Source organism: Cryptomeria japonica, chromosome 5 (assembly GCF_030272615.1).
Source record: "Cryptomeria japonica chromosome 5, Sugi_1.0, whole genome shotgun sequence".
NCBI classification, from domain to species: domain Eukaryota; kingdom Viridiplantae; phylum Streptophyta; class Pinopsida; order Cupressales; family Cupressaceae; genus Cryptomeria; species Cryptomeria japonica.
The window spans coordinates 739,103,327-739,175,415 of NC_081409.1; the positions used below are offsets into that span (position 1 = coordinate 739,103,327).

General features: G+C 34.1%; 2 protein-coding genes across 2 annotated transcripts; both read right to left on the reverse strand.

Annotated features, from left to right (window-relative positions):
* Nucleotides 1-13,157: 13,157 nt before the first annotated feature.
* LOC131048771 (ankyrin repeat-containing protein ITN1-like) lies at nucleotides 13,158-16,219 on the reverse strand. Its single transcript, XM_057982844.2, has 4 exons — nucleotides 15,494-16,219; nucleotides 14,681-15,162; nucleotides 13,557-14,406; nucleotides 13,158-13,419 (listed from the first exon to the last, which is right to left on the reverse strand). The coding sequence occupies exons 2-3, from the start codon at nucleotides 15,104-15,106 to the stop codon at nucleotides 13,570-13,572; spliced, it is 1,263 nt and encodes a 420-aa protein (XP_057838827.2). The 5' UTR covers nucleotides 15,107-15,162; nucleotides 15,494-16,219; the 3' UTR covers nucleotides 13,158-13,419; nucleotides 13,557-13,569.
* On the reverse strand, nucleotides 15,430-28,629 carry LOC131876140 (uncharacterized). Its single transcript, XM_059220934.1, has 4 exons — nucleotides 28,564-28,629; nucleotides 28,092-28,197; nucleotides 15,567-15,844; nucleotides 15,430-15,435 (listed from the first exon to the last, which is right to left on the reverse strand). The coding sequence occupies exons 1-4, from the start codon at nucleotides 28,627-28,629 to the stop codon at nucleotides 15,430-15,432; spliced, it is 456 nt and encodes a 151-aa protein (XP_059076917.1).
* Between the last annotated feature and the right edge of the window lie 43,460 nt (nucleotides 28,630-72,089).

The following is a 72,089-nucleotide window of genomic DNA, read 5'->3' on the forward strand; positions in this document are numbered from 1 at the left end:
AGCATCAAACAAGAGAGGTAGCATCTGGCTAATGAAAACATTTCTTTCTGGGCTTGTAAGGGAAGGAAACATTAAAAACCTTCCCACCTGATAACCTTGGCCTGGGGTTTTTTTCATGTATCAAAACTGGAATTTATCCAGAAATAAGCCGGACTTTGGTCTCAGGCAAGGCCAAAGGTTTTCTCAGCTCCACTCTTTCCTATCAGCGCCCACATGAGTGGAGTTATGTATAATTTCATAAATAAATAATAAAATATTTGGCTTCGGCCTTTTACTGATCAAAAAGAAAAAAAAAAAAGCTATGTGCTTTATAGTACACCTCACTCTTTAAAAATGGTGTTTACTTTTAAAAATTACTTATGAAAGGAGATGAAAAAGAAATGCAATTTTATCCTAATATTTTTAAACATATATATATTTAGAATCTAAAGACAAAATGTCATAAATCACTAATTCACATTATCTTCAAATTCCTCATGGTTTAGCAGCTATATGTATCCAAAAGTAAATGTTTAGTTCAAATTGCTAATTTGAATGTCAAATTTTGCCAAAAGATGTAACCCACTATTGTGAGATCACCCCGTTCATAAAATCTTCTTCTTGGTACACAATGAATTTGTTGGTATTATGGCTGACTTCGTCATGTGTTGCATTGGTTTTGTCATTGATGTCAACACTTATCCTTCTGGAGGTCTACATTGTTCATTTGGCACTCTGCTTATATTGGTTTGTTGTTGAACTGGCACATTGTGTTCACCAGAATGGTTAGTGGCTTATGCACAGTCACCGGTATATGCTTCGCCAATGGGTTATATTGTTCAATGGTAGTGATGATAACTTGTTGTCATTTGGAGATAATTTGGTTATGTCGAAGACATGGATTGGATGTTTAGATTTGGTGTTTATCTTATTGGTCTAATTGGGTTGACATGTTTGCATTTACCGACAAATAGGTCTATATTATGGACTGGTACAAGATATCTATTCCAGATCAGCATGGCACATTATGGAGATGGTTTATTGATTGGATAATGTATTGAGCTGACATATTGTATCCCATCAAGACTTATTTTGTAATTGATTTAGTTGTAATATCTTTAGTGAGCCGACCTTAACATTTGGTCTTAGGTTTTGTATAAATAAATGTAAGATCTCATTTGTGAGATATGGTATGGATATGGTACGAGTGTGTTGCCAGGAATAATCATTATGTTATGTTGTCATATTATGTTTATGTTGTCGTCGGTAATAATGAGTTACGGCGGTCAGTTAGTTAGCCGACGGGTAAGTAGTTGGAGTCGCGACGGTTGTGTTGCACCCCTTCAGGTATTATATATTGTGTACCTTTTCTTCGAAGTGGCCGCAGGATAGTTGTATCAGATGTAATGTTATAAGCACTTGATGTACATGGACTGTTGAATTAATACAAAGACTAGTTATTTAATATATTTCCATTATGTTCTGTGCATTTACTTTCTGCATTTAATCGTCACCCGAGAGGGAAAACATTTGGCACCGTTGCCTAGATGAATTCAGGAATAGAAGACATGGATGGTGCATGGACACGATGGGCCTACGTGTCAGTGAGATTAACCTAGAGCCCGACGATGCACAAAGGGAACAATCATCATGGGACGTAGAGTGTGATGGAAAGAGGCAAAGGGGAAATTGAACCTTGCAATAATCTCGACACACTGCTGATATAAATTGTGGCCGAAAAGAAAAATAAAAATAAAAATAATAAGTTTTTTTGTGTACATGGTATGTGTTTGCTATGTATAGAAGTGACTTATGCCCAATAGACTAAATAAGGACAAAAATAAAAAGATACAAAGTGACAAATGGGAAGTGGCACAAACCACTTTGAATCTCAGACAACAGATAGAATGAAGGCGTAGGCTAAGGTAGCTTGCTAAGGGATGATCGGCCAAGGGGTTGCCTGAAGGGAACCCAGGAGGTGTCATAGAGGTTGCGGAGGCAGAGATGGATGGAGAGAATTACACTGTCATAGGGTTGCCCAAAGGGAACCGAGAAGGAGTCACGAAGGGTGCTGAAGCAGAACTCTATAGTTCGCCAGAATACCATCGTAGGGTAAGAAGTCAGGAAGAGTTGGTGGAACAAACAAGGAAAAGTCTAAACTTGATCGACGCTACCAAAGACTTGCTAAAGAATTTGTCCATTTCAGAGGACAACCGAAGAGAGACAACCAACCGGAGGGAGATAACAGAAGGTGACGGTATGACTAAAGGTGCCGAGGGAGCACAAAGGTACCGTACGGGAGGCAATTTGTTCGGTTCGGTGTCAGCAACTTTCTTTGGAGGACCCACAAGTGGAGGTTCAGTTGCAAGAGGCGTAGGATCGCCAGGTACAAGCACACAAGGAATTAGAGAAGCGAGACCCAGCGGTGGGATGGCAAGTAAACAAAAATTGCCAAAGTTCACAAGGGAGGGCAAGGAAGACCCCTTACGACACTGTTGTACATGTGAAACCATTTGGTTCGCCAATAGAGTGACAGACCAGGATGACTGGGTATAGCAGTTCCCAGCCATGTTACAAGGAGTTGCCATAGATTGGTACTTTGATGTGGACAAGCAAAAAGTGGCCATGTGGGCCAATCTACAGAAGGAATTCACGGAGGAGTTTCGGTTGCTCCGTGATGACAATGAAATTGTAACGGAGATATACAGTACCAAACAAGGTACCAAGGAGATAGTATGGGCATACAGTTAGAGGCTAAAATAACTCCTAGGTAAAATGGAAAGCCAACCCACAGATGGATTGAAGAAATGATGATTCGTTGAAGGGTTGAAATCCTCCCTACAGAGGAAGATGAAAATTGTACCCCCGATGTCATATGACGATGCCTATAATAGGGCAATGGACCTAGAGAGTGAACACAAAACATCAAAGAAGAAGAAAAGTAATAAATCCTCATCCAAGGATGATGACTCTTCACAAGAAAGTAGCAGTGACGAGGAGGCTGGAAAATGGGTGCAAGTTCTCCAGAAAGACATGGAGCGAATGAGAAAGGAATTCAAAATAATGAGAAGCACTGGTCAGAATGAAGGGGACATATGGTGCACTGAGTGCAAAGAGGAAGGGCACACAAAGGGTACTTGCCAGAAGAAGGCATTCTACGAGATTTGCCAAGTGATGGGACACTCCACCAAGGAGTGCCCATACAACATGAAAACCCAAAGTACGCAAATGAACCAGGTGTTGTTCATGGAGCAGGCCACAACATCCGCACCAGTGGGTACTGACCAACATACTAACACAATGGCATCATCTAGAGGATATTGGGATAACAGACGTGGAAGCGGAAGAAATAACAACAACAACAATAACAGGAACCAGATCCAGTATGACGCCAAGGGCCGGCCAATGATCCAGTGTAGGGCCTGCAACTAGTGGGGACACTTCGCTCACGATTGCACAAAGGAAGCCACGCCTCAGCACCTTTGCTGATGGTGTGGGCCTGAAGACCATGATGATGGAACTTGCCCAAAGTTTGGAGTGAACCTGCTCAACATTGACAGGATGGAGGAATAGGTATTGGCAATCACACAGGCACAGGTAAAGAAGGCGACATACCTGGACCCTCACACGGAGAAGTAACGGGCACTAGAGGCAAAGGCTGAAGTGGTGAGGGAAATGTTGGCACAAGGGAACACTCAGGAAGCGGCAAGTACTTCCCGCTCTGAGACTGAGGAAAATATCTTACGACAAATATTGCAGATGGAGGTACCCATGAGAATTCAAGACCTCCTGGAGACCATGCCGCAACTAAGACCGGCTATCTTAAACTCTGTACCTTCACAGGTGAAAAGGAGGGATGTCATGAGCCCCACAGCCAACCCCATGTTAAGGGAGGTTGTAAGCCCCACGGTCGACCCCATGTTGTTGGTAGTCAACAGCGGATGCCAACCGACTATGGTAGAAATGGGCATACTGGGGACTACCTTGACAGACACTATTGTGGATGGAGGGTCGGGAGTAAATGTGCTCCCAAAAGTGACATGGAAAAAATTGGGAAAGCCTACATTGTGGCCCCCCACGTTCAACCTACTAGGGGCAGATTAGCATGGGATTAAACCCCTTGGTACCCTCATGGGCTAGCAAGTGATGATTGGCACACAACCATTCATGTTGGATTTTGTAGTCTTGAAGCAGAAGGGGTATGATGCCATCCTTGGGCGTGGGTGGCTCATTGCAGTGAAAGCGAACCATAACTGGAAGCATAATACTATATCCTTGGAAAACGTGCGGAGGAAGTATGTGATTGATGTCCGTACACAGATGGTGAGTGAGGAGTTAGCATCCTCCTCCGACTTAGAATCAGAGGGAGACTAGTTGGGGAGGGCGGAGACGGACGCCGCTTGGAGCCTAGTGACGAAGGGGTGTTAGAATTGGAGGCATGCTCAGGGGACGACAGGGACTCCTTGAATGGTCTCTTTCACTAGTAGATGGAGGATTACAAAATATTCCAAAGCTACAATCACGAATTAGAGGAACTAGAGCAACCAATAGAGGTGTACCTGCCAGAATACAGAGAATATTGGAAGGGAGATGCCTTCAAAATCTTTATCATTCTTCTTCTTCTGTACAGGAAGGAGACCATGGTCCTTGTAGAATTTATGGCTCTAGGTCTTCTGATGGCCATTCAAAATAGACTTGCCACCAACGGATCCAAATTGAAACCATACCATGCGAAGTGCGCAGGGGACCTGAGAGGCTGGAAGGACACCCGAGAGGTTGGAGGGGGACTCGAGAGGATGGAAGGGGACTCGAGAGGCTGGGTAGGAGACTTGAGAGACACGGGACCAAAGCGGGAGACTCACAAACCGAGAAAGAGCAATCCTAGAGACAAGGAACCTGAGCCGAAGAATTTCTAGACAACTAAATTAGGAAATCAGATATAAAAAATAAATAAAATTTTTAAAAATAAAAATAAAAAATTAATAAAAAAATAAAAAAATAAAAAACGTAAAAAAAAAAAACAACGAAGATGCCACGGTGGGACCACCAGCGGTGGAACCAATATTGAATCCAACATTGCAGATGCTATTTTGAGCAGTACATTGTTATTGGATTTAACCATCCAACTGTAGTCAGTGTGACTCATATTTTGTGATTGAGCACCGAGCTCTAAGTGGTTGGTCTTTCTGCATGTGCAGACCCGATTTGTATACACTTACTATCTATAGTAGTATCATTTGATTGTGGGTAAGGTTTCCCACCGTGTTTTTTCCCTTACTGGGTTTCCACATCAAAATATTTGTGTCATGTGTTGTGGATGTTGTTTCTCTTTCTGTTTCATGCATTAAGTTATACCGATACTGCTATAACTGTTAATATATTTTACCGACATTTAAGTTTGGTTCACCGACACTAATTTTAAGTTGGAATAATTTTCATTTGAGATATAATTTATATACAAATGGTTAACAATAGATTCACTCCCCCCTCTTAGTTTTCCTTGTGGTTCCTACCAATTGGTATCAGAGCTTAGTCCTCTTTTTGCAGAGGCCTTACAGCTTGACAAGATCATATGGAAGTAATTATTTTTAGGAAGGATAGTCAAAAACTTGATGGAACTAACTATGGTATATGGAAGATCATAATGGAGACACATCTGAATTGCATTGGAAGAGATATATAGGATGTTACAAAGAATGACTATGTTGGTCCTACTCCGAATCAACCTCATCCACCGAAATTGGCTAAGGAGTTGGAAAATGATTGTAAAGCAAGAGAAGCACTTCTAAGCGTATTATCAGATCAGAAAATCATGGGATTGTTAGACCTATCTACTGATAAAGCTATTTGGGATAAACTGGAAACATTGAATGAGGGAGATACCACTATAAAAATTGCAAAACTCGAATGTTACTAGGTCAAGAATACAAATTTAAAAATGGAAGAAGATGAAAGAATTTATGCATTTATGGAAAGAGAATGAAATTGTTATAGGAATACAATAGGATCTATAAGTGAAGATGAAATTGTTTCTAAAGCTTTAAGATCTTTGCCACTGTCTTACAAAATGAAAGTGAGTGCTATTAATGAGTTGAGAACAATGCCTAATACATCAATATCTAGAGATAACTTGGTTGGAAAACTTTCAGTATTTGAGCTTGAGGAATTTGGTCCTATTGCTACCATCAAGACTTAGTTAGCTTTCAAAGGATCATCATCAGTGTCATCATCATCATCATCAGACAAAACTGATTGGAAATCACTTTATACAAAAGAACTTGAAGATATGAGGAGAGAAAATGAAGAACTTGAAGCACTATTTGCAAGGAAGATGCCTAAAGGTCCAGTAGGAAGTAAGTATGAAGGTAAAGCACCTTTCAAATGTTTTAATTATAATAAAATTGGTTATATAGAATCTAGATGTCCTGATAGACATGCAAGATTGAGAGAGGAAGCAAAGAGAACATATAAGCCTATCCCTGAATATAAGAGATACTGATTTAACAAAAACTAAGATAAGTCATGTTACTATGTAGATGAAGGTGTTACAGATGATTCAAATGAAGATCTAGCAAATACTGGATGGACATTTGTTGCAATAAAAGAATATCGACTAACACCTAGTGTCAAACCGGCATAGCAGGCACTAGAAGCTAAAATTGAAGAAAACGATGAATGGATCATAGATAGTGGATGCTCGCATCATATGACTGGTTATAAAAGAAAATTCTTGTCATTTCGGGAATGTAATGGAGGTCTAGTAAGATTTGGAGATGATATAGCTTTTTCAATCAAAGTAAGAGGCACTATATCTTTGGATGGTAAGAACAATACTGACAATGTTTATTATGTAGAAGGTTTAAAGCATAATCTTTTGAGTGTTGGTCAGTTGGTTGAGAAAGGATTTCAATTACAATTCAAGAATGAAAAATGCAAAATCATAAATAGAACTGGATTGGAGATTGCAACTGGTAATCAAACTAAAGGTAATATTTTTCATTTGAATACTAGTGATAAGACATGTTTGATTGCACATATTGATGAAAGTTGGTTATGGCATAATAGACTGTCATGTGAATTTTGATTGCACTATAAAGATCAGTTCAACTAAGGAAATAAGGGATTTACTTAATATTGTGAAACCTCATAATTCGGCATGTAAGGAATGTCAAATGGGAAAGCAAGTTAGAAGAACATTTAAGAGCATTACTAAAAATTCCAATAATATTATTGATTTAATTCATATTGATTTATGTGGTCCAACAAGAATGAGGAGTCTACAGGGTAATAGATACTTTATGCTAATAATGGATGATTATTCTAGAATATGTTGGGTTACTTTTCTTAGGGAGAAATCATAAGCTTTTGAAAGATTCAAGATATACAAGGAAATGGTAGAGAATGAAACCGGAAATAAAATCAAATGTTTGAGGTTAGATTAACTTACATCTAGGGAATTTAATGCATTCTATGAAGTGAATGGTATCAAAAGACAACTATGAGCACCCCAGACACCCCGACAGAATGGAGTTGTGGAAAGGAAGAAAAAAACTATTCTGGATACAACAAGAACCATGCTTATGGAAGAAAATCTACCTCATGTATACTAAACAGAAGCAGTGAATATAGCGGTTTATACTTTCAACAGAGTTCACATCAAAGGTGAAACCGGTAAGACCCATTATGAACTATGGTTTGGTCATAATCCTACTCTTAAATACTTTAGAATATTTGGAAGAAAATGTTATATTAGGAGAGATGAGTCTATTGGCAAATTTGATCCTAGAAGTGATGAAGGAATATTTGTTGGTTATTCATCTAGAAGCAAGCCATATAGATGTTTTATTAAAAGATTGCAGAAAATCAGTAAAATTACTAATGCGAAGATAGATGAACATTTTAGAGGAGATTCAAGGTCTGTAGATTCTAAATCAGTAGTTGAAATTATCATAAATCAACTAGCACAAATTGCACCGGTATAGAATGTAGATCCAGTCACACTGGCATCATCAGAGAACTCAACTGCGACTGAAGAACAACAACATGTGAATGTAAATCAAAATAAACCCCGGTATGTAAGATTGAATCATTTAGATAATCAAATAATTGGAAACAAAAATCAAGGTGTTATGACTAGAGGAAGATTGGCAATGAAGAGGTATGCTTAATTTCTCAAGTTGAGCCAACATTTGTTATTGAAGTATGTAAAGATGAATATTGGATAAAAGCAATGGAAGATGAATTTGAACAAATTGAAAAGAATAATACTTGGACATTGGTTCCCTAGCCTAAAGACAAAAATGTAATTGGAACTAAATAGGTATTTAGGAATAATCTTAATGAAGATGGTGAGGTAATCAAGAACAAAACAAGAATAGTTTGTAAAGGTTATTCTCATAAAAAAGGAATTGATTATAATAAAACCTTGGCACCGGTAGCCATGATTGAGGCAGTTAGACTATTTCTTGCATTTGCAACTCATAAGAACTATAAAGTTTATCAGATGGATGTAAAATTTGCATTTTTTAATGGAGATCTCGAAGAGGAAGTTTACATTGAACAACCTGGTGGATTTTCATTAATGGATGATAAGGATATGGTTTGCAGGTTAAGGAAAGCTTTATATGGATTGAAGCAAGCTCCCAGAGCTTGGTATGCTAGATTGGATAAATATATTTTGAAGCTTGGTTACACAAAAGGTAATGCTAACAACAACTTGTACTACAAAATCACTAATGATGACATTTTGGTTATTGAATTTTTTGTGGATGATATCATTTTTGGAGGTGAGGATGGATTATGTAAGGATTTTGCTAACAAGATGCAGGAAGAATTTGAAATGTCTATGATTAGAGAGATAAAAAAATTTCTAGGTTTGCAGATTTCACAAATAGATAAGGGTATATTCATATGTCAAACAAAATACTTGAAGGAACTTTTGAAGAAATTTGGTATGGAAAACTCTAAACTGGTAAGTACTCCTATGACTACAACTGATAAATTGACATTGAAGGATGATTTAACTCCTATTAACTCGACAAGGTATGAACCTATGATTGGAGGTTTACTGTATTGGACACAAACAAGACTTGATATAATGAATGCAGTATGTATTGTTTCAAGATTTCAAGGCAATCCTAAAGAAAATCATGAATCAACACTAAAAAAGATTTTTTGGTACCTACAAGGCACAACAAATCTTGGTTTATGGTATCATAAGAATGAAAATTTTAAGTTATGTGCATATACAGATTCAAATTGGGCATGACATATACATGACAGAAAGAGTACCACTGGCGGTGCATTCTTTCTTGGCAGAAGATTGATTTCATGGATAAACAGGAAGCAGACTTGTATATCATTATCTACAATAGAAGAAGAATATGTTGCAGCAACTAATTATACTCGGGTATTATGGATTAAGCAAATGTTGAAGGATATAAAGGTAAAATGCAAAGAACTGGTAATTATTTATTGTGATAATTCAGCAACAATTGATATATCAAAGAATCCGATATTTCATGTTAAGACAAAGCATGTTTCTATTAAGTATAATTTTTTGAAAGAGAATGTTGAAGCAAATGAAGTAAGATTGGTTTATGTAAATACTAAAGAGAAAATTGCAGATATCTTTACAAAGCCTTTGCCTAAGGAAACATTTGAATATCTCAGAGAGAAGCTTGGGTTAATTTCCCCACCGACAGAGACTTTGATGTTGTAGATTGGCATCAAACCAATAGGAACTAACAGCAAAATATTTTTCCGGCTTTGATGGAGGAGAGCTACTTCTCAGGGGGAGAAGTTAGCTGTATGTTATGTTTTGATTCTTAACTGCTTTGGCATTTGATGTCAAAGGGGGAGAGATATCTATGGACAAACTTTATAATTTGGGAGAGATGTATTTTGGTTTTGGTTTCTTTTCTTGATACAAATCTTTGTATTGATCTATCCTTGGGAGATTGTTGGTTTATTAGTTTTTGGCATTCTATTTTTGGCACTTAGATGTTTTTCCATCTAGTGTTGCCATCAATGCCAAAGTGGGAGATTGTTAGTATTATGGATGCCTTCATCATGTGTTGCATTGGTTTTTTCATTGATGTCAACACTTATCCTTCTGGAGGTCTACATTGTTGATTTGACACTCTGGTTATAATGTTTTGTTGTTGAACCGACACATTGTGTTCACTGACATGGTTAGTGGCTTATGCACAGTCATCGGTATATGCTTCACCAACAGGTTATATTGTTCACTGGTAGTGATGATAACTTGTTATCATCTGGAGATTATTTGGTTATGTTGAAGACATGGATTAGATGTTTGGATTTGGTGTTTTTCTTATTGGGCTAATCGGGTTGACATGTTTGCCTTTACTAGCATACAAGTCTAGGTTATGGACTGGTACAAGATATCTATTCTAGATCACCATGACACGTTATGAAGATGGTTTATTGATTGGATAATGTATTGAGCCGACATATTGTATCACATCAAGACTTATTTTGTAATTGATTTATTTGTAATATATTTAGTGAGCTGACCTTAACATTTCATCTTAGGTTTTGTATAAATAAATGTAAGATATCATTTGTCAAATATGGTATGGCTATGGTATGAGTGTGTGCAAATATTGAAGAGCGAAAATAAGCAGATCCTTGTGCGAATCACACAGACATTATTTGAAGGTTGAAGGAAGGTTATGAAGGTGTTTGGCACTCATGTTAAGAGCTTAAACCAGTACTAAATCCAACATTACAGAAGCAATTTTGAGCAGTACATTTTTATTGGATTTAACCATCCAACTATAGTTAGTGTGACTCCTATTTTGTGATTGAGCAGTGAGCTCTAGGTGGTTGGCCTTTCTGCATGTGCAGACCCCATTTGTATACACTTACTATCTGTAGTAGTATCATCTGATTGTGGTGAAGGTTTCCCACTGTGGGTTTTTCCTTACCAGGTTTCCACGTTAAAATCTTTGTGTCATGTGTTGTGGATGTTGTTTCTCTTTCTGTTTCATGCATTAAGTTATACCGATACTGCTATAACTGTTAATTTGTTTTACCGGCATTTAAGTTTGGTTTACTAATAATAAGTTTAAGTTGGAATAATTTGCATTTGAGTTATAATTTATATACAACTGGTTAACAACTGATTCACCCCCTACCCCCCCCCTCTCAGTTGTCCTTGTGGTTGCTAACAGAATCATCCATTACATGGGGACAATTCCATCTACTCTTCATGAAAAGATAATGTTCATATACAATAATAAACTACAAATAATTGAAGTTGATAAAAATATACAAACTCACATATAAGAAGAAGATGTATATTGACCTCTTGTAGCTTGTTTACTTCTTTAGCAAAATATGATCCACTATTCTCCTTTTATAATAACACTGATTATTTTTATAGGGCTCTTTGGTGATGATTGGGGTTCATTATATTTTACACCCTCCTTTGGACAAAACAAAGTCTCACAATCTACACCCAAGGCCTTGAAGGAGTATTTTTAATCATTTGTGCAAGCTTCTTCTCAATTTATTTCATCATATTCTTCTTCTCACACATGTATTGATGATGATTGAGACTCTTTAGGTTTCACCTCACATGGATTAATTGAATCTAAGATTGACCTTTCTAATCTTGAGATCTCAACATGCATTTGTGCAAAAGAATTGACCCTCCTCTCATGTAAATTGTGCTACTATTTATACGTGTGATTTAGAGACACATAATGGGCTTGATTTAGGGTGCATTTAATAAGGAGTTAAGGCTCTTGTGAAACCTACACTACATTCTTTTGAAGAGGGTTTAGGTTTATAGTCTTTTCCTTTTTCTTCATCCCCTCCTCCATTGGTTAACGCCTCTAGGTTTTCCTATTAAGAGCAATCAAACCTTTCTCCTCAAGAGGAATGATTGCTACTCCTCATCTTCTATGTAATCTCCCTATCTTCAATCTAAACAAGAATATATTTTGTTGAGGCTTCTCAAAGCCCACTTTTTAACTCATCCTCCTCTTTTCAAAGTTTATTGTATTAAAAAATTATTAGAATCCACATCAATCATGATATTTGCAATCAATATGTTAGTTTTTTAAGCCTTGTAAAATAACTCTAAAACTAATATCCTCATCTTCAATGTAAACAAGAGTATGTTTTGTTGAGGCTTTTCAAAACCCTCTTTTTTACTCATCCTCCTCTTTTCAATGTTTTTTGTATTAAAAAATTATTAGAATCCACACCAATCATGATATTTGCAATCAATATGTTAGTTGTTTAAGCCTTCCTTTTAAAATAACTCTAAAACCTCTAATTGATATGTAAGTCTTCTAAAATACAGTATATTGATTATTGACATGAGAACTTATTGCCCACTTGAATAATAAATTGGGTATCCATTTTACTAATATTTAAATATTTTCTTATTAAAATAACTTTAAATTTTGAATTCTTCTCAATATTTATTAAATAAAAGAGTGGCAAAAAGGACTGCATAAAACATTTTAACAATGGGAGTCCCAGAATAGATTTTACAGTGATGGTTACCAAAATGATTGGAAGTTCTGGGTGGTCCAATAAAACTCTTACTGCATCCACGTAACCCTGCTCTTTCTGAAGGCAAGGACGTATTGGACAATTTATCTCATGCTTTTCTGCAGATTCCGTATTATACAATCTGTAAAAGGTAACCCACTAATTTCTTTTTCCCGTTCTTCTGGATATGTAACCATTAAATGCAATTACTACACGATACACAAATTTACAAATACACGGTATTCCCTAGCATCGACTCTTATCTTAAATATTGTCCGGGTTGTTGCGTGAAGCAGATGTTCGACTCTTATCTTATTGTTATAAGTGGAATAATTTCAGAGTACCTAGTCAGAATGATAGTGACCAGATACCTACTTTCACAAATAGTCCTGTAAAACCTTACAAGCCTTCCATGTTTTATAATGTTATCGTGAAATGTTTTACTGTCTCATTTATATCATTTTATTTGTAACAAGCCTATCCACAATGACTTTAAACTAGACGATTAATCCCATTACAATCATAAGTCTTAGAATCATATATTCAAAATATCTATGTTATTATTAATATATTTTGAATAATGAAATATTAAAAAACAATTAAATTATAGACTAATCCTCTAAAATATTGTTTAAAATAAGCTTAGATATATTATATTAAAATAAAAAATAATCATTCCAAACCACTGCCATGATAGCAAATGGAGACTCCTATAATCCATCATAATAGAAGGTACTGCAACAATATCAACATAAGCAAAACTAGTTACAAGGACAAGCAAAAAGCAAAAAGATAACAACACTCCAACAGGTTGTATCAGTAAATAAAATTACAGAGAAGCTACCAAAGACCCATAGCAAGCGGTTACCATTTGAGATCTTCAACAATAGATAGGGAGGCCACTTTCACCTGCATCAGATTAATACAATAAGAGTATTATTAAACATAATATCAGAAATTGTAACTTGAAGAATATGATATGAGAATTATACAGTCCTAGCAAACATTATAAAACCACAATTTTTAAAAGAAGAAAAGAAACTTACTGAGAATATATTGTCAACTGGTAGAAAAATAGTTATATCCGTAGCCAATAATAATTCCCAATACAATAGCAAGAGGTGGAATTATATAGATGAGGGTTTCTTTGATTTGTTTCTTAAGTCGGGCTTGGATTTCCACAGTAGCTTTGAAATTATACTCGATAGCCCACAATATTGACAGCAAAATGAGCGAAAGTGCTGGTGCAGAAAAAGCTGTCAATATCTCACCCCATAACAACAATTCATATTCATAATGATCATCCATTTTTTTAGAATTCCGGGGAATTGTAACTAGGATGGTTGCACTCAAGAATGCAAGCCCCGTAGAGATTATAGAAGTCCCCAAGCTCAAAACTGATAACTTGGGCAATAATGAATGGTCTGCAAAAAGCTTTGTTTGCAACCGTTCTCGAAATAACCAGGCAATAACAACGGAGAGGGAGGAAAACATGGCAAGGCTATCAGAGAACAAAAACACTTTAAAAAGGGTTTGCAATACCATTCGAGCAACTCCAGTATGTGTAGAGGCAGCGGCGCTTGATGTAGGGGCAGTTCCATTATCGTCCTCGTCAATTCCACCTGGCACAGTAAAAATGGCTGCAAATGTAACGGTGGCAATGAGTGATGCCACCAGTGTGTCCACATCCAATATTTTTTCAGGTACAGTGCTCTCTTGTTTGAATTCCATTGAATTCAAAGGTCTGGAATTTGCTATAAAACTTCGAGATCCTCCGACCTCTTTTAAAATCCCTGTGATCTTGGTAAAAGTTGCAGGAGCAGCTTTGTCAATTGCTCTAAACCCTTCATTATTAATGGCTTTCACATTTACAAATGGTAAAAGATATTCTACAAGCTGCACAATCAGAAGAAATATTCACCTTAATTGTTTTCATAAGAAATAACATAAACATACACATTTCAAGAATTTTTTGTAATTTATGTTTATGTTGTCTATGAGAAAGTTGTCCGTTTCCCTATTAATTTATCTCCTATTTCGAATTTAAGATATTTGATAAGAAAAAGGGCAAGAAGAATCTTCAAATTCAGTACAGTAGAAAAGAAAAGAAAAAGGAAAACAATTTCAAATTCATAATGGTTGGAAAGGAAAAAAATCTATATTTTCCAACCTCTGGATCCCCTCCATTAATGATGGCCAAGTGTAGCAGTGTATTTCCAGAGATGTCTCGGTCATATTTCAGTAGTTCTGCCATTTCTGCTGTCTTGTCTTGAGGGAGTAGCTTCTTCACTATCTCAAATTGATTGTGTTCTACAGCAAAGTGTAGAGCAGTTTTAAGATCTGAACTACGAACTTCGGTACAATATGGCATTTCTGTCAGGAATTTATCCATCATCACTTGATCACCCTTTATTGCTGCTAAATGAACTGCACACCTTCCAAACTTATCCTTCTTTGTCATTAAGCTCTTGTCAAACCAATTTATACAAAATCTCCAACTTAGATTTTTCTTTGCAATTAGACTCACAGTATCTGCGTCGCCCCCATGAACAGCAGAATGCAATGGAATGGCACCGTAAATATCAGGAATAATCATAATGAACTGCAAAATGTTGCAGAAACTAGGCCTCTGAAGTATCAACTCTACTATCTCTGCAACACATTAATATTAGAATCAATAAATGGAAAATAAAAGACAAGGAAAAAAAATATATAAAAAGGTAAAGGTTATACAACAAAGTTAAGATCATAGAAATTGAAGTTAGGAAGGATGGTTGACATGCAAACAGGAAAACTTTCAAACTGGTGGAAGAATGCTTTACTAGCATGTTACAACCATTAAAAGGAGAGACGTAATCTGATCAAATGTAAAGTATCTAATAAAACTACGGTACTCTACACTCAAAAGAAAGAGTGGTATCAGGACTGCATAACATACATTAAAAAATGGGAAACTCAGAACAGATTTTAAGGTAGGGTTTACCTAGATGACCTCCATAAGCAGCAACGTGAAGGCAAGTTTGATGGTTCTCCCTTGGCCAGAGGATGATATATACCGGCGTGGCTTCCACCAAAACCCTCACTGCGTCCACATGACCGTGCTCTGAAGCTATTAACAGAGCTGACTCTCCAAACTGATTGCGTTTAGCTGCTGCGCAATTGTTGTAGCGGAGAAGAGTACGAATTATCTTCTGATTTCCCCGCTTAGCAGCTTCGTGGAGCGGTTTATTGAGATCAGCATTGCGAACTCCAGAGAGGCCTTTCACATTTTGAAGAAACCATTCAACCAGCTCAGGATGGCCTTCTCTCGCAGCGATGTGCAGGGCAGTATTTCCTTCAAAAGTAACTTTCTTCAGTTGTCGAGGGTCAGAGTCTTAGAAATTCCTAAATATCTCTTTATCGCCATTTTTGGCAGCTTGAAAAACTTCAGCATTCATCTTTGTCTAGCACACGTTTGAGTCTTCTCTGTCTCTGCAATTTGTAAAGATGGATTGTAAATCATTTCCCACTTTGGTCTTAAAGCCATTGACTTGTGGAAAATTTCACCTACTCTCGGGCATATTCTGTACCATACAGAATTTAAAATCTACGCCATAATTTTCTTTTCGTTCTCTTTTGTGAGGGCCCTATGCTGAGAATTTGATCGATAAATTCCTGTAAAATTGAAGAGGACTGAGATTTGAGTTTGACTGTTTAGCACAGAAATGTGGTTCATAAAACCAGATTCCACACTCCAATGGCTCTCAGTCAAATCCTTGCCAGTAAAAATTGACCTGATATAGACTTTTTTAATTAGTATTTGGTGGCCATTTTTTACATCAAGCAAAACTTCAGGATTTATCTTGGTCTAGCAACCACTTAAGTCTTATCTATCTTTGCAATTTATAGAGATGGTTTATATTTTTGTAACTCATTTCCAAAGGCAAGGACTTGCTGCAGAAGTTTACAGCTTGTACTGTACAATACTTAAAAGCTCTATGTCACAATTTTCTTTTCATTTTCCTTCTGTGGGGGACCCATGTTGAGAATAAGCAATATGATCACTAAACTATTGCAAAACTGAGTGGGAATGATGCTTGAGTTTACGTACTATTCCAAGCCGTAGCTCTTAATTATATTACGACACACAGTTGTGGTTCATGAAAAGAGATTCCTCACTTGATTGTCGACTATCAAATCATTTTCCATAAAAATTGACCTGATAAAGGCTTTTTCCAATATATTTCTTTGTTGGTGGCCTTTAGTGATTATTTTTTAGGCGGTTAGGTATTTAGGGTTGTCACAATTCAATCTTTTATATGCTATTTACTCTTCTATTAAATTTATTTAAAGGGTATATATTTAAGTACATTTTATTTATAATTGGGTATGTTAGTTTATTTTTTAATTCAATTTATTCATGGTATGTATTCAATTTTATTTGTGAGGTTATGTTGCATTCATAATTGAAAGTAATAGTTTATTATTTTATCAAATTCATTCTTGCTTACCCTTAACATTGTCTATTTTAGACCTAGCATGACTAGAATTAGATATTGAAGCAATCACCAGCTAGGAGGGACCTCAAAGAGATCAATCCCGACAGCTTAGCAAGAGTAAACACAATGGAAACACAAGGACATGATGGAGGCAATGCAAAACAGATTGTATTATATCATGAAAAGTGATTACAACGAACCGGTAACAACCCGGTTACAGTAACTAGCTCATAGGCCTACTAAAACATGTTCAAAAAATAGAACAGGTCACAATCGTGACCTCAAATCTTAAGATCTATCTTCTATGCTCTGTCTAAATTCTTTGATTTCATTCTAATGCTCTATTACAAGGATTTATATGATCCAAGGGGATCTAGTTGGGCCCAAAAGGGAACAAAACCCAAAGAACAAGACCTAACGTGTAAACCCAAGAAGGTCGGCCTCCACCAGAGAAATTCCTTTGGAAAATCAAAAGGATGAAGTGTAGATCATGGGGAAAGGTTGGCCACATGCCAAGGAACATTGGAATCAACGCTCAGGTCTCCGCAAGCTACAGAAAGGATTTCATAGATCACCAATGCAAATAGGTCCAAGCAACCAGTAACAGAAATTTGTCCCGGAAACCAGTAGTGATAACTTGTCAAAAAATGATCCAAATGCTCCACAATTTGGGAATAAGGAAGATGATCAATTCTTCAAGCAAAATCCAACTCCGCAGGTTCCGGTGAGCCAAATCTAGGACACACAGAAAGAAATGTTGAAACTCCAAAGAGAAAGTAGAAAAAAAAAGGAAATATGTTTGGCTGATGAAAGATTGCTGTGAACCGGGGATGCTCCTATGATGTCTCTTTTGCCAAAATTTTAGTTAAGATTGTTTTCTTTTCTTTTAGAAAAACCAAATTTTAAACAAAATTCATCTATCACTTAATGAACATTTTAGATCTTGTCATCATTTTCCTTCTACTTTTCTCTCTTCTACTTTTCTCTCTTCTACTTTTCTCTCTTCTACTTTTCCTCTTGATATGATAGAAAATGAGATCCTTGGCCTATGGACACAGACTAATATCTCAAATATACATTAAATATTATTGGAACATGAATAGGTTCAACTACAATCTTGATAGGAGCACTGAACACTAAGAATTTTGTTCCTTTGTTGCAATGGAGTTGATATTGTGAAGTGTGTGTATAAGATTTAGGGTTAATGATAGCAAAATGATAGATTTGAGCAATAACAATAAATTATAAAAGGAATGTTAGACATAGTAGGCTAGATATAGAGAAAAACCTAGATCTAAAAAATGGAGTAAAACTATCAAACATGAGTGTTGGTTGCCCTAGCACGAAGGTGTTTGAAACTGACAAATAGGAGAAGGAATGTAGTCAAGAGGCTTTTAAGATCTATCTATATGAAACCCAACCCAAAATAGCATGACAAGGGTGTTGGGCACCCTCATATAGGTGCATGTGTCCATTCAAAATTTGTTGCAACCTTTAAGAGTCTACTTTGTGCCCCTTGTACCACTTCTGCTATCAGATATGAACATACAAACTTAACAAAATGAGGAAGAAGGGTTGTTTTGTATAGGGTATTGACTAAGTCAAACCCCTTGTTGGTTTTCACTCCTCCACAACAAATATGATGATAAAAAGAGTGTTTGTCCCACGTAGGACAAAGACTAAACAATAATGAAAATATTGAACTGGTAAATATCACCTCAAGTATGAAAACCTTGGCATGGAGTTTCACACAAGGCTTGATACTAATTGCTACAACATGTGAGTTCATGTTTCCATCATGAATAAATTTGATGTATTTGATTATGATGTTGTAACAAAATTGTATTCTTGAATGATTTAGTTCTTAATTGTAGATTTGTAATCGAACCGCTTGATTAGGCTTGATTGGAATTGGAATTCATTAAGAACAATTAGAATATAAGAGTTTGAAATGAGACTCAGAGTTGTATTTGTATGCTACTTACACTTTTTTGAATTTAATTTTTGAGGAAGGTCAACACCCAAGGGAAAATTATCACTAGGTGCATAGCAAACATTCATTCTTCAAAAATTGTAATCAAACTCCCTAGATAAAATTCCCAATGCCCTAGGTTTGGGAAAACAAGCAATGAAAAAGGTCATGAGTAGGGGAATGTGCAAATTTTATGGAAATGATCTCAAAACTAAGTACAATTAGGCATAAACTAGGAACATCTATGGAAATGGGCCCAAATTGTGTGTGAAATTGTAAAGGTATACAATTTATGGCACCATATTTAGCCCCCATTTTAGCTAAATTATGACTTATGCTCATACTCTTGATAAAGTATGAAGAAGAAAAAAATTCCTTCGTGAACATATTGAAAAGACAAGACAAATCCAAGATGAACAAGATGGCATCCTTTACAACTTAGGATCTTATCAATATATAATGTCAAGATAAAAGGAGAAGCACAAAGTGAGAAATATGATCGTTATTGGTAACATACATGGAGCATACACAACACAAAGTATGACATCTTGGACTAGTAAGATTTGTAGATTCTTACTAGGAGCTATATATCCAAAAATATAAGGTCTGACATCTAGGACTAGTGATATTGTTACTTACTAGGACTGATGTTACTTATATAGAAAGCATGGCCTCTAGGACTAGTAATATCCTTATATATTTACTAGGAACCATGTCCAGAAGGTGTCACAAGGCTATCAAGTTGTGTTATGCTAGGTGACTCATGAAAAAGTGAAGGCCTCACAAGGGCTAGCAAGTTGTGTTTCTCTAAGTGAGCTTCATTCCAACTGAGATTACAAGGCCAAGCAAATCTCTTTGTTACTAAGTAATTATGATATAATATTGCAAAAGTGTATTTTGATAGCACGAGAAGGTTCATGGTGTGTGTTCAAAGTGTACAACCAATCGTATGATGTGTACAAAGTGAAACACATAAAGGAATGTATGCTGCCACTTTAAAGTAATTGCACAGGCCAAGAAAGATAAATTGCCTTTAAGGTAGTATACATTCAAAGACAGGCATCTTGCAAAAATGAAATGGCCCCAAAAATAGGCAATTCAAGGTGTTATTACATAAAACCAACAACATGTAAGTGAACATAAGGGATCCAAAGATATAGGGTCATTATTTGTATATGATAAATAATGTATATCAATACGATTATTTTGAATCAACCTCATCCCCCAAATATGGTGGATCTACATGTTCAAAGGAGGATGAGTGTGCATAAGAAGGAACAAAGGGGTTTTGGGTCAAGATGGAAGAGACAAAAAATGAAGTTTGAACTTTTTCCATCATCCCAAAATGACAACACACAACCTTATTTAGTACAAAAGAACATTTACACATAACATATATATGACAAATAAAGGAATGGTGGTAGAAATAGAAGAAGTTCACAAGGTTGGTTGATTTGTATCCTTGTTCCAATGGAGCATGAAGTGTCACCGAAAGAGATCTTAAAAACCAAAAGACATGCCTAATAGCACATCACGTGGAATCACATTACATGAAAGAAAACACACAAAGGCATATAGGTACCATAATTATTGCCACTATTCTAGCTTCTTGTATCTCATTTCATATGTCACATTTTATCCATCTTTAGTTAGAATGATTTATTTTATCAATGAGTATTCTCTCCAAATTATATATTTCCCTTCATCTTTTGTATTATTTGAACTTGTCTTCAAGAAATATTAGTATTATTTCACCATCAAAATTTTAAAATGATTTATTATGTTTAGTTAATATCTACTTAAAGGAAGAATCCAAATATTAGTTTTATATACACTCTATTAAGATAGATTCATCATATTTTATTGATGAAAAGGGAAAAAAAATAATCATGTAATGGGTATTTGATACAAGATTCAATAAAGGTTGTTTACTATTTGTGTGCTTAGTGGTGGATAATACTATGATATATGAAGAAGATGCCAATAGCACCATTAACAAAATCTCACAATTACACATATCAATCATGAAACCATTTCAATCATGTATAAATATTTTTGTTAACACATATATTCCCCTTTCCTATAGTCTTCTTATGTACTTGATATTCATAGCCTCTAATATCATTTGCACTACTTACATACTTTCATACAATATATTCAAATAAAAAATTATTATTATTAATATCCTAGAAATAAATACAAGCAACTTTCATACAATATATTCAAATAAAAAATTATTTTTATTAATATCCTAGAAATAAATACAAGCAACCTAAGCATGGTAAAGTTATAATAACATATGAAATAATATGTTAATAATTATTTATATTAATTGTAATTTTCTTGGATTGATTGATTATAATGCTGCATTGTGTGATGTATGCCCACCCTATAAATAAATGCTCACAAATTATCATATCATTATAGTTACTTGAATAAATGAAGAAATAAGTCAAATGATATATATATATCAAGGCTTGTCAACATTGAAGAACCTAGACCTCTTACTTAGATCAAAACCCAATCAATTTATGTGCATTTCAATCGGTTCGTTCTTTAGACACTAAACAAGTCAGTTCTCCAAAATATTTATTTTGTATAAGCATTACTAAAAGACTTTTTCAATGCCACTCATGGTTCTCTATGGGCTACTCTTGTTGAGACATAGAAAACTACATTAAACTTAAGAAGGACCTTGGGGTTGTGTATCTTAAATATATCATACTTTGTGATATAGCACACTTCTTAATAATCATTTTATGCTATAGTATGTATGAATAGCTGTATAATATTTTATAATGTTAACAATCTTTAATAAACAAAATTCATATTTTCTTGGTTTATTAGATTTCATGTATATTGGTTTTATATTAATCTTTCTATAGTAAAAGAAAAATAATCTAAGCTCACTTCATTTTGTGTTAAATAAGGTTTATTATAAATTGCTATATAATAATTTAATACAATGTAAATAAACAATCACATAGAAAAAGTATTATTTATAAGAATATAAGACTTTAAACATTCTGCTTAAACATTATATATTCCAAAAATTAAATAATCAATAATAATTTTAAAAATCATTTTTAAAAAAATAAAATTATTTCATTTATATCAACCATCTATATTCTTGAACTATAAAAATATATAAAAAATAGTAAAAACAAGATATTTATTACTTAATCATGTAGAAAATAAGCTTAATCCAACATTAGGTCTACCTGTGGAAACAATCCAATCTTAATGTAGTTTAAACTAGTTAGAGAATAGGACTAATTGACACCAAATCCGTAATGTATGAAATTGACGTATAATTTGTGCTTTAAAAAGAGGATGGGGGAATGAAGATAGATCACAGTTGCCAGAACTTGAATGATTGCTTATCCACATAGTTGGGAAAAGGAAAAAAATACATTGTTCAGAGACAAAAGCTACCCACGCGAATTTCATTGTTCTATGCTCTTTTTCAGCAATCATGAAGAATTTGATAGAAAAGACATAATCAAGAAAAAAAAGAGGTTGACAGCCGGCAAAACTGGAAAATTTCACTTAAAAATATATAATCATATCTTTATCTTTTTTTATATAGAAAGTATTAGTAAATTATGTAGGACATTGTTCGATTTGTTTTATTCCATAACTAACAGTAAGTCTTTGCTAGTAAAAACTAACCTGATACAGACTATGTTGACAATTAACGATGGACGTGTCTATTCTGATTTCAAAACGGCAGTGCGGATTGACTAGCACGCATGGTTAGTCGTGTGTTTTACACCGTTCATTTTGCAATAAACGACTGTGATTGACAAACACGTCACTATCACGCTGTAAGGAAGGTCTGTTTTGGAGCTGAATAGCTGCAGCCATTAACGATTACATCCGCAGTTCTGTTTAGGCATTGTAGCATCTTCACCATGTTGTGCTTAGTCCTTATGGCATCTTCAATTCAATTCTTCAATTTTTACTAATTTTAATATATTTCTTTGCCTTTAATATATATGTAAATTGCGGAAATCTCTGCCAGTAAAAATTGACCTGATATAGACTACTTTAATAGCTTTAATATGTTTCTTCGCTGACCACCTCTAGTATAGATGTGAAGAGGGGTATTTCTTTTGGGCTCTATTTATATACTTTACGGTTGTCATTTTAAAATTGATTTAAGTCTATTCAAAATCTTTAATTGCTTTTTAATTTAAAATGTCATATTTTAATAAATCTATTAAATTATATTTCATTAAATTTGTTTATTATTTGTGAGATTTTATGACACTATAATTGAATGTGGTAGTTCATTTTTTTATGAAATTTATTTATAGCTTTATCTTAATTTTGTTTGTTATGTATCCACACCTAAAATTAGATATAATACTTTGTCAAACCTAAAATTAGATATAATACTTTATGTCAGAATAGCCCGAGTTTTCTACCCCTCATTTACAAGGTGCCCCACATATAATTTGATGTGGTAGTCTACTTGTCTATTAAACTCTCTAAGAATTGTAAGCCCTCTTGTTTATTGAGCTACACTTCACATAAAAATAATCTAAAGTAACAATGATAAAATAACTTCAAAAAAAATCCGTATACGAGATAAATCAATCATTCCAAAGAAAAAGTGACAAAAGAATATGAAAACTTGACTGTTATTGTCCCAGAAAATCATGTGCAAAACTAGTGGGGCCTTCAAACAACTTGCAATGCTGGTTTTAAGGCCGTTGGGACTAAAATATATTAAGGTAGGGTTATGGAAACATTTTATGTCAATGTTCACAATTTCTCATAACTCGTATGGGTTATGTAGAAATAGAAGTTTTGGCCTTAGGAGATTGGTAAAAGGAGAGAGAGGGAGAGGGGGATTGGGAAAAGGAGAGAGAGAGAGAGAGAGAGAGAGAGAGAGAGAGAGAGAGAGAGAGAGAGAGAGAGAGAGAGAGAGAGAGAGAGAGGGAATTTAGGAAAAGAAGAGGGGGAGAGGGAGAAGAAGAGAGGCGGGGATGGAGAGAGAGGGAGATTGGGAAAAGGAGAGAGAGAGAGAGAGAGAGAGAGAGAGGGAGAGAGAGAGAGAGAGAGGTGGGGATGGAGAGAGAGAGAGAGAGAGAGAGAGGGGGGGAGAGGGAGATTGGGAAAAGGAGAGAGAGAGAGAGAGAGAGAGAGAGAGAGAGAGAGGGAGGGAGAGAGGGAGATTGGGAAAAGGAGGGAGAGAGAGAGAGAGAGAGAGAGAGAGAGAGTAGGATGAGGAGAGGGATAGAGAGGGAGATTAGGAAAAGGAGAGGGGGATGGAGAGAGGGAGGGAGATTGGGAAAAGGAGAGGGAGAGAGGGAGGGAGAGAGAGAGATTGGGAGAAAGAGAGAGAGAGAGAGAGAGAGAGAGAGAGAGTAGGATGAGAAGAGGGGGATGGATGGACAGGGAGAGAGAGGGAGAGAGAGGGAGATTGGGAAAAAGGAGGGAGAGAGGGAGAAAGAGAGAGATTGGGAAAAGGAGAGGGAGAGATAGAGAGGGAGGGTACGAGAGATAATAGGGGATATGAAGAGAGGGAGATTTGGAAAAGGAGGGAGAGAGAGAGAGAGAGAGAGAGAGAGAGAGAGAGAGAGAATAGGGAATAGGAAGAGAGGGAGATTGGGAAAAGGAGAGGGAGAGAGGGAGAGAAGGAGTGCGGGGGGAGAGAGGGAGATTGGGAGAGAGAGAGAGAGAGAGAGAGAGAGAGAGAGAAAGAGAGTAGGATAAGGAGAGGGGGGAGGGAGAGAGAGGGCATAGATGGGGAGAATAGGATAAAGAGAGGGAGAGGGAGAGAGAGAGTATAGGAGAGAGAGAGAGAGAGAGAGAGAGAGAGAGAGAGAGAGAGTAGGAGGAGGAGAGGGTGAGAGACATGAGATAGAGAGAGAACAAGAAGGAGAAAAAGGTGAGGCAATCAAAAAAGAGAGAAGTGTGAGGGGGAGAGAGATGATATAGAACTCAAGGAAGATAATTAGAGCTCAGAATAGACAAAGACAATGATGGGGGAAGGAAGATGAGAGAGAGAGGAAAAGAAGAGATACATGCATGTATACAAACATTTATCTATATAAATATATGTATATATAACTATAGATATGCATATATACATACCTAAACACATATTATCTAGGTATGTCTAAAACATGTGTAGTAAATGCTAAGTTTACAAGCATACATTATTATGTCTTGATAACCTGTATGGGTTTTGTGAAAAAAATGTTCTTAGTTCTTCATAACCCGTACAGGTTTTGTGAAACAAAAAAAATGTTTTTAGTTTTACATAACCCGTACGGGTTATTTAAAACTGTGAATAGTACTTTTTATTTTTCAAAACCCGTCCGGGTTTTGGCTTGTTAAGAGAGTTGGAAAACAACCCTAAGGCTTGCAAGCCCATTTTCCCCCCTTTTTTGTCGCTTTACACATTTTTTCATCCTCCAACATGATTTCTTGACTTCATCGTCATCGGGTTTATAAATGATCAAGTGGGTATCTCTAAAATTACCACCATAATCTCACACATCTTCTTTGTTTTTTGGCCATATAATTTTTTCTATTTTTGGACAACATTAGCATAGTAAAATTTTATTTTATTTATTAGTGCCTTGACAGTCCTCACAGACATATTCTACTTTTTAAAAAAATTGTATTTTTTATTATGATGCAAGTTATGCCCAGCGTACGAACAGGTACCAAATGTTCAGGATGTGATCACTTCCAAAAATCATTTAAAAAAAAATACTCAACTTAAAATTACAAAACAATACACAACTTGTAGATCTCACTCTTACCTATCATCCTACCAAAGGGTTTTGCAAAATAATAAATTTAAATATATATGTTTTGCAGTGCATGAAAATAGCTATGTTATATTTTAATGAAAAAATCAGGAACAATTTTTTGTATGTGAAAGGTTTGACCCCCTTAATTTTATCCAATTTTTTAAAAAATTAGTAGTTTAGAAACTAGATTCAGAGTACTACAATTCTTAATGTTTTCTCAACTCCTAGTTTTGAGTGCATGACCTTCAAATAGCTCTTTGAAGTTCAGGTTTACCTGTTTTCAGAAAAAAAAAAAAAAGCGGCCACTTATACCCTCCCTTTTTGTTCACCATCTTGGTGCCCTTACCCTATGAAATGAATGCTCTAACTAAAGATGTCTTTATTAAAATCATGCATTGCAAATCTGTACAAGAGATTTGGGGAAAACTTGAAAACATTTATCAAGGAAATGAAAAAGTCAAACAGTCTAAAATACTCATCCTCAAAACTTAGTTTGAGGAAATGAGAATGACAGATGATGAAAAAGTTGTTGAATATTTTCTAAGGATTGATGAAGTTGTAAATGGGATGAGAGGTTTAGGTGAAGAGGTTGATGAATTCATAGTGGTCAAGAAAGTGATTAGAACTCTATTGCCTAAATATGAAACTAAAGTTTCTACTATTGAAGAAAAGAAAAATTTAAGACCCTAGATGACCTTCATGGAACCTTGATTGCGTTTGAAATGAGAACAAGTAAAGTTGACAATGCTAGTTTATCATTAAAAGAGTTTTCCTTCAAAACATAGAAGAAAGAGGATGTGGATAGTGAATCAAAATTATCTGATTCTTTAGAAGCTCTCTTAGTGAGAAAGCTAAAAAAGAAATACATAAGCAAACTCCCTATGAAATGCTTTGCTTGTGGCAAAGCTAGTCACTTTGCAGCCCAATGTCCTTATATAAAACAAAATAATGATTATTACCAAATTGAAAAACATTATAAGAAAAAGGTTTTCAGTCCTAAATAGAAGTTCAACTTTAACAATTTTAAAAAGAAAAAGAGTCTAGTCTACAAAGAAGACTTTGATGATGAATCAGATGACTCTCTAGGTGATGAAGGTGAAACCTTGTTCATGGCTGAAATTGATTCATCTAAAACTGCAAGAAATAAAACGGTTAGTAAATTGAATAGTCAATCAGATTCTAAGAACTGTGAGATAAGTCTTGAAGGTGAACTGCTTTGTGCCCTTCAAGAAATTAAAAAACTCAAGAAACTCATCTCCTCTCACGAGAAAAGTTTAGATAATTTGACTATCTCTCTTCAAAGTGAATTAGATGACTCTAAAAGCGTTATAGGGAATCTTAGATCAATACTTCCTGACAAAGAACAAGAGATTCTAGCACTCAAACAACAGGTTAACTCTCTCAAAAATCAAGCTGAAGATCATGAAAGAACCATTCACTTGCATAACATGCTAGGGAAACAAAAACAACCTACGAACATAGGTGAATGCTCAAATTTTGCAGACCAGAATATAAAAACTGATAGTAAGAAGCTTCTATTTGAAAATAAGTGGAACAATTTTAGATTTAATTCCTTCAATGGATATTGCTTCTTTTGTAACAGATTTGGTCACAAAGTGAGCACATGCAAATTCATGATGCCGAGACCACCAAGATTTGGTCAAAATCAATATTTTGGCTTTCCTAAAACAATCAGATGTTTCAAGTGTAACGCTATTGGTCATACTTCCAATCAGTGCAAACAAAATAAACCAAATACAAGAAAGGTTTGGAGATCCAAACAAGTTCGTAACATAGAACAATCCATGCTTGTTTAAACTGCTTTTCTCTTTAGTAAGAAAACTTTATGGTTTGTTGATAGTGGTTGTTCTAACCACATGACATGACACTCCAACTACATTGGACAAAATTGCTCTATCCTTAATGCTTTAATGGATGTCCATGCCCTGTTCCAAGGATCCCATTTTGGCACGGGCTAGGAGGATGTTGGAAAAGGTTGCAGAGTCCACCTTTAAACTTGCGAACTGCATTTGCTTGAAAGTTCCTAAAGCCATTTAAAAAAATTGATTTTGTGAACCCATGTGAACACGTTTCTTTGAGGCATTCTGTTCAAAAATTCATACGACTTGTCTATAATTCTGCACATTCTGCAATCCTGTCACATTCAATGAGGCTACAATTTTTGGAGGTATTTTGTCACGAATAAATTTTGTGCGTATCCTGCAATCATGGCATTCCATGAGATCACATTTTTTTGAGGCATTTTGTTAAACAGTTACTGCCCCTGTCTCTGCTTCCATATTTTGCATACATGTCTACCAGGTCAGTTACAACTACAGCATTTGACGGATTCCATACCCTGTTCCAAAGCTCCAATTTCGGCACAGGCAGGGAGACTACTAGCAAAGGTTGCGGATTGCAGTTTTACATCTGCCGATGGCATTCGCTTGCAGGTTCCTGAAGGCTTTTTAAAAAATCATTTTGCGTATTATCCAGGAATCATAGCATTCCATAAGACCACATTTCTTTGAGGCATTCGATCAAACTGGTTCACATCCCTTGTCTGTGCTTCAAAATTTTGCATGCATGTCCTATCAGAGCATTTCACATGGCTTCCTTGGCTGCGGTGACAACATTCCATGAGAGGATCTCTCTCTCTCTCTCTCTCTCTCACATATGATCAAACCTACCAAACTTTACAGCAGCGCAGGAGAGATTTTGAATTCAGTTGTACTATAGGCGGGAACTGGGCAGTTGAGTATAACATCTCTTCGAGGTGGCTTATCAAACAGTTCAGGTGCGTTGCTTATGATTCCACATTTGCATGCACCTCTGCTAGAGCATTTCCAACTTTAATATCTGGCAAAAACCAATTTTCTGCAACTCTTGCTATCATCGTATTCCATGAGATTGCATCTCTATGAGGTTTTTTAGCAAACAATTTAAGTGCATTGTTTGTGGCATCTTTAGTCCTTTGAGCTCCAATGCATTTTAATTTTGTTGTCAAAATCATAGGAAATCCGATAGAGAATACTGGGCTTGGGGAGGAAGAACCCAGCGATAATACCCGAAACCAATGATCAATGAAATGCCCGCCAACAAAATCGGTTAAACAGCCACCCAGCCAATCGCGATCTATAAGTATTGGAAGGGAACGGTAACATGCTTGTTATAAAGATATGGAAAAATGGGGCCCTTCACAGGAAGAATACATGGACATGAATTATGAGATAGGGCTTCATTAAATTCCCTCTTTCAGGCCAATCCTGTTTTTAGTCAATCGTTAAATGCAACTCAAAGCTTTCGTTTCTAACATCTGCACTCCTCTACCCGAATGGACTCCCCTTCACCACTTCTGCAACTAGACTGGTGTTACCTATCATTTCTCTTCTCACTCTGTCTGTGCCGTCAATTTATTTAATATGAGTCTAGTCGGCATCATTTCTCCTATGCTGGGGAATCTCACCTCTCTTTGATCCCTAGATCTCTCCTTTAATAACCTCACTGGTACCATTCCACCTTAACTCTGCCAACTCACAAATCTATGGTTACTCTGGCAAAACTACAATCAATTACAAGGAACCATTCCGCCTGCTATCTCCACATGGCGTAGATTACATTCTCTGGATCTCTCCTATAACCAATTGCATGGCATCATTCCGCCTGAGCTGAGTCTTCTCACAAGTTTGAAGTACCTCTACTTGGTCTCTAATAGTTTCACGGGGACCATTCCTACATCTTTGGGAAATCTCTCCAACTTAGCTCATTTGGAGTTGTTCGAAAATAATTTATCAGGCACTATTCCTAACAGTTTAGGAAATCGGTCTGCCTTGAGTATTCTTAATTTTGGAGAAAACCATCTCCAAGGCCCCATTCCAACTGAATTGGGCATGCTCACTGACCTAGAGCAGTTACACCTGATGAAGCATGTAAATCTCAATTTTGTATTGCTATGAAATCAGCGTCACGGCATTCCCCGAACCGCCGAATTTTCGGCTTGAGGTTCGAAATTCGTCGAACCTAGAATTTTTTTATAAAATTCGTAAATGTTCGGCTCAAATTCGTACGACACAAATATGAATTTGTTTTTTTAGAGTTCTGGCTCAGATTCGTACAGCGGAAATATGCGTTTGCTTTCTACGGTTCCAGCTGAAGCTAAAGTTTGTCTGTCATGCTCGTTTGTGCGTGTTCGTGAGCCCGTCAGGCACACAGCAGGTTTCCCCCGCAGTTTGTATATGTTATTGATGTTCATAAATATGAAAGTATTATTGTTTTATAGCTTATCCGGTGAGTTTTATTTTTTCTTATTCCTGGGTGAGAGTTTTATTATTATTCATTTATAACTTATGGGGTGAGTTTTATTTTTTTTAATAGGTGGGTGAGAGTTTTATTATTAAAATATTAAAGGGTGAGAATTTTAACTTATTAGGTGAGAATTTTATTATTGTTTTATTGTTTTTTAATTTAAATTAATTTTTATTAAAATATTAATAATTTATTATTTAGTATATTTAATTATTCTATTTTATTTATTGAGATAACCAGAGTAAAATATTAAAAACTAAATAGCATTTTTTACTTGTTAATTTTGTGTTTTTGTTTTGTTATATATATATATATATATATATATATATATATATATATATATATATATATATATATATATATATATATATATATATATTGTTTCTTATAATTTATTGTATATATTATTTCTATTTTAAAAAAAAAACATATATGGCAAATTTAATGCCGAAATTTTTTTCAAATTTTTTGTCCTTGCCGAACTCAAATTCGAATTTGAATGCGGTGACTTAGGATATTGATTGGTATGCTTTTCTATATGGCAGAGTTGATGAAGCACAACAACCTTTGCATAGGAATTTCCCTATTTGCACCTCCAAGCTCACTACATACATGTTTGTGATTGTTCTTTGACTTATCATCCTAGGATTTTTCGATTTGGAGACCAAACAACTGGGACTGGCAAGTTTTCATTTCCATTCAGTCCTTGCAGTATGGCCTATCCACATTAATACAGTTATAAAGAAAGACATTGCACATGAAAAATGGTATTATTCTAGGTACCCAAAGGAAAAGTTAATAAATGTGTAACATGGGTGTTCATGCCAGTCTAAAAATGCGTTCCACCTTAGATTTACCAATACTTTGAATATGGCCAGAGATTTAGGATGTGTTCTAAGATCCCATTTCTTCCAGCAAACCTAATGCAGTTAATCTAAAAATTAATAAGTGTTATTTTGAAAACTAAAAAGGGAAAACTCAAAAGGGAAATGTAAATATGTAGAACTTATCCTTTATCATTGGTTTTGCATTTCCCAATGCTTAGATATTGAAATTTCCCAAAATATTATATTTTATAGCTAAGAGGTTTCCTAAATGAATTAACGCATGCATATATATTATCATTATGAATACATATGATGTAAAATATTCATTTTGTAATGATTATGCAACAGAATATTTTCTATAGTTAGGAGAGTTCCTAACGAAATTATGTATTTATGTAATGAATAAATATCACATGATTGCTTGTTTATTTCCCAATTCATAAATTGAAATTCACACCAAAATTGTCGATACCTTTGCACACCCATGATTTAGCAGATCAGCCTTGCATTAGGGCCAGCAACTTTTTGTTCCAATGTAAGCTCCACCATATAGATTTATATGTAAAATAATATATTATTAGTCTTGGAAAAAGCATCTTTATTTTTAATCAAACACTTAATGCTTTTGTAGGCTCTCCAAATACTACCAACATATTGGAGGAAAAAGAAGTAACAACCAATTTTCCGAATAGCAAGTTATGAGGATAAAGAGCATGCCAACATTTTCCTTTTTTAGATCTAGATAAAACAATGCTATTTAAAATCAACACTTTCTATTGTTCATCTCCACCAAAATATTTCAAAATGCATTTAACAACCACCATCAAACCAAAAGAATCCTCTTAACCAATTTTTTAGTTTTATCCATGTAACAATTTCTAAACAACCCACCAGAGGCAAAGTAAATGTTATAAGATGAAAGGACTTTTTGACAAACCTGTAACACACTAGAAAGTGACAACAAATGGGTTTTCCATTTGACATTCTTGTTTCTAGTTTCCTTGAACATGGAATCACACATTTCTTTCAAAGAAGGTTCAATAGAGAAAGGGATTCCCAAAAACCTATCAATTTTATTCAGAATACGACTGTCAATTAGAACTAGCCAGCTGGTCAAGAGGGGTATCGTTCCATCTAAGAATGATTTATTTATGATCAACAATTTTTGCACCAGAAGCCTCACAAAATATCTTGATCCTTCTCATCACATTATTAAAGTTGCTCTCATCAAGAACCGAGAATAAGGTGGTATCATCAGAAAACTAGACACTTACAAGATTAGATTCCTTTGGGAGTTTAATCCCTTTAATTTGAGGATGAATTTGATCAATCTTTAAAATATATTGAATTGCATCAGCTGCAATAAAAAATACAGTTAGGGCTAAAGGGCACTCTTGCCTGATTGATCTCTAAATCATAAAAAAAAAATGGAATCATAACCACCCCAATATTATGCATTAAAAATATAGAAAAATTTTACACATTTTTAAAAGGAAAAATAAAAAGAAAAACTTAAAAGAATTATTTTTTAATAGTTTTTAAAAAATATCAAGATGAACTCGCCTTTAATTATTATAGCTTGTATTTGCAGCTCTTTATCATCCATAGTTATAGAATCCCAATGTCAATCCTTCACACTATGAAAGAAATATTTAACAAGCTACCAGAATTAAAAATGATAGGTTGGAGGCAAAATAATGTTTTTGTCTCTTTTATTTGTGAAACCTAGGGCAAAAATGGGCAACTTTAAGTAAAAGGAGATCAAAACATACACATAAGGGTGAAATTAGATTTTTTAGGTGTCCTCATCTTCTAAATTGTAAGTAGTACAACTTAATTGAAAATAGGAACTTCTCAGGTTGCCCTTAAAACACTATAATAACCAACATCATCAAAATCACATGAAAACATATCAAAATTCTCTACGATTTCAATAAGAAATAGGAACTCTTCTATGTGGCACAATAATAATTTTTGAATAAAACCACATTAGCTAGCTAGAGGTGTTTTTGTCCCCAAAACCAACAACTCCAAGAAGGTTTTTATCCTCAAAAATCTTGAAAAGAACTTAGGTTCATTCCAAAAACATAACAATAACATTCACAAGTCTACCCTCGCAAATGAGTTCACATCTTCCTAATATATTTTTTTGGAGGGAAAGAACAATTATTTGAAAATTATAAATTGCAATATCCTCATAATTGACCTTTAAGAAAGATAATAATGCTTTTGCATGTGCAAAAATCTCCTTTTACACTAGGCATCCACCTTTGAAGTTCATTATCACCTTTTTAAAAAGATATTACACTTAGCTGTCATTTTAATATTTTAACATTAGAAACTCAAGTGAATATTTAAATTATTTTACCCAAGCTGTGGAAAGCATTGAAATGACATCAGAGTCAAACTTTGATCATACAAACATTGTTGACGATTTTTGTCATTGATGTCTAATTTCCAGAAAATTGATCTGTGTTGTGTAGATGATACTGCCATAAGAAATGGATGGTTATAATTCTTTCTATATGTGTATATCTGATCCTGTAAAACAAAGAAACACAAGAGTTGGTATATATGATAATGTTACACTATATAATCTACATTAACTGTTCACAGGTTATTGGTGGATTAACGTTGTTGGTGACTGGACACAACATGTGAAATAATGGATCAGAAACGTAAATATTGATTAGCTAAACATAGATCCAAATGTCAAATGGACTAAGGAGTATCTGAAAGTTTAAATTGATACCAAACAGATTATACAGATATTTTTATTCACTTATCTTTGTTGTTTCAAATGTGGCTAAGTCATTTGTTCTTTTGAAAGAGAAATATCGTCACAGTCAGAAATGACTAGTTCGAATTTGTTTATTTCATTTTGTAAACCACGTTTGGTGGTTAAAGAAGTTATCAACTGCTTTTGTAAATACTTTTTCAAAAGTGTTTTTATTCTTAATTAAGAGTTCGGTTGTAACTTATTATGGCATTTGAAACCCAAGAATCAATTCTATTTAAGCCTTGAATAAAATTGATAGAGTTTGGTGTAGATGTGGACGTAGATGTGTGTTAAGGAGATAGTCCAAAGGAAAGTGTCATATAAAAATATTTTTTATGTATCAATTTTGATGGAGATTTTTGAAGATATTGTATTGGCTAGAGTTTAGAGAAGGAAGTTTGAAGGTGGGTTTCAGGAATATGATTACGGTTATCTATTTTGAAATTATTTTAAGTCTATACTTGCAAAGTAAAGTTTGATAATATCCAGTTAGAACTATAGATGAGTGTATCAGATATTGCTTCTGCAGAGTTTTTACTTCAAGTTAGTTGTTGTGATTGTTCTTCTAATTATCATCCCAAGATGCTAATTTCCTTATTTTTTATTTTGCATGTATGACAAACAAGGAGAAACATCTTAGTTAGTTGTTGTAGATATTTTTGTCAGTACAGTGGGCTCTCTCAAGAAGATTCCCATTGCCATAGAAAATATTGTGTTGTGAATCCTTGTTGTTGATTATCTTGTTCATAAGGTTTCATGCTATGTATGTGATGATGGATCTGCAATGCAAAATGGAATGCCATGGCCAGACAACGATCCTCGGGACCGTCCTGGGATGATTTAGGTATTGGATTGTTGCTCTTTGTCAATACCTGATGAGAATGTTGATTTTTAGTTTGCAAGACAAAACTGTTATTGTCACAAGTGAAATTGGACGTCACAAATGGAATTTCCTATAACAAATGAAACTGCTACCTGTCAAAACCACCAGCTTCACAAATATAATAACTTTAGACATGAATGGAATTGTTGGATTGTAGGGACAAAGTTTCTAGGGTTGTTTGTTATTGTATAGACATCACTGCACCTTTCTAGTAACTTAGTTATTTTGCTAAGGGATGTTTCTCCCTGATCCTTATGGACTAAAATCTCGATTATGAAATTCTTTTTAAGAGTCTTCCTCTGATTGTCTTACATTCTTTTTCTAGTGACCATGGGTATTGTACGCGTACATTCTCTAACCAATATTTTCTTATTTGTATGTCATTATGTGCCTTTTTAAGAATGTAGGCATGGGTGCGACTGATTCTACTATGGGGGATTCTTTGATCTTAAATGTTTTGATTGATATGTTAAAAAATGGATAAGGGAAACAAATTACTATGATGGTGCATGAGGTAAGCTTGAAATTTGTCTTTTATATGCTAAATTATCTTATTTTCCCTATTATATTATGTTGATTTGTGTTTGTGGAATGTAGGCTATCTCCAAAGTAACTCCATTGAGTGTGAATATTGTTGGCATGAAGGATCCAACTGTGCCCTCCATTACATCTACTGTTATGCCAGAGGTAAGATTCAATCATATGTCTGTGTGGGTTTGATTATGTTATTGTCACCTATTATACCATTCTAATATTGTTTTTGTGCCTTATAGGATGTCTCAAGGATTACTTCAACAAACATTGATGTTCCTAATGTGGGTTCATTCAAAATTCTCCCACCAACATCCGAACAAGTTTCCTTGAGGAGTCTCATAGATTCCCAATCAAGAATACTAAGGCTCCTACTGGATACTCCTAAAAATGTTCCAATCAGACAAGAAATAAGTGAACAAATTCAGTTATGGGAAAGGGAATTATTGGAGAGTGCAAGGCATACCTTAGATGAATAGGTAAAATTAATTATATATTTTCATTTTCACAATTTTACAATTAGTGTTTTTTAACTATGTTTTCCTTTCTTTAAACACTATGATTAGAAGTATGGATACTATCAAACAATCTTTCTCTTTACTATCTGACCTTCATTCTTGTTGACTACTGCAACTTGAATAGTGATGTCACCAAGACTATCTTGGATCATCTTCATACTACTAGCTGCTCAGAAATAGTTTCATATTTTGGTTGGGTATCTGATAATTTCACAATCTCATTTTAAATATAGAAAATAAATGAAAAAGTGATTGATGCACCTATAGGAGCATGTACCTCAGCCTAGAGGACTACAACAATATCTTTAGTGTCTACAAAAGGAACGCAATAAGTTACAATCTTGCTCACCTCAGAAGGAAATGTCTTGAAGGATGAAGTGGGGTTAAAATTATTTATTTATTTTTCATCGTGTTGAACAATTATTCACCAATACCAGTCAAATAGATTGGAGGAATCAATCCAATGTGAAGAAAGATGAACTTTTTAAAGATGTCATAACAACATTTGGAAATCCAGGTTTTAATAAGAAAATTATCGTAGATATTGCACGGAAATACATGCACTCTAAACAAGACAATTTAAGGTTGAAGCTGACAAAAGACTTGAGATATCCACATCTAGCTTGGATCATAGACCAAGTGACATGGGAAGAACTAATGAAAGATGCCAAATTTAAGAGGAAGGTCCAAAATAATCCAAACTATAGGTCGTCTGCACAAGGAGGATCGAAAAGATGCATTCGAGATATAACAAAAGCAACCCAAGCTAGGGTGTCAAGTATTGGATCCCATAAACTAGGATTTGGTGGGTAAAATAGCATTCATGGTGGTTTGGTGAGTGAATATTATCATCTGCTATATTTTCTATTTCATAAAAAAGTCATGACAAACTTGTGAGTTAATTGTATCTTATGATTCATTATACCTTATAAATTTGGTTATATTTGTTTATGTAGGTTCACCAATTTCAAAAGGAAGCTTCAGAGGAGGACCTAAAATATGCTTTATTACATGGTTCCCAAGGCCTACGACAACATATGCTAGATTGAGGGGAGAAATTTGTGAGTGGTCATGAATCTGAGGTATGTTCTTTATAATATTATATGACATGCAATAATTTAAGTAGAGGTTTTAGGTTATTTAAATAAATTAAATTGTGTTGTGTATAGGAATCCCAACAATCAAACTCATCAGGTAGTGAGCATGAAGAGGGGCTAGAGGATCATGATGAATTGTTTGTTGCACACAATGATTCGACTGTCATTCCTGAAACTCAGGAGGAAACCATCCTTGAATTTGAGCAAGTGGGAGACAACAATATTAAGGAGGGTGTTCAATGTGATGAACAATCCACACCCACAATCAGAAAAGTGCCTCATAGAAAGAGGACAAAAAGCAAGAGGATGGATAGAAACAAATGAACAAAAGACATATTTGCTTCCTATCATTATTCACAATTCATTACTATTATAAACCTAAATTATAAAGCATCATATTTATTTAATAGAACACCATGGCTATGTATCTAATAATGGATATGCAATGCAAGATGGAATGCCATGGATGGGGAACAACCCTTGAGACCATCCTAGGATGATTTAGGTCTGGATTATTACGCTCTGTCAATACCTAATGAGAATGTTGATTGTTAGTAATTCATGCACTCTTGAATGTATTTTTTTTTTTTTTTTTTTATCATGTTTGTCAGCATTTTGCAAAGGCCACAAGTTACCAATTTCTTTTTTTTGTTTTTCATTTCAGGTATTCTTAGGTCATATTAGGGTATTTGATATTGTTGGAAATGAACTGCCCTGCTTAGTTTATGTATCTCGTGAAAAGAGGCCTGGTTTCCAACACCACAAGAGAGTTGGTGCAATGAATGCATTGGTATATACCTTTCATAGTATTCAAGTTAATTGTTTTATAATATTGTTATAATTTATATCTTCTTGTGTATCTTATTATTAACAATAATGATCATTTATATTTGGGGAATTCATATTTGTGTTTCTGTTGTCCTTACAAATGGTTCCTTCCTCTTGAATCTTGATTGGGATAACTATATAAACAATAGTTTTTTGTGCTTTAATATGAGTTATTATTTACAAAAACAAATTGGTTTTTTGTGTTTCAAGTTTGTTGGTAATACTATCTTAGTCTCTTTTGTATCACTATCTTATTTTGTTTCCATGAATGCATTTCCATTCTTCATTGTCACCTTCATGATGAATATTGACTACTTTGTTGTCAATTGACTTAACTTTGAGACTATACTTTTGTCAAAAATGTGGATGCCCCTATCCAGCATGCATGGAGTTAGCAGTACTGAAGGATTTGGCTTGTGGTGGTAAGACAACTATGTGTTTTTTGTGAAGACCTTGCTACCTTCTCCTATAAAGAACCTTGTGGTCTCTAGATTGGGACAATCACCTCTTTGTCATTTACTGTACTTGATGATTTAGATTCTAGCTACACCTGTATGTAAGACAAAACCCTTGTTGTATCCTTATGGAAGTGAATGTAAATCACTATGTCAATTCTTTATTGTATTTTTTGAGTTATATGACTGTGATTTGACCTGAATTTTTTACCTTTTCTAATCTCAATCTTTGCTATGGACTGAGTTTACACTACAATTTTCCATGCTACTATCCCTGCTCTATATTCATAATTATCGTAGTCCATATGATATCTTTGTTACTTTTCTATGACTGATCCAAAAGTGACCCCATAATAGTTATCTTATCCATTGATTCATATTGGGTTGCCTTTACAAATTTAAGAGCTTCTTGACAAGGGATATCATTGGACAAACTGTCCTCCATGCATGGTATATGTTTGTCTTTTGTGGAAGCTTGGCTATGTTTCTCTAGGACTGATAGTACTCATTCATTTGATGGATGATGACTGTTATTTGCTACTATATGCTTCCTTGAATCATTAACCTTGATTGAAACCTAATAATACTTTCAAACAATGATATGCATGACCAAAATAATGACTAAAAGCACCACAAAGGCTATTTTTTACCTAGAGGGCAAAAATAGGTAACATAAACATTTTTCACTATTTTGTCATGGGACTGTATTCATTGCCTTGTCTGGTGATGCATATTAGTGTCTTACTGAGTTTATGATGTCGATACATTTTTCTATAAATTTGTTAATAAACATTTTTCTTCTATAGCAACAATGCAGTGCATGACTAATTTATTCCCCTCTTTACTATTTCTAACTCAACTCATCAACGCATGTCTCTGCTCGATTGATGGTAGGGGCATAACTTTTGTTGGTTTCTCATCTTGCCTTGCCCCCTTATAGGTATTGGGATTGAAACAACCCGATAAGCAGTCACAGGGGATCCCTGCCCCCTTTGTATGGCTAATAGTAGTGGGGAAAGTTGAATGGATCTACTAAGAGCCAATCACAACAAAGAGGTTCCCAACAGACTTATCCACTAGTATATAGTGTCCCGGGACAATGCTTGGTAAGTGCTTGGTGGCCAATTCACAAGTGGTAATGGAGCAGATCATGATCAGAAACAAATGTCCTTCATTTAGTATTTTGGTATCTTTACCATGAACAAACCACATAGCATGTCCCACTTGGTCTTAAACCTTTCTACCTTTAATCGGGTTTGATCTACTAGTCTAGAGCTTTAATTAATAATACTGCATTTTCCGTACTTAAGAGTCTTGTAGTTTTAATACTATCTCAGGTGGGTCTTGTAGCAAGATGGGGTGGAAATGCTATTGTACAAAACGTGGATGCCCCTATCCATGTTTGTCAAAAAATATGGCTGCTTGGGTTTCAGTCATGACCATATTTGTACTATTTCTCCTTCTTAAGACAAAGAATGTCCCAGTTGAAGAAAACAACATTGGTTGTGGAAGAAGTATGTGAGAGATGTTGATTTAACTGATGATGAAGGAGAAATCTGGATTCAAGTTCACCACTAGAGTGCAACCATTTAAAGTTGCAAGATGGGATACTGAAGAACAAATTAAGTACTATATGAGTGGAAGGTAGGAATATTATCCATATATATGTTTTATGAAATAGACAAGGTTTAATTCTTAAATTATGGTAGTCATATATCGTGCAATTTTTGATATGGCAATGTTGTTTTTCAGAAAGTACTCCTTCCATGAATTTGAGAAAATAGCAAACAAGCTATTTACTCGTAAATTTTCTACTTCAGAAAACTTGCCCGCCAAATTTGTTGAATGCGAGTTTTGGCTTGAGATAACTTTAGGGAAAATAGACTTTGTTGAGTATGCCTGTGATGTTGAAGGGAGTGCCTTCTTGAGATCAGAAAATGATCCACTAGGAACCAGTAAGTGAAACTTACAGGTCAATTTAATTAAGTTTTAATATGTGATTTAATCAATGTGGTTATAATGTGTGAGAGCATATGCCACAAGTCTATAACTTCTTCTACATGTGACTACTAATATCTTGTCTCTTTTGAGGTGCACGATGGACATTTCAAGGCTTCCAAAATCTATTTTACACCTACTTGAAGCTCCAATTCTGGTAAGCCTTGTTAGTTTGTCTAATCCTAGTGAATATGAGTCGTGTTCTCAGCAGTTCCAACTGAAATTCCATTTTGGTTGGTGCAGGGGTGAGAGACCCAATGCTTTACATTGGAATGCTCTTTAGCATGTTTGCATGGCATGTTGAATATCACTATTTATACAGGTAAGTCTCTTATAAAATTTGTACTAGTTTTTATTCTTTGAGGATCATCATATTTGACATGACAGACACTATTATGAATTTAAAATTACACTATTTTTGAAAATCAAATTGTCTAACTCTTCTGTTTCTACGACAACATTAACTATCACCATTGTGGTGCATCCAAGACATGGTATGGTGTTCTTGGGCATGCAGCTTATGATTTTGAAAATGTAGCTATGGAAACTGTGTATGGTTCAGAAATTTCCATTCATGAAGGAGAGGATACAAGTTTTAGTTTGTTGATAGGAAAAACAACAATGTTTCCACCAAAAGTATTACGTGAGCATGGATTTCTTGTTTATAAGGTTGTACAAGATCCTGGGGAATTTGTAATTACGTTTCCTTAGGCATACCACGAAGGCTTTAGTCATGGTAAAGACACTAGATGGATTTATATTGTCGAGTGCATTGTATTAACTGTCTTATTGATCTATTAAAAAAATTCATTTCCTTGCCCAAGTGAAATGGGGCCATGTAAGGTGCATGTACTATATACTGAGCCAAAGCCTCCTCCAGGATCGTAAGATGCTAAAAATGGATTGTAAGATGCTAAAAATGACTCTATCTAGTCATGTGAAGTTTGATTATATTGTGCTCATCTATACTTGTCAAAAATGTGTATGCCCATGTCCATTGTTCATGGAGTTAGTAGTACTGAAGGATTTGGCTTGTGGCCATAAGGAAACTATGCGTTTCTGTGAAAAAATTGCTACCTTCTCCTGTAAAGAACCTTGTGGTAACTATTTCCTATTTATTTTATCCAATATTCTCTGGAGAAACACCACATCATTATGTAATATACAAAACATTGAAAATAAATATAATTATTATTGTATTTCTTGTTAATAATTGTGTTATGATATTTTGTTCAATGTTTTGTAAGAAATTAAATATTGAAAATAATTACATTGAATCTTCTCTTGCTATTTGGAAACATTGAAGGTTGAAACCTACACAAAAAAATATTTAAAAGAAATTGTTGATTTTTTTAATACATTTTGATTGAAAACTACACAATTTATTTTAATAATAAATTATTTATTTATTTAATACATTTTTTATATTGTCTTTCGAGAGACAATAGTTGAGGTCTAAAGATGTATTGTCTCTCAAGAGACAATATGATTTTAATCCCAACTATTGTCTGTAGAAAGACAATATGCCTTTAAATCCCAATTTTTGTCTCTAAAGAGACAAAAGTGAAATTGTCTCTACAAAGACAAAAAAAACTTTTGTTTTAAATTGTCATTATAGAGATAATTTTAGGTTAAAGACATTTGTTTAAGACAATACTAAACTTTTTTTTTGTCTCAAGTTGAGACAATTTGCTCAAAAAATGTCTTAAATATTGTCTTAAAACACCCCTCTATGTAGTAGTGACATGTCTTATAAATTATGAAAATGAAGATATGCAACAAGAGAGAAGATAGAGACAAAGGATAGCTTTCAAATTATCTTGAATGAATTATAAAACCTAGGAGAAAATAAACACAAATTATGAAAAGGATAGCAATTGCCAACTAGAAATGTGGAGAAAGGGAAAAAAATAAATTCCTTCACAAAGGAGGTGAAAGGAGAAGACAATAAATAACCCACAAAAGAGGATGATACTACTAAAGTATACCACACCACAAGAAGAGCTAGTAGATGATTGGACTTGCTCTAACTAAAATATTTGGTGAAAATGTTAGTAACCTACTCTAAAGTTTGGCAAAATAATAAGTTTGTGATCTAAATAAGAATGAGCTCTCAATTTTAACTCATATGAAACTCTATATTCTTTTTTTTATAATATTAGAATGGATTCCTACATATCTATGTGGCACTCTAGTTATTAGAAAAGATGATAGTGGATTGCCTAAAAGAGATACCAAACCTAGTGAGAATCCCTTGAAGCCAAATGTCCTCAATAATTGTGTTTATAGCTACCTCATACTTAGCCTATGTGTATGATCAAAATAATAGTATTTTACTTCCTTTTATAAAACCTAATAGGACAAGAACATAAGGAAAAATCATAACCTAATGTGGACTTATGATTTTTAATATCTTTATCCCAATTTGTATCTAAGAAACCAACCAAGTCGGTATCAATCCAAGCTCTGTAATTAATACCAAAAGTGTGAGTATGCAAGGTAGTGATGGATCCCTTTAGTTTCATGGTAGTACAACCCATGACATTATTGCATGAATATATAAACTATACCAAATACATATGAGATGCTAGGCCTAGTATGAGTTAAATAAATTAGATTTATAATAAGTTATTGATACAAGATAACATCAACAAGTGGCGAATTACAATCAACTTCAATCTTTCTTCAAATAGAAAGGGAGATGGAGATTGTTTGCATTCAGTCATGAGAAATCAAGACAATAAATCAATAGCATATCTAGGATTTCTAGGAGTGATCCCTAACTTAAATGATGATATCTCAATGCCAAGGAACTAGTGCAACAAACCTAAGTATGCCATTTCAAATCTATCCTATAAAGATTACTTCACTACTCAATTAGTTGGTGAAAATATCTAATTGATTAAAAGATCTTTAATTTCAAGAACTAGTACCAACATAGAGACATTCTACCATAGAAGATAAACATTAAAATATAAATGTCACCATTTGAAACCTAGAACTTTGAGGAAATAATACATCTTAGTGTACCAAGATCAAAGGGAATGTTTGATATCATAGAGAGATTTCCTAAGTCGAGAAACAAAGGATGAATCCTAAACAAGCTCTAGTGGTTGCTACATGTAGATTTTCTCCTCGGGGTCTCCATGTAGAGATTCACTCTTCAAAATCATTAGGTGCACATTCTAACTATGTGTGATGAAAATAAAAAGAATGAGTTATATAGAGGTCATTTTGGAAATGGGTGCAAAAGTCCCTTTGTAAACAATTCCTCCTATTGTAAATCCTGGGATAGTAGTTGTGTCTTGTCAATTAACCCAATTACAAAAAACTTGGTCTGATATATCCACCTACATTGAATTTTTTTTATTCCTTTAGGATGAGATGTTAAGTCCCAAGTGTGAGTTTTCATTGAGGATTGATATTCCTCTTCCATAACATTATCCCACTCAAGAATTCCTAAGGCTTCATGAAGTATCAATGGATTGAAGGTGGAGGAACAATACACATTTGGATCACTTTGATGATCTAACCATGTTTATTTTTCATCTGTTGGATTACCCTACCCAAATTATTGCACTATCAATTGTTATCTATTCTGAAGAGGGTGAAAAATGGGTAAGTTGAGAGTAGATATATCAACTTCCAAAGTAGTCCTAGAAGAAGATGAAGATGAATGTAGATTACTATCCTCACTTCCATGGCTCAAGAACCTATCGTGGATAAAATAAATCATTATACAAATCATCAATATGTAATGAAACCACAAAGTAAGGAGAAAAGTCAATGATTGAGTTTGAAGGACTCTCTTTGAAGTTAATGCTTCTTTTGATGAATAGCTCATGTGTGATTAGGTTGATTAGGATCAATAAATATTTACACCATGTACATAGCCCACAAAGATGGAAGGTTTTGACTATGGTTCCATTTAATTGCATATCTTTGATGCACTATGTAAAATTTATAGAGATTTGAAGATTCTAAAATGATAAAATAATTATTTAATTCTTTTCCAAGTCTCAAAGGGAGTTATTCCTTTCAAGGCTTTATAAGGAAAATTATTCTGAATGTATCAAAAATAGTGTATTACTTCTACCTATTATTGTGTTGTAAAGCCTTTCAACCGTATCATGTTACAAAGTAAAGTCCTAACAACCCTCCCGTGACACTTTATAATATAGTGGAAGAATAAAAATTGACACAACATGATGTGAAATATCCTTAAAAAAAATACATATTAGTGGAATTTCATTTCAATACATCCATATATTGAATATTGTATTATAAATTTTCCCACAATACTCAAAAGGTTAAAATTCTTTAAATGCATATTGAACATCTCAAGTTAAGTCACCTCACATGCACAAAAAGGTTTCTAGGTGCAAAAAAAATCAATCAACCAAAATATTAAAATAAATGGAATAAAAATAAAACATGCAAAGATGATAATCTCTAAAATATGTATGGATAACTATTTACAATATTGAAGATGATTTAGTGCCATGATATTTTTGAAAAATGGAGGAATTGGCCAATAGATACAAGCTCTAGAGTGAGAATAACGCATCTACATTCAATATAATATAGATTGAACTAATAGTGAAATATGATAAAAATACTTACATCACTAGAAATTATTTATAATTAGCTTTCCAAAAATACCTTGTTAGCTAAGCAGTGACATTGTATGCTTAGTTTCTGACAATAAAAGAAATGTTGATTAGGAAAAAATAGGGTTTCGTAGGTAGGCGAAGAGGCTATCCATACTTTTGACATCATGATACTATCATCAAATAGAATATTTTTCTATATCTAGTTGGAATATTTCTTACAATTAGAAAATAATTTCCTAACCACCTAAAAATTTCTACAGCACAAAAATGGTGAGACCACCTTAAAATTGATTAAAAAATGGTAGGAAATTTCTTGTTGCCATAAAAAATTGTGGGCCAAGATTTTTTTGTAAATGTCAATAATGTGTCATGTTGTTCTAAAAAGGAAAAAAACTATTTTCCTTGTCTTCAATAAAAATTACCATAGAGGACTTTGTTGTTGCAAAATTTTCAAATGTCATCAGGTAGCAAAAAAGAGAAAAAATAAGTTATAGGCCTCATCATTGAAAGGAACACAACAGGAGTAATATATGGCCACTATAGGAGAGGTGGACTCATTATAGATTAAGAAAACAAAAAACATAATGACCAATGAAAAATACTAGTCACCTTTGATAAATATCTTGGTAACTAAAAAGGTAAGTGATGATGAATAAAAATGGTGAATAATAAAACTATGGTGATGATATTTCAAGTAATAAAAGAATCAACTTAAAAACAAAACTAGTTGTTACAGTTATAAAAGGGGGACTGAAAACACTCTTAAAAACCAAACAAATCCAACAAAATCCATGACTATCAAAAAAGTAATGTTGGATATTTGAACTCATTGGTGTAAAAAGATTCACCATTGATGACCCAAAAGAAAACTTGTATGAAAATCAATTGCAATAAAAACACATCCCACCTCTAGAAATGAAATAGTACTAGCATAAAAGTAAAAAGATAGAATGCAAAGCAATTAGAACAAGAAATTAATGGTAATTTTATAGAAACCAAAATATTTGGGATTGAGTGAATTAAAAGTCACGAGAACTACTCACCACAACCAATAAAAAGCTTGTTGGAAACTTCAATTGTTAGGTTCTATTATCATTGATCATGTCAAGTTGTCTGGTATGTCATTTGCATCACCATGTATTGAAGTTGGTTGAGAAGTGAGTGTTACAATGTTGTTATATGGTCTGATGGTAATGTTGAGGTGCTTCCAAAAAGTTGGTGTAGAAGAAGTTTCAATATGTAGAAAATAGTATTTATCTGCACAAGAAAAAGTATTTAATGTACCAATGGAGGAATGCTTTGCATTGCTCTTGTTTGTGAAGGTTATGGATTATGGTTCTAGATATAATGTTTATGATCTGTGTATATTTCACTATCAATTTTTTGGTCCTTTTTTTCTTAGATGATAGAGTTGGTTGTTATTGTTTCTAGTAGTGATGTGTTTGTCAAAACTAGTCCAGAGAATGCTTGGTAGTTCTTGGTTGTGTGGATTCAAGTGTTGCATCTCAGAGGATGTGTTCATTTGGTTTGTGCAGTGTTCGAATTCAATTTTTTTTTGTGCCAGTTTGATCTACATAAGAAGTTATGTTGTTATAATTTTTGTGTTGTCAGTTGTATTAGTCTTTGGTTGATGAAGGTGGTGTATCTTATTTGGATCATGCTCTTTTGGTCTTAATATACTTTGGAGGTTGAGTTTGGATGTTGATATTGGTCTCACCATGGTGTGTATAGATCCATATTATGTATTTCATATTGGAGAATGTTTTTTGGCTAACAAATTAACATACTTTATTGTTTACCTACATAGTTTATTTGATATTGTCTTTGGAGGATGTGTTAGCATGTTGTTATGTTTTTTTGGTCACCTTTATCTCCTAGAGTGGACCACAATGGATGTTATAGGTCTAGGTGTTCTTATTTATGTAATGTTTTTTATTCCATTTATGGTCGATCTAGTTGAGGATTTTAATAAATTATCTTCTATATATAGATGTGCAAATGTATAAATTGAGGTATGGAATGTGCATGAATTGATGTGAAGTGGATGTGAATGACATAAAACCAGATTTGGTGTGAAAGTTTATTTTTGAAGATCTTTGATGATAATATCTTCTATGTGATAGTGTTCTGAGATAGTGGTTGATGTGAAATATGTTTACCATGATATTGTTTGCTTAACACAATGTTTAAGGGATAATTTCATGATTTGGAAATATTATTCATTTTGGTTCAATCTATTCCCTATATATATCAAAAGAAGGTGTATTCCTTTTCGCAATTTGTACAATTTCATTTGTATCTTACCTTGAGACAACGAGTCTTGGTAATGCAAGTCCTTTGTAGCTTACCCTAAGGTTGTGCACCTTAGTCTTGCAAGTTCTTTTAGGTGTTTTGATCTCCTTGGCCTTGATCCTAAAACATTGTAATCAGTTATTTATATTGTGAGCATGGTTTCTCATCATGTTTTTTCCCTGTTTAGGGCCTTCCAAGCAAATCTAGTGTTCATGTGTTTATTGTGGTTTATGATTTCATATTTCGTTAATGCCATAATAAGTTAATTGTATTTTAATTTGAAGCAATAAGAAGAAAAGTGTTTTGAGGTATATATTGTCTCAGCCCCCCTCTTATTCCTGTGGCATGTTCAATAATTGGTGTTAGAGTAAAGTTCCTCTTAGAGAAGCTTAACTACTTGAGGAAGACAAAAAAAGGTACAACAAGTTAACTACAAAGCACCAAATTTTAATCTAAAAAATTACACCTATTTTAAGGAAAGAATGCAATATCATTTCAAATCTCTTTCAACTAGAATATGGGATATTATCAAGACTTGGTAGACTTCTTTGATAAAGTGTCCTTAAACTTTATACAAGGTTAAGGAACATATGAATAATACAAAGGTTAGAGTTGCAATTATTATTTTATTAAGTGATCTATATATTTTTAAATTTATGGGGTTGGAGTTTGTTAAAGAGATCCGTGACAAGCTAAGTAGTGTGTATGAAGGTTATTTGAGGACAAAGCAAGACAAGTTGACAAACCTAAAGAAAAAGTTTGAGAATATAAGGATTCCTGCTAATGTGAATATTGAAAGCTATTTATATTGTGTAAATGAGATCGTGAGTGCAATTAGGGGTAATAGTGGAAAGCTAGAAGAAAGTGAAGTTGTGAGAAACATACTGTTAACACTAGCGAAATGCTACAAACCTAAGAATTATGCCATTGAAGAAAGTCGTGATATGGACAAATGCACCTTGGATCAATTTTATAGCTTTCTCTCTACTTTTGAGATTGTTGAGCTACATGATTTATGAAGGTGAAGAAAGAAGCAAATTTCAAAGGTATGAAGAAGATTGAAGATGAACCAGATGGAAGCAATGACATGGATGATAGAAGAAAATTTTGTGAGAAGATTGAAGAAGGTATATGGAAAATACAAAGGTAAGATACCATTACAATTAATTAATTATAGAAGTAATGGTCATCATGCTTCTAGATTTACTTATAAGAATGATAATGGTAAAAGGCCTAATGATGATAATAAGGGAAAGGATAGTTACAAATAGAATAATATAAATAAGAGAATAGATGACATAGATAGACCTAACAAGAATTTTTTCACAATGTAGACTTGTTCATCTAAAGATGGATATGGTGATGACTCAAATGAATAATAATATTTTTTACCTATAGAGGATAAGAATAATGAAAGGTCTCACAATCCCAAAGGTGCAGAAAATAGTGAGAAGATAATAAGTGTAAAGACTGCACTACATGCAAAATTAGAGCCTAAAGTGTGGATAATTGATTCTATAAAGTTTGCTAGTGAGGATAAATGAATTCTTAACAAACTTAATGAATCAAAATGAGGGTAATGGATAATGAATGCTATGATAACTGTTTGTGAGATATTATTATACTAAAAGAATAGATGGTCCTAGATGAGGGAGTCTAGGTGGGGAGGAATCGTTACATTAGTAGTGTCAAGGTCATATCTATTGGGAAATTCCTATTCCGTGGTGTTCAGAATGATAAAACAAATTAGAAGAAAGGCATAGACAATTAGGCATGGCTGAAATTAAATCATTCACCAAGATATTTTCTTAGTTTCATATTGTTATAGCGGTCTTAGGTATTATATACTTTGCAATGGAGTATTTTCGTTGATTAGATGATTTAATAGTCCTAGTGGGGAGATAATGTAACTTATGGACTTATGTCAACTTGATATAGAAATAAATGATTCTTACTAATGAATCTAATGATGAAGGAATATATTTAAGACTAACAAGTCTATGTTATGCCCCAAAACAATATAATTTGACCTAAGTGAAAATGATTGATGCAATAATAATGAAGATAGATCTGTAGGCACACAAATGTTTAGTGTAAGCCATAGTACATAGTGATAGGAAGAAATAGAAAGAAGAGGTGAATAAACTGGCGCCTTGGGTAAATAGATGATGGAGGTATATAGGTAGATGATGGGATAGGTTGGATCGAAGGTTTAATAATAACAATTAGGATGATTTATGTGGAGGGAAACCCTAGGTTTGATATAGTGAATGAGATTATGAACCATTGATTATAAAAGTCAAGATGACATAGTTTCCTTTACATGGACTAGACTCTCAAATAATAGGTTATCTTGACACATACAATGTTTAGATATAACCAAGATGAGACATATGCGACTTGAGAATATGAGGATATTCTTGTGGACATAAGTATTTTGTGAAGACATGGTAGGTATATGCAAAGAATGATCATCATGATCATGCTATCATACTCAAAGTTAGATCTGGACTTTTTGGACCATGTATATGATAACCAAGAAACATGCCATATAGAAAAAACTATATCCTAATAGATACTAGTCAAGGAACACCAAGGGATAAAATGATCAAAGTGGTCCTAAGTAGGTATAATTATGAGATAAAAGATAAAATAAAAGAAAAATCTCATACAAGAAAGCAAGTAATGCGGAAGACACATCTCTTGCCAAGAGGTAGGACACATATTTAGATAGTGGTGTCTAACATGGGGAGGATAGATCCCTATGGGAATTACGGGTAAGAGATCAATGATAGGAATTGGACATGATGACCATGGATCATGTGTAATTATGTCTTAAGTATAACTTTGTGTAAAACACTATTGTGGTGTGTTTGTGGCATCTAAAATTCAAGTAAGCTCATTTTAATAGGATTCAGATTGGTGTATAAGATTAATCCTTTTCATAGTATTTATGTTACTCATTTTGTTACTAGGGGGGATGGGAGTGAAGGGAAGGAATAAAAGGATTGTGAAGTGATGTTTGATTTAAGTGGATGGAGGGAGGTGAAGAAATCCTGCACAAATATGTATGACTAAGGGGGTGTGAAATAGAATCTTGGTAAAGGGGTGGAAAAAAAATCACTATCAAAAAGTATGAGTTAGGGGGTGGGAAGGGTGATGGTATGTGGGATGACTAAGCAACAAGTATCTGAATAAATGGTGGATTCATCTTATTTAAACATGGAACTTGAAAATAGGTTATCACTAAGGTACTTGGCCATAGTTCCACAAAGTAGTTTTCATTAATGGATGAATGATTTTTTTCTTTTTTTTTTTTTTAAATTTTTTTTTCATTTCTGGCTTTATTTTTTCTAAATTGCGATACCCCAAAGATCATGCATAAAATATTTTAAGACAAATAATGTTCATAGGCTCATCCAAGGGTTCTAATTCAAGTGTAGAAGGTTGTTAGGCCCCTTATCCATAATTGGCAATGATAATGAAGGTACCTAACCAATTTGCCTCAAATTTATATTTTTTGTTTCAATCTTGAAGATTCCTGTAATTTTCTCTAAGAACAAGATCACCAACTTCAAACTCACAGGTTTTAACCTTTATGGTATAATTGAGTGGGAGACAATTATGATATACATGGAGATGATTTAAGGTATTGAGGTTCCTCTCATATAGAAACTATAACACTCGTATTCTTGCTATCTTATATTATTCTTAAGTGAGAATATTTTGTAGTGACACCCTTAGTGAGGGAAGCTCGATTTCAATTGGAAGGACAAATTTAGGATCAAAGGCTATAGAAAATGGAGTGGCTCGTATGGGCGTGAGAATTCTGGTGCATCAGGGCCACAGGGTGCAATTAAATTGCAAGTTTCAATCATGACTAGCTTCATTGACTATCTTTTCATGGATTTTGATATGGGTTTTATTAGAAGCCTTTGCTTGAGTGGTCCCTTGTGGGTAGTAAGGTGTGGAGAAATAGTGTTGGATGTTGAACTTCTAGCAAATTTCACATTCCTAATTTTTGAAAGGCCTATCATTATTAGTGATGATGTCTTGAGGGATGTCATGGAAAAAGACAAGATACTTAAGAATAAACTTACCAATTTATTTGTCAGTGGCATATGTGAGTGGAATGGATTCGACCCATTTGGAAAAGTATTTGGTCATAATTATTAGGAATTTTTTCCCATTGGAGGAGATGGGATGTATTTTTTCAATAAGATAAAGACCCCAATGTAAGAAACACCATTGGTGTAATGATGGGTTTCAATGCTTGTGAGAGTGCATGAATTAGATCATCATACTACTAACATGTTACATACTTCTTTCCAACATGATAGGCCTCTTTTTCCATTGTAGGCTAATAAAAACCTATTATGAGGATCTTGTTAGCAGGAGTTAAAGACCACTTGAGTGTTCCCCACAATTTACTTCATGTATGTCAGGTAGCTCTCTTTCATCTTCTTTGTTTAGACACCTTAGAAGAGTTCCATCAAAGTTTTTTTGATAAAGAGTGTCATCATGGAATGGAAAATGAAGATTTTTTATTGGGTTTTCGTAAGGTTTGGGAGATGTTTTGATAATGAAGGTAAGCATAAATGTCTTGATACCATGGTGAGTCAAAGCCAACAATTTCTCATACCATATCAGACTTAGGAACATCATATCAGGGTAATAAGAGATTCTCAACTAGAAACTCACAGTTATGAATATTTTCTCGCATAAATCTATAGTAGGAACCCAATAGTAGCCATAACATCAACAAATTTATTATTTCCATGGGAGCTCTAAATAAACTAGATTGAATTAAAGTGTGCCTTGAATTTTTCAACCATTTAGTGATAAGGGAGAAATTTATCATCTTTGGTTTGGTAATCATCATTCACTCATTTAATTATTAACGAATAATCACCATAAACACATAACTCAATGATATTCCATTTTATAGCTATTGGAGTCCTATGATGAGAGCCTCATATTCAACGATATTATTAGTGTACTGAAATGCTATTTTATAGGACTTTGGTATGCAATCACCTTATGGTGTGAGAAACAAGATACTTTCCCTTGATGCATGTTGAGTGTAAGATCCATCAAAGTATAACTTCCATTGAGTGGAGTATGTATTTGTCATAATGACATCGTTGGGAAATTCTATGATTAGTTCATGGTCCTCTTGTAGTGGAGCTTCAACTAGTTGGTCGTCAGTTATTTGTCTAATGAATTATTTCCTAACTACATATTTATTATCAAAATTGCTTACAATCATCAGACATTTGGTTTTTCTTCGTGTAAGAGTTTCTCTATAAAGAAGGTACTTATTTGGGTCTAGCGAAGCCATGAGCTTTGTTTTGTGATCGAGCATGTAGTGTCAAAGTTTTTTAGTACTGAAGACCACATCAAGACATTCTCTTTCTATTGGCATATAATTAAGCTCATGGCCCACTAAGGTATGATTGATGTAGTATATAACTACTCCCTTACCATGTTCATCTTCTTGTGCTATGAATGCCCCCAAGGCAACCATTGTTGCCAAGATATATAAGAGAAGTGTTTGATATAGATGAGGATTCATGAGCACTAGTGGTGATGCAAGACATTCTTTGATTTTTTCAAATTCCCTTTGATATAAGAATTCTTACTTAAATTTAATATCTTTGTGGTGTAAGTATGCAAAAAGATAACATTTATCAGCTACTTAAGAAATGAATCATCAATAGCCTGAAGTTTGCCTTGGAGACTATTATAATTTTAGTGTTGTCAGTTGTATTAGAAGTTATGTTGTTCTAATTTTAGTGTTGTCAATTGTATTAGTCTTTGGTTGATGAAGGTGGTGTATCTTATTTGGATCATGCTATTTTGGTCTTAATATGCTTTGGAGGTTGAGTTTGGATGTTGATATTGGTCTCACCATGGTGTGTGTAGATCCATATTATGTATTTCATATTGGAGAATTTTATTTGGCTAACAAATTAACATGCTTTATTGTTTACCTACATAGGTTATTTGATATTGTCTTTGGAGGATGTGTTAGCATGTTGTTATGTTTTTTGGTCACCTTTATCTCCTTGAGTGGACCACAATGGATGTTATACGTCTAGGTGATCTTATTTATGTAATGTTTCTTATTCCATTTATGGTCGATCTAGTTGAGGATTTTAATAAATTATCTTCTATATATAGATGTGCGGATGTATAAATTAAGGTATGTAATGTGCATGAATTGATGTGAAGTGGATGTGAGTGATATGAAAGAAGATTTGGTGTGAAAGTCTGTTTTTGAAGATCTTTGATGATAACTGATAAGTTCTAATAATGAATGTACAGTACAGATGCCAAGCTAACCAAGATGAGAGGGGGGGGGGGGTGAATTATACAAACTTAAACTTCCATAAAAACAACAAATTCAACCTCGGTAACCTTATCAGAAAAACATTAAAGCATGCAGAACCATAAACAGATAAGATCACAAAACATATAACACCAGATTTAACGTGGAAACCCAAATAGGGAAAAACCACTGTGGGATTTTGGACCCACTAAGAAATATATTCTTCTAGAGTATGCTCGGTTAAAAGAAAATCCTGTTAAAGATTACAAACACATTGCTAGATGTGACCCGGTTAAGGGATTTCCCTCATATCTGTTAGGATCTTCACCTTGTTAGAAGTAACCTTGTTAAAGGATTTCAAACACTCAATCAGAATGTCACCTTGCTAGAGGATTTACAAATAAGACTGTTAAGTCCACTCAGTTAAGAGATTTTCTATTACTTCATAAAATAATAGTAATAAAATCTATCTGCAACTTCACATCTAAAAATGCTAAAGTAGATTCTTATTTGTTCAAATACAATCTAGACATAAGATTTATCTAGTCATCTATTGGGCACAATACTCTATTATTCAAACAGGTCTTAAGGCTTCTATGCTTAGTAATCACTATGTAGCATCATTGTGCTTACATTTGCCCGCATACATTGTTTGTCAACAATTCCTTATTTATAAACAATTTGCTAGCCGCTCAATCTCCTTGATCACATTTCCCATGATCAATCATAGCCATCAGATATTCAAACTTGACTAGGTTCAATGTATCCTTTGATCTGAAAAATGTTTTACCTTGCCTTGGAACTTGCATACATTTCTTGAAACTTGTGCTAAGGTATTGCGGTTCAATCAAAGCTATAGATCTTCCTATCGATTTTCCTTCGCCATAGATCTTTAACAAACTTCATACACGTTGTATCAATCATTTAATCAACTCCAGCTCATCAGCTTCCATCATTAAATGTCGCTTGTCTTCATTCAATGCATTTTGTTATAACTCGGTTGCAACTCGGTGAATACTAAACTTCACTCGGTAGACATTCTGTCTTCTTTAACCGATAGCGATAACCTTAGGGTTTACCGACTAGGTTCATTGTTCGGTAACATAGTATAGTATTAACCTTGCAATTAATAACAAATGTAGGATATAAAAAAAATAATCTAAACATCATGATCTCATCATTGTCTAACTCGGTAACAGTTGCCCATTGAATAACTTATTCATCCCCTTATTCATCATATTCTTTTTGTGTCTTTTAACGACATCTTAATTCTCTTCAAAACATATTTCTTCAGATATGGCAACATTATACTAAATTAGAAAATCAATTTCTTGACATCAATGACAAAATAATAATGTTAAGATAGTAAAACGTCCTTCTCAATATCCTCATTGAAAATGCCAACAATCTCCCTTTCTCTGTTATAATGCCAACAATCTCCCCCTTTGGCATTGATGGCAAAACCAATTGATTTGACTTATTGATTTCAAAGTGTTGTAACTGAAATGCAAATACTCTGCCCCATACATTATTCTTCTCTTCTGTGTCTTCTCCCCCATTCTACAGTATTCTCCCCCTTTGACAACAATGCCAAAAAGTAAAAGAACTAAAACATGATTTCTTCCTCTGAGAAGTAATTTCTTTGCTGTTCGGTATCAACTCAGTCTTGGGTAGAGCATTTTTGTCTTTAATTCCTGTTCCTTGTATTATTTCTTGTACACTTTTAGAAAACCTCCTAAAGTGTATATATTAGCATCAACTCCTATAAGATATTCTTTAGACTCATCGAATTGATGCTTTCACCGAACTCGGTCAGTGAATGGAAGATAGGGGTACGACCCCTAACTTGCTTCTGAGATACTCAAAAGTGTCCTTTGGTAGTGGCTTGGTGAAGATATCTATGATTTGTTCCTTTGTACCGACATACTCAAACACCACTTTCTTCTCTTGAACTTCTTCTCTAAGATAATGATATTTGATAGAGATGTGCTTTGTCTTAGAGTGCATAACAGGATTCTTCAAAATGTTAATAGCACTAGTGTTATCACAAAATATAGTTATTGGCTCGGTAACTTTCTCATTTATACCTTCCAGCAATTGTTTGATCCATGCTATATTTGTGCAATTCAATGCTACAGCAACATACTCAGCTTCTGCTATTGACTATGAAACACATCCTTATTTCTCGCTAAGCCAACTCACTAGTCTTTCTCCTAAAAAGAAAGCTCCTCCACTTGTACTTTTCCTGTCATTTATGTTGCCTGCCCAATCAGCATGAGTATAAACTGTTAAATCAAAATCATTTCTCTTGTGATATACTAAGCCATAATCTTCAGTGCCTCTCAGGTATCTAAAAATTCTTTTGATTGCTGTCATTTGTGTTTCTTTTGGATCTGTAGAAAATCTTGCAACTATACCGACTGCATGTGTTATATCTGGTCTGCTGTGAATAACATATTGCAACTTTCCAATCATAGATCGGTAAAGTGTCTCATCAACAGATGCAGATTCATCATTCTTTGATAATTTACAGTTGGTAGTCATTGGAGTGCTTATAGGCTTTAAATCCTCCATTCCAAACTTCTTCAAGATTTCCTTTATGTACTTGGATTGGGTAATGAAGATCTCATCTTTCATTTGTAGTATCTGTAAACCTATAAAATACTTTATCTCACTAATTAGTGACATCTCAAATTCTTTGCTCATTTCATTTCCAAAGTTCTTGCACAGAGAGTCATTACCACAAAATATTATGTCATCAACAAATACGGCTGAAATCAGTATTCCACTTTCATCATTCTTCATGTATACATTGTTGTTTTCACTTGTTCTTATAAAACCAATCTTGATCAAATAAGAATGTAATCTTTCATACCATGCTCTAGGTGCTTGTTTCAAGCCATATAATGTTTTGTACAATTTACATACCTGATCTGTATTCTTATCTTCAACAAATCCTTCAAGTTGTTCAATAAAAACTTCTTCTTCTAATATACCATTCAGAAAAAGCAGATTTGACATCCATTTGATATATTTTGAAATTCTTGAAAGCAGCATATGCCAACAATGTTCTTACCCCTTCAAGTCTTGCCACAGGTGCAAAAGTCTCACCATAATCAATTCCTTCTTCTTGAGCATATCCTTTGCAAACTAGTCTTGCTTTATTTCGAATGACCTCACCTTTTTCATTAAGCTTAATTCTGAAAATCCACTTTGTACCGATTACATTTTTGTCCTTCGGTCTTGGGACCAGTGTCCATGTGTCATTCTTCTTGATTTGATCAATCTCTTCTGTCATAGCATTTATCCAATCTTCACTATTAAATGCCTCTTTCACTATTCTTGGTTCAAATCGAGAGATTAGACATGTGTTTTGTCTCAGTTTATTCCTTGTCATCACTGGATCATCCTTATTTCCTATAATCTGACTTGATGCATGATTTCTTCTAACATACTTGGCTAATATAGGCTCTGTATGATCTTCTTCATTACTCAGTAGTTGGATATTCTCTTCATTTTCTTCAACAGTCTTCTCGGTAGTACTTATTGGTTGAACATAGACAAATTCATCATAATCTTCTAGTTCCTTGGAATTTCCTTCATCATTTCTTTTTGTGATTTCATCAATTTTCACATTTGCACTTTCTACTATTTTTTTAGATGATTTGATCAGACATTTAAATGCTTTTCTTCTAGAAGAGTAACCTAGAAATGTTCCTTCTTCACTTTTCTGATCAAACTTTCCATTTCTATCATTTTTGTGAACATAGCATCTACTTCCAAAGATTTTTAAATGACTTACATTAGGTTTCTTATCATACCAGATCTCATAAGGTGTCTTCAATGTTCCTTTTTTTAGTTGTACTTGGTTAAGTGTGTAAACTGTTGTGCTTATAGCTTCTCTCCAAAATGTTTGCGGCACATTCTTTTCAATCATTAGGGTTCTAGCACAATCCACAATAGATCTGTTTCTTCTCTCAGCTATTCCATTTTGTTGTGGAGTTCTCAGTGTAGAGACTTGCCTTTTAATACCATGATCATTATAGTATAAATTAAACTCATCAGATGTGAACTCTCCTCCTCTATCTGATCTAAGACATTTCAGTTGTCTCCCTGTTTCATTTTCAACTCTAGCCTTGTACCATTTAAACATTTGAAAATCTTCTGATTTTTCTTTTAAAAACATAACTGACATCATCCTTGAATAGTCATCCACAAATAATATGAAATACTTGTCACCATAATAATTTTGAACTTTCATAGGACCACAAAGATCAGTATGCACAAGATCTAAAATTCCCTTAAAAGTGTAAGACTTACTTGGAAAGCTTGATCTTGTCATCTTTCCCATCTAGCATCCTCGGCACATAGCATTCTCAAGTTTCTCAAGACTTGGTAGACCTCTTACACGGTGGTTCTTACTTATTTTGATCATATTATCAAAATTTACATGACAAAACCTTTTGTGCCATAACCAGGTATCATCTATCTTTGCATAGAGACAATTATTCTAAGTTGAGTCAAGATGAAATGTGTTACCTTTTGTTTGTGTCCCAGTAGCAGCTAACTTTCCATGTTTGTCATGAACTTTGACAATTCCTTTCTGAAATTCTATCTTGTAACCTGTGTTGTTCAGCTGTGCTACACTCAACAAATTATATTTCAAACCTTCAACCCAATAAACATCATCACATTTAGCATTGTCAAGAAGTGTTATGGATCCTTTACCTTTTATTGGACATGGTGCATCATTACCAAATCCTACATATCCTCCATCATAATTTTCTAACATAACAAACTTGTGTTTATCACCTATCATGTGATGTGAGCAACCACTATCTATAATCCAAGAATCTTTTTTACTTATGTGAGATACTAGGGCTTTTTCTTCATACCTTTCTTCATCTGATCCATCTTTGATAGCCACATAGACTACTTCCTCTGTATTAGTTTCATTCGATATATCATCATTAGATTCCTCATTAGCTATAAGGCATGCCTTCTTATCTCTTCTCTTGAAGTCTTGGTGTCCTCTATAATGATTATCTTTATGTCTGTCATCTCAGTAATCTCTCTTTTCACTGGATTCTTTGTGAGGACAATTAGAAGCCCTATGTCCAATCCTATCACAATTAAAACATTTCAAAGGTAGTTTTCCTTTATACTTACCTTTTCCTCTCGGTAATCTTCTAGCTAATAGTGCTTCAAACTCTTCTTGCTTTCTGATTTCCTCATACAGTTTGTGTACTTTTTCCATGTTCTTGCGAAATCTTTCACTTGCTCCACTATGATCTCCTTCAGAGTACTTACTCATTCTATAATTGTAATCATTAGATTCATCAAGATGAAAAGAACTGAAAGCAGATTCAACTTTATTTACCAAAGACCCACTATTATCAAAGTTACTTAACTCAAATGCGTTTAGCTTACCGATAGTAGCATCTAAAGAAATTGGTATATTGGGTACAGACCTTAATTCATTGATTGCTGATACTCAGATTGCATAAGCTGGTAGAAGGGTTCTCAACAACTTACTTGTTACATCTTTTTCTTCAATAGTTCCACTTGCTCCTTTGATTTGATTTACAATCTCCTTTAGTCTTGTACTATACTGGGTTATGTTCTCACCTTCATTCATCCTCATAGATTCAAGTTGTCCTCTTAAACTATCTACTTTTTCTCTTTGAACATGTTCATCACCACCATACACAGATATGAGCTTGTCCCACATTGACTTTGCATCATTGCAACCTTCTAGATCATTAAACTCTGAGTCAATCAATGCAGAAGTTATTTCAATCATAGCTTGAATATGTTCTTGCTTTGCCTTTATCTCTTCCATTGTCAATGGATAGGTGCTTGGTGTAATGAAATCATTCTCCAAATAATATAGAGGATATTCTCCAACTCCTGATAAGTGCAACTTCATCCTTTTCTGCCATGCAGAGAAACTTGACTTGTTCAGCTTCGGTGCATCCCTCTTGTACATCTTTGGATCTTTGCCTCAAGTGCCTTTAAACTTTTCCTTCCGGAGTACAAAGCTTTGATACCAATTGATAAGTTCTAATAATGAATGTAAAGTATAGATGCCAAGCTAACCAAGATGATAGGGGCAGGGGTGAATCCGCATAAACAGATAAGATCACAAAACATATAACACCAGATTTAACATGGAAACCCAAATAGGGAAAAACCACTGTGGGATTTTGGACCCACTAAGAAATATACTCTTCTAGAGTATGCTCGGTTAAAAGCAAATCCTGTTAAAGATTACAAACACATTTCTATATGTGACCCGGTTAAGGGATTTCCCTCAAATCTGTTAGGATCTTCACCTTGTTAGAAGTGACCTTGTTAAAGGATTTCAAACACTCAATCAGAATGTCACCTTGCTAGAGGATTTACAAATAAGACTGTTAAGTCCACTCGGTTAAGAGATTTTCTGTTACTTCATAAAATAACAGTAATAAAATCTATCTGCAACTTCACATCTAAAAATGCTAAAGCAGATTCTTATTTGTTCAAATACAATCTAGACATAAGATTTAACTAGTCATCTACTGGGCACAATACTCTATTATTCAAACAGGTCTTCAAGCTTCTGTGCTGGGTAATCACTATGTAGCATCCCTATGCTTACATTTGCCTGCATACATTATTTATCAACAATTCCTTATTTATAAACAATTTGCTAACCGCTCAATCTCCTTGATCACATTTCCCATGATCAATCATAGCCATCAGATCTTCAAACTTGACTAGGTTCAATGTATCCTTTGATCTGAAAAATGTTTTACCTCACCTTGGAACTTGCATACATTTCTTGGAACTTGTGCTAAGGTTTTGCGGTTCAATCAGAGCTGTAGATCTTCCTGTCGATTTTCCTTCGCCATAGATCTTTAACAAACTTCATACACATTGTATCAATCATTTAATCAACTCTAGCTCACCAACTTCCATCATTAAATGTCGCTTGTCTTCATTCAATGCATTCTATTATAACTCAGTTGCAACTTGATGAATACTAAACTTCACTCGGTAGACATTCTATCTTCTTTAACCCATAGTGATAACCTTAGGGATTACCGACTAGGTTCCTTAGGGTTTACCGACTAGGTTCATTGCTCGGTAACATAGTATAGTATTAACCTTGCAATTAATAACAAATGTAGGATATAAAAAAAACAATCTAAACATCATGATCTCATCATTGTCTAACTCGGTAACAGTTGCCCGTTGAATAACTTATTCATCCCCTTATTCATCATATTCTTTCTGTGTCTTTTACCAACATCTTAATTCTCTTCAAAACATATTTCTTAAGATATGGCAACATTATACTGAATTAGAAAATCAATTTCTTGACATCAATGACAAAATAATAATGTTAAGATAGTAAAACATCCTTCTCAATATCCTCATTGAAAATGCCAACGATCTCCCTTTCTCTATTATAATGCCAACAGATAACATCTTCTATGTAATAGTGTTGTGAGATAGTGATTGATGTGAAATATGTTTACCATGATATTGTTTGCTTAACACAATGTTTAAGGGATAATTTCATGATTCGGAGATATTACTCATTTTGGTTCAATCTATTCCTTATATATATCAAAAGAAGGTGTATTCCTTTTGGCAATTTGTGCAATTTTATTTTTATCTTAGCTTGAGACAAGGAGTCTTGGTAATACAAGTCCTTTGTAGCTTAGCCTAAGGTTGTGCACCTTATTCTTGCAAGTTCTTTTAGGTGTTTTGATCTCCTTGGCCTTGATCCTAAAACATTGGAATCAGTTATTTATATTGTGAGCATGGTTTCTCATTGTGTTTTTTCCCTGTTTAGGGCTTTCCAAGTACATCTAGTGTTCATGTGTTTATTGTGGTTTGTGATTTCATATTTCATTAATGTCGTAATAAATTAATTGTCTGTTTAATTTGAAGTAATAAGAAGAAAAGTGTTTTGAGGTATAAATTATCTCACCCCCCCTCTTATTCCTATGGTGTGTTCAATAATTGGTGTTAGAGTAAAGTTCATCTTAGAGAAGTGTAACTACTTGAGGAAGATTAAAAATGGTACAACAAGTTAATTCTAAAGCACTAAATTTTTATCTCACAAATTACACCTATTTTAAGGAAAAAATGGAATATCATTTCAAATCTCTTTCAACTGGAATATGGGATATTATCAAGACCGGGTAGACTTCTTTGACAAATTGTCCTTAAACTTTATACAAGGTTAAGGCACATAAGAATAATACAAAGGTTAGAGTTGCAATTATTATTTTCTTAAGTGATCTATATATTTTTAAAGTTATGGGGTTGGAGTTTGTTAAAGAGATCCGTGACAAGCTGAGTAGTGTGTATGAAGGTTATTTGAGGACAAAACAAGACAAGTTGACAAACCTAAAGAAAAAGTTTGAGAATATAAGGAATCCTGCTAATGTGAATATTGAAAGCTATTTATATTGGGTAAATGAGATTGTGAGCGCAATTAGGGGTAATAGTGGAAAGCTAGAAGAAAGTGAAGTTGTGAGAAACATACTATTAACACTAGTGAAGTTCTATAAATCTAAGAATTATGCCATTGATGAAAGTTGCAATATGGACAAATGCACCTTGGATCAATTTTATGGCTTTCTCTAGACTTTTGAGATTGTTGATCTACATGATTTATGAAGGTGAAGAAAGAAGCAACATTCAAAGATGTGAAGAATATTAAAGATGAACCAGATGGAAGCAATGACATGGATGATAGAAGAAAATTTTGTGAGAAGATTGAAGAAGGTATACGGAAAATACAAAGGTAAGATACCATTAAAATAAATCAATTGTAGAAGTAATGGTCATCATGCTTCTAGATTTACTTATAAGCATGATTATGGTAAAAGGCCTAATGATGATAATAAGGGAAAGGATAGTTACAAATTGAATAATATAAATAAGAGAATAGATGACATAGATAGACCTAACAAGAGTTTTTTCTTAATGTAGACTTGTTCATCTAAAGATGGATATGGTGATGACTCAAATGAATAATAATATTTTTCAGCTATAGAGGATAAGAATAATGAAAGGTCTCACAATGCCAAAGGTGTAGAAAACAATGAGAAGATAATAAGTGCAAAGACTGCACTACATGCAAAATTAGAGCCTAAAGTGTGGATAATTGATTCTATAAAGTTTGCTATAAATGACTTCTTAACAAACTTAATGAATCAAAATGAGGGTAATGGATAATGAATGCTAGGATAAATGTTTGTGCGATATTATGATACTGAAAGAATAGATGGTCCTAGATGAGGGAGTCTAGGTGGGGAGGAATCATTGCATTAGTAGTGTTGAGGTCAAATCTATTGGGAAATTTCTATTCCATGGTGTTCAGAATGATAAAACAATTTAGAAGAAAGGCATGGACAATTAGGCATGGCTGAAATCAAATCATTCACCAAGATATTTTCTTAGTTTCATATTGTTATAGCAGTCTTAGGTATTATATAATTTACAATGGACTATTTCCATTGATTAGATGATTTAATAGTCATAGTGGGGAGATAATGTACCTTATGGACTTATGTCAACTTGATACAGAAATAAATGATTCTTACTAATGAATCTAATGATGAAGGAAAATATTTAAGACTAACAAGTCTATGTTATGCCCCAAAAGAATATAATATGTCCTAAGTGAAAATGGTTCATGCATTATTAATGAAGATAGATCTGTAGGCACACAAATGATTGGTGTAAGCCATAGTACATAGTGATAGGAAGAAATGGAAAGAAGAGGTGAATAAACTGGAGCCTTAGGTAAATAGATGATGTAGGTAGATAGGTATATGATGGGATAGGTTGGATCGAAGCTTTAATAATAAAGATTAGGATGACTTATGTGGAGAGAAACCCTAGGTTTAATATAGTGAAGGAGATTATGACCCATTGATTATAAAAGGCAAGATGACATAGTTTCCTTTACATGGACTAGACTCTCAAATAATACGTTATCTTCACACATACACGTTTAGATATAACCAAGATGAGACATATGTGACTTGAGAATATGAGAATATTCTTGTGGACATAAGTATTTTGTGAAGACATGTGGTAGGTATATGCAAAGAATGATCATCATGATCATGCTATCATACTCAAAGTTAGATCTAGAATTTTTGGACCATGTATATGATAACCAAGAAACACGCCATATAGAAAAAACTATATCCCAATAGATACTAGTCAAGGAACACCAACGGATAAAATGATCAAAGTGGTCCTAAGTAGGTATAATTATGAGATACAAGATAAAATAAAAGCAAAATCTCATACAAGCAAGTGACTAATGCGGAAGACAAATCTCTTGCCAAGAGGTAGGACACAGATTTAGATAGTAGTGTCTAACATGGGGAGGATAGATCCCTATGGGAATTAAGGGTAAGAGATCAATGATAGGAATTGGACATGATGACCATGGATCATGTGTAATTATGTCTTAAGTATAACTTTGTGTAAAACACTATTGTGGTGTGTTTGTGGCATCTAAAATTCAAGTAAGCTCATTTTAATAGGATTAAGATTGGTGTACAAGATTAATCCTTTTCATAGTATTTATGTTACTCATTTTCTTACTAGGGGGGATGGGAGTGAAGGGAAGGAACAAAAGGATTGTGAAGTGATGTGTGATTCAAGTGGATGCAAGGAGGTGAAGAACTCCTGCACAAATATGTATGACTAACGGGGTGTGAAATAGAATCTTGGTAAAGGGGTGGGAAAAAAATCAATATCAAAAAGTATGACTTAGGGGGTGGGAGGGGTGATGGTATGTGGGATGACTAAGCAACAAGTATCTGAATAAATGGTGGATTCATCTTATTTAAACATGGCACTTGAAAATATGTTATCACTAAGCTACTTGTCCATAGTTCCACAAAGTAGTTTTCATTAATGGATGAATTATTTTTTTCTTTTATTTTTTTTAAATTTTTTTTAATTTTTGGCTTTTTTTTTCCTAAATTGCGATACCCCAAAGATCATGCATAAAATATTTTAAGACAAATGATGTTCATAGGCTCATCCAAGGGTTCTACTTCAAGTGTAGAAGGTTGTTAGGCCCCTTATCCAGAATTGGCAATGATAATGAAGGTACCTAACCAATTAGTCTCAAATTTATATTTTTTGTTTCAATCTTGAAGTTTCCTCTAATTTTCTCTAAGAACAAGATCACCAACTTCAAACTCATGGATTTTAGCCTTTATGTTATAATTGAGTGGGAGAAAATTATGATATACATGGAGATGATTTAAGGTATTGAGGTTCCTCTCATATAGCAACTATAACACTCGTATTCTTGCGATCTTATATTATTCTTAAGGGAGAATATTTTATAGTGATACCTTTAGTGAGGGAAGCTCGATTTCAATTGGAAGGACAACTTTAGGATCAAAGCCTAAGGAAAATGGAGTGGCTCGTATGGGCGTGAGAATTTTGGTTCAATAGGCCCACAAGGTGCGATTAAATTGCAAGTTTCAATCATGACTAGCTTCAATGAATATCTTTTCTTGGATTTTGTTATGGGTTTTCTTAGAAGCCTTCGCTTGAGTGGTCCCTTGTGGGTAGTAAAGGGTGGAGAAATAGTGTTGGATGTTGAACTGCTAGCAAATTTCACATTCCTGATTTTTGAAAGGCCTATCATTATTAGTGATGATGCCTTGAGGGATGTCATGGAAAAAGACGAGATAGTTAAGAATAAACTTAGCAATTTATTTGTTAGTGGCATATGTGACTGGAATGGATTTGACCCATTTGGAAAAGTATTTGGTCATAATTATTAGGAATTTTTTCCCATTGGAGGAGATGGGATGTATTTTTCCAAAAAGATCAAACCCCAATGTGAGAAAGACCATTGGTGTAATGATGGGTTTCAATTCTTGTGAGAGTGCATGAATTAGATCATCATACTACTAACATGATACACACTTCTTGCCAACAAGATAGGTCTCTTTTTCCATTGTAGGCTAATAAAAACCTATTATGAGGATCTTCTTAGCAGGAGTTAAAGACCACTTGAGTGTGCCCCACAACTTACTTCATGTATGTCAGGTAGCTCTCTTTCATCTTCTTTGTATAGATACCTTAGAAGAGTTCCATCAAAGGTTTTTTGATAAAGAGTGTCATCACGGAATGGAAAATGAAGATTTTTTATTGGGTTTTGGTAAGGTTTGGGAGATGTTTTGATAATGAAGGTAATCATAAATGTCTTGATACCATGGTGAGTCAAAGCTGACAATTTCTCATACCATATCAGACTCAGGAACATCATATCAGGGTAATAAGAGATTCTCAACTAGAAACTCACAGTTATGAATATTTTCTCGCATATATCTATAGTAGGAACCCAATAGTAGCCATAACATCAACAAATTTATTATTTCCATGGGAGCTCTAAATAAACTAGATTGAATTAAAGTGTGCCTTGAATTTTTCAACCATTTAGTGATAAGGGAGAAATTTATCATCTTTGGTTTGGTAATCATCATTCACTCATTTAATTATTAACAAATAATCACCATAAACACATAACTCAATGATATTCAATTTTATAGCTATTGGAGTCCTATGGTGAGAGCCTCATATTCAACAATATTATTAGTGCACTGAAATGCTATTTTATAGGACTTTGGTATGCAATCACCTTATGGTGTGACAAACAAGATACTTTCCCTTGATGCATGTTGAGTGTAAGATCCATCAAAGTATAACTTCCATTGAGTGGAGTATGTATTTGTCATAATGACATCGTTGGGAAATTCTATGATTAGTTCATGGTCCTCTTGTAGTGGAGCTTCAACTAGTTGGTCGTCAGTTATTTGTCTATTGAATTATTTCCTAACTACATATTTATTATCAAAATTGCTTACAATCATCACACATTTGGTTTTTCTTCGTGTAAGAGTTTCTCTATACAGAAGGTACTTATTTGGGTCTAGCTAAGCCATGAGCTTTGTTTTGTGATCAAGCATGTAGTGTCAAAGTTTTTTAGTACTGAAGACCACATCAAGACATTCTCTTTCTATTGGCATATAATTAAGCTCATGGCCCACTAAGGTATGATTGATGTAGTATATAACTATTCCCTTACCATGTTCGTCTTCTTGTGCTATGAATGCCCCCAAGGCAACCATTGATGCCAAGATATATAAGAGAAGTGTTTGATGTCGATGAGGATGCATGAGCACTAGTGGTGACGCAAGACATTCTTTGATTTTTTCAAATTCCCTTTGATATAAGAATTCTTACTTAAATTTAATATCTTTGTGGTGTAAGTATGCCAAAAGATAACATTTATCGGCTACTGAAGAAATGAATCATTAATAGCCTAAAGTTTGCCTTGGAGACTGTGTAGTTGCTTGATATTCTTGGGAGGTTGCATTTCAATTATAGCTTTGAATTTTCTAGGATCTACGTCTATGCCTCTTTATGATACTATTAATTCTAGGATTTTACTAGAAGTGACAATAGAGATACATTTCTTAGGATTTAAGTGCACTTGTATTGTTCAAGTCTTTCAAAGACTTTTACAAGTATGACTATGCATCCTTCTCTTGTTGTGGGTTTTCCAAGGAGATCATCTATAGTCTTGGAATGATTTCATGTGAGATGTCATTAAGGATAGTAGCCATGACTGTTTTGTATTTAGCTCCAACATTCTTCAGTCAAAAACACATTGCATGGTAGCAAAAGGTTCCCCAAGGTATAGTGAAAGTTTTTTGTCTTGAACTTTTCTTGCAATCTTGATTTGATTATATCCTAATAATCCATCCATAAGGGAGAGAATCCCTTGTCCTACTATGAGATCCACAATCATGTTAATTTTGGGCAAGGGAAAATCATCTTTAGGACATACCTTGTTAATATCTCTAAAGTCTATACAAATGCAGATGCTCCCAAATAATTTTCCAACTCTTGATGTTTGAGACCTATTCTTGGTAGTCAATGGCTCATATGAATCCAACATCCAACATCCAACATCATCTATAGTTTTTATTTTACCAATAAAGCTATTTGTGGATGCATTTTCCTTAAATTTTGTTTGACAAGTGTTGTATTAGGATGAAATGCAACATAGTGAACCACATGGTTTGGATCAAATCTTGGCATATTAGTGAAAGACTATGTAAAATTCTGTTGTACACTTTTGAGGTATGTTGTTGTATTTTTCTTTAATTAATAATTAAGGAATTTGACAGTGAAGATTTTCTTTGGATTCTCTAAAGTACCCAAGCTGAATTCTTCAATTTCTTCAATCAATAAAGATGATCTATCTTGTTGTAGAGGTACAAAGAGATGAAACTCAATTCCCTCATCCTCTAGTGCGTGATATAGGTTTTCACTAGAGGATACATATTTTATTTTATTTTATTTTATTCTATGTAATAGTGCTTTATTGTGGTTTTCACTAGGGGACTCTTTATGAATGTTTTAATTTATTTTTTTACGAATAAGAGAGTTAGCTTGGCTACCAAATTATGTGTCGTTGTTTATTTGAGTCTCATTGACTTTGGTAAGATATATTAGGTCTTGCATTACCATAAGGGTGAGTATGATACCATCATTTTCACAAATTTTGATGGTAGGTGGCCCTTGTTGGTCCCAGTAGATCAACTCAAGATATACAAGGGGAAGTTTGGATGGGTTGGATGTGGTGATGGTGTAGTTGGTAGAGGAAAATATTTTGGTGAGTTATTCAAAAGGTTCTTCACATAACTCTTCTTCAATATTTTCAACATAGAAGGAACTTCAATACCACTATAAAGGATTAACTAAAAGTTGTAAGGGAAAACCCAAAACTCTATTCTTTGAGTATGATATGGGTGCAATTAGTTCTTTAATACCTTTTTTTGGAGTGCCAGGTCCTTGTCCTTGGTATCCCATTTGTTCAATAACAATGTTTTCTTTAGGATACTTTTCTTTAGAGATATTAACAAGATATTTATCTTCTTCTCTATATAACTAGGAGGAAAAATCTTCCTCAATATTTTCTTCATCTAAAGGACCCCACTACTAGAGGGTAGTATGTTTACACTGCATTGTAGGATTTTTTTTTAATTTTTATTTCTTTGGGTATTCCATAGGATTTTGGAGATGGTGCGAGATGGCCCACATAGAGTGTATTTTGAAGAGTATATTCTTTGCATCCATTGTTAACAACTTTAGCCTTGATCTCTGGTTGAGTGGAGATGGAGCAAGAAGCAATGTTGGTGGGTTCTATGCATGGTGTGAAATGGGTGTATTTAGGGGGCAATGGTGGATGTATTTTCCTTTAAGGAGTTTGCAATATTGTAAGGGTTGATGATTGATAGGTTTAGTAGTTTTCCTACCATTATATGGAGACTTTAGGAATTGATGGTATCTAGAAGGTATGGCTTAAATGAAATTAATCAACGGTCTATTGAGGAGAATTTTGTGTGAGAGTTCAAGGTATAAAAATTGAAGTAGTTTCTACCTTAGTTGGACCAACTTAGATTGGCAGTGTGATTGTTCCATTGGAAACCCATTCTACATCATCATAGACCTTTATTGTAATCTCACTTTTAGGATCACTAATTTATAATTGGGGTATCTCATTTTTTTTATTAGTTTTAATGTACATAAGTTAAGATTGGATCCAATATCTATTGGACTCTTTAAATTTTATGCTTGTGGATGAGGGCCTCCATGTGTACTTGGGTTTACTATAGGATGGATCAATTGTTTGTGCATCCTTGTTGGTGAAGACAAGGTGGTGTTGGGTTCTAAAATTTATTATCAAGGCCTAGAATTGGGAAGCATTAATGTTATTGGGCACATGGGATTCTAGTAAAGCCTTTTCAAGTATCCCCTTATGGATGAGAGATGTTTTGAGTATGTCAAGAATAGATATCTATGTAGAAGTCTTACCCACGTGATCAAGAATGTTGTATCAAGATGTGGATGGAGTGGAGGAAGAAGAGGAAGCTTCTTGAATAGTAACTCTACTATTTGGGTAGTGATACTACAATTGATATGCTTTATAGTGAAGGCGACAACTTGATTGTCAACTTCTTTAATTTGGTTGACAATGAAATTGAAGGATGAGATGGTATTGGAGTAATCATATAATACGAATGATGTGATGAAGCCTTTTATTTACCATGTTTGGGAAAAGGATCTTTAAAAAATTTATGAATATCATTGGATGTGGTCGATTGGGGTCTAACAACTTTGATTTCTTCTTTGTCAATAAGGTCGTGGATGTAATTCTTAAGTTTTATACATTTTATAATATACCATGACCTTTAATGGAATGGTATTAACAATATTCATTTTCATTATATAATGCATTCTTTAGTTGATTCTTATCATATGGTCTAGTTATTGGGCATTGAACCATATTTGCATTCATGAGTTTTTGAAAAATAACATCAAAAGGTTTGACAAGAGGTTTGTACTCAGGTTTTGACTTATTATTATTATTTTCTGTGAGAGGGCCACATGGAATGGTGATGTTGTTTTTTGGGGGGTTGATTATTTTGTGGGATGGAATTATGGTGTGGCTTGGATTTGTTGGATGGTTTGAGCGTGTTTATTGTTGGTCACACCATAATCAACAATATCTTTATTATGAGCCCCAAATTTAGGTTTATCATTGGATGAGGAACCATGGGTGTGCTTTTGATAATATTTAATTAAATCTTTGTCAAGGAGTGCTCTTTCCATAGCTAGGAGTGCTCTTTCCATAGCTAGGTTTAAGTTTTCAATGATTATTTCTACTTGATGTTTCATGGGAGTAGGCCATGTAAATGTTTGAGCAAGGTGTCTTCATTGTTGCAAGAAGTTAGCAAAGGTCTCTCCATTTCTTTGTTTAGTGTTGCACAAGTCTCTCATGGTTACTTGATTTTCAATTTTATATCTAAAGTATGCAACAATTTTTTCTATTAAGTCTTCATAGGTATAAGTGTAGCCATTTGGGAGGTTAGTGAACCACTCTAATTCTTGTCATCCTAACCTCTTTGGGAAATGTCACTTTAGATTAGAGTCACTATAGGAAACTTCTTGGCATGTCATAAAGAATTCTTTGACATGTTCTCTAGGATCATCTCTTCCTTTATATTTATCAAATATAGGAATGTCAAAGTTTGGAGGATAATGGATAATGACAATCGATTTATCATAAGGATAAGGACATATCTCTTCTAATGTGTAGTTTTTCATGGTATGTCCTCCCTTTAGGTTTTGGACCATGTTTTCATATCTTGGAGCTCTTTAGAATGGTTTGGAATTTGAATATCCTCGTGTTGTCAATGATGAATAGGTCTATAATAATGATGATGTTGGTTAGAGGTGTGTTGGACATGTATTGATAGGAAGATGTGTTGGTGTTAATGTTGGCAGGTGTATTGGGAGATTGGGATGTATGTGTAGGGATTATGGGTTGAAGAATAGTGTGAATGAAGTTAGCTATGTTGTTTACAGGTGTTTGTTGGCGTATATTACATTGTGTATGGTTAATGTAGTTATTAGAACTTCTCTCGTTATCGCAACCGCAGAAATCCTTTTTATAAGTTCTCCCTTATATCATCGTATGAATTATCAAAAAAACATTTATCTCTCGATTTCATGTGGTATCAGAGCGGAGATGATGATGGTGGAAGTTTAGGAGGAAGATCTTCTGCAGCCTGCATGGAGGAAGGCCCTATGTACAAGCCTATGTGCAAGCGCTGCATCCCCGTGGTGATAGATGAGAGAGCTCATCCATGTGAGAACAATAATCCAGGTCCTCTAGCGTAGTTCCATTATTCATTTTGTTGCAGAGGAGACAAATAGTGTTGTTTTGTTTTTGGCATATTGCATTACCTTCAATTCTGCATGGTTTAGAACCAAGAAATGATGGATTGATATGTGAAGAAGCCTGTAAAGTGAGTCTTTTTTCTGGGATAGTTTCAGTGGTTTAACACATGAATAGAAGCGTGTGAAGATTGTCTCGTTAGTGAAGATTGCATACTGAGAAGAGGCGTGAAAAATCATTTGCCTGTGTGTTTTGAAGAGTTGAAACGAGGCTATGATAAAGATCCGAATATTGGGGCTCATGTGTTTTATATGCCGAGGTCAAACTTGATGCTGGCGAATTTGTCTTTCTTCTACGTGGCAAAGGGCAAAATTGAAAAAGATAGAAAATCCTACACGGAGTACAGGGTACGATGCAATACAATATGCTAAGGAATAAGGTATGACTCACAAAAATTTTAGAATTTGTGCATGTGAATCAAAATAATGGTAGATATGTCTCCATTGAATTTGGTATTATATAAAAAAAAAAATATTGTGGATGCTGTGTGCACAAGCAATGTATTAACCAAGTGTTGAATTTGATAAGATTGATATTAATTTGTTAGAATGGAAATTCCACTAGACAAGTATTCTGGCTTTAATTTTCACATTAGGAGAATGAAAATTCAAATGCAATTGATGAATAAAAATTTATGGGTTATGGTAAGTGGAAAGAAGAAACGATCGATATGTGCAGTGAAGCTATTAGACTAGAATAACAGAGATGATAAAGTGAAGGCTATTATTGGTCTCACTATTTTTTACACTGAATTGCATCACATAGATTTAGGTGAATCATCAAATTAAATGAAATCAAGGATAATTTGAATAAGTTGTTTGGAGCCAAAGAAATTAATGCAAAGTTCTCTCTCAAACTTCAGTTGTTTAGGTTCAAGATGGAAAATGGGATCACAATGTCAAACCATATAAGTAATTTGAGATCTCTCATTAGATAGCCTGCAAAGGTTAAGGCTTATGTAGATGATGATGATGCAAAGGCCATATTGTTAAATAGATTGCCTTCAAAATATAACAATGTTATTTTCACGCTTAGTCAAATA

Bases quoted from the DNA above. Each gene is read 5' to 3' on its own strand.
- LOC131048771 (XM_057982844.2), bottom strand. From the start codon at position 15,106: ATGATTATTCCTGATATTTACGGTGCCATTCCATTGCATTCTGCTGTT. The intron at 14,407-14,680 runs GTTGGAAAATAT...CTGATTGTGCAG, and splicing joins TTAATGGAGGGGATCCAGAG to CTTGTAGAATATCTTTTACC.
- LOC131876140 (XM_059220934.1), bottom strand. From the start codon at position 28,629: ATGATAGCAAGAGTTGCAGAAAATTGGTTTTTGCCAGATATTAAAGTT. The intron at 28,198-28,563 runs GTGCATGCAAAT...TTTTTTAAAAAG, and splicing joins TTGGAAATGCTCTAGCAGAG to CCTTCAGGAACCTGCAAGCG. The intron at 15,845-28,091 runs GTATGGAATCCG...TTACTTTTGAAG, and splicing joins AATTGGAGCTTTGGAACAGG to GAAATACTGCCCTGCACATC.